General features: G+C 49.9%; 2 protein-coding genes across 6 annotated transcripts; both read right to left on the bottom strand.

Annotated features, from left to right (window-relative positions):
• Positions 1-7,031: 7,031 nt before the first annotated feature.
• LOC144726234 (uncharacterized) lies at positions 7,032-9,351 on the bottom strand. Its single transcript, XM_078604769.1, has 2 exons — positions 7,624-9,351; positions 7,032-7,561 (listed from the first exon to the last, which is right to left on the bottom strand). Exon 1 carries the CDS (start codon positions 9,349-9,351, stop codon positions 8,080-8,082), a length of 1,272 nt encoding a protein of 423 aa, XP_078460895.1. The 3' UTR covers positions 7,032-7,561; positions 7,624-8,079.
• A 3,421-nt stretch (positions 9,352-12,772) lies between these two features.
• LOC144726233 (uncharacterized) lies at positions 12,773-71,634 on the bottom strand. 5 transcript variants are annotated; one of them, XM_078604763.1, is made up of 9 exons: positions 71,539-71,634; positions 59,677-60,039; positions 34,836-34,954; positions 33,527-34,632; positions 30,463-30,563; positions 28,645-28,975; positions 26,863-26,967; positions 25,217-25,395; positions 12,773-23,030 (listed from the first exon to the last, which is right to left on the bottom strand). In XM_078604763.1, exons 2-9 carry the CDS (start codon positions 59,742-59,744, stop codon positions 22,919-22,921), a joined length of 2,121 nt encoding a protein of 706 aa, XP_078460889.1. In that variant the 5' UTR covers positions 59,745-60,039; positions 71,539-71,634; the 3' UTR covers positions 12,773-22,918. The 5 variants fall into 5 exon arrangements, with proteins under 5 accessions (XP_078460889.1, XP_078460893.1, XP_078460894.1 ...); XM_078604767.1 differs by having other exon boundaries at positions 33,527-34,629; XM_078604768.1 differs by having other exon boundaries at positions 59,764-60,039.
• Between the last annotated feature and the right edge of the window lie 455 nt (positions 71,635-72,089).

Raw genomic sequence — 72,089 nt, 5'->3', positions numbered from 1 at the left:
TAATATTGGTCGCGAAAGCCTGCTACGTGTTAAACTGATTATGAAGGTTCTAGATGTAAAGCTTTCATGACTGCAAGGATTCATACTCTCAGTTCTTTCGGTAAAGTCACGTAGGTAAAAAAAAAATGAAATTAGAATTCATAAAAAATAAAATAATAAAATCACTCGTGTTGCCTCCGAAACGTCGTGATTTTATTATTTTATTTTTATTAATTTAAATTTCATTTTTTTACCTACGTGACTTTACCGAAAAAACTGAGAGTATGATTATGAAGGCTCCGCCCCGCCCGCCACCCGGGGCTCCTCCCCCTCACCTGAGGCTCCGCCCCCACTCGTGCATTCCCAGCGTTGTGATTGGCTGAGCGGCGCCAGCGGGCCCCGCCCGCCACCCGAGGCTCCTCCCCCTCACCTGAGGCTCCGCCCTCAGACGCGGCTCCCGTCAGCTCCGGCACGGCGACCCGCGCCGTGCCTCGGGCGATCACATTTTACACTGCGGACAAACACACGGCTCTACATTTCACACTGGATAAACATGGCACTGGATTCAGTTGCCCCATCCAGCACCCGTGCTGATACTCTTAACCAGGAATATTTGACCCCACATTGAAGTGTAAGGCTCAGTCTTCTTGGCTCTTCTGCCTACATCGCCATGTCGATACCGGCAACACAACTGGTCCCGTGGATGTGTAGCTCATGATGTATGTAGTGTATGCGGAGAGACAGATAGGAAAGAGACTACGCCACTTGATCTGTTTCTATTCGATAACCTCCGACCACTGTGAGACAGGCGAGGCGTTCACTTGTGTGGGGTGCCACGGTGGCTAGGAGATGTTAACTTCCTCGCCTGGTACACAGGAGGTCGTGGGTTCGGTTCTGATGCTGACGCCTGCTGCTGTATATTTGGAGTTTACGGTGTCTCCCTCCCCGTGATCGCGTGGATTTGTCTCCAGGTCCTCCGCGTTTTCCCTCCACATTTAACAAACACGCGTTTAGAGTATTTGTGTCTGCCATAAATGTCTCCGTGATATGCAACTTCGTTGAGCTCTCATTTGTGATAACCAGGTCACTGCTGAAAGAAAACCTATATAGCCTGGTAATATAAAATAAATATTTTAGTTTAATTTCGATTTAAAGCTTTCGTGACTGCAGGGATTCATCTTCTTGGTTCTTTCGGTAAAGTCACGTAGAAGGGAAATAATAAAATAATCAAAATAAAACATAATAAAATAAAACATTCTCACGACGTTTCGGCCACAACACAAGCAACATTGGGACGCTGTTTATCCGACAGCTCTGTTTCTTCACCTGAGGATGGCTGCTTGTGTTGTGGTGGAAATGTCGTAAGAATTTTAAATTGTATAATGTAAATTTATTATTATTTAATGATATCCCTTCTACGTCACTTTAACGAAATAACCAAGAATATATTTTAGTTTAAACTTGATGTTTGTCTCTCTCTATGTATCTCTGATATCTGTCTGCTTATATGTCTGTTTATATGTCTCTGGTTCTGTGTTTGATCTCTCTCTCAAATTTAGCATTCTCAGGATGAACGTAATCAACCAGGTAGGGTGTTGACTGTTATGTTATCCGACTCTCTGTTGTATTACATTACATTTTTAAGTATACTAGATTTGTGTTTCTATTTCATTTATACCTGATGATGATTGCTTGTGTTGCAATCGAAACGTCGTATGGTAGTATTTAATTTCTTATTTTCTCTTTATTCGTGACTTTACCGAAAGAACCAAGAATATATTTTAGTTTCGTTTAGAATCTCAACCAGCACTGCTTCGCATTGAGCTGCATGCTCCTGCACAGGCAATGGTCTGTCTACAGACACAGGACTCACGAGGTGGCCTTGCAGTCACGTCAGCTCATTTGCCCTCGAGCAAGAGACGACGGTGGTTGACTGTACGGTCCATAGCTTGAGTCGCGCTGTGGCTGGTCTTTAATGTACCTCTCTCTCTGCGAGTCTCTTATGGGTCTCTACGAGTCTCCATGTATCACAACGTGTGTGTGGGTTTGCTCTACGGTCCACAGCTTGAGTCGCACTGTGGTTTGTCTTTAATGTACCTCTCTCTCTGCGAGTCTCTTATGGGTCTTTACGAGTCTCCATGTATCACAACGTGTGTGTGGGTTTACTCTACGGTCCTTTTACTGCTGCTGCGTGTTGCGTCTCGTCTCTAATGTTCCATTCGTTAAAACGTGAGCATCGTTCCTTTGATGTTCTGGCGCGGTTCATGGTGACAGCGGTGTATTTGCGGAGGATTGTCCATGCCAGGAGGTGTGCGGTGGTTGACGCTTGGGTCTCGAACGAGGCGTTCATTCCGCACGTCCGCGCTGTTCCACCGTTCGCCGGCGATCTTCCAGATCTGTGCGAGAGCCACAGCCCCGATCAATCGGAGGTTCATCCACGTACTCGATAGCAGCGATTTCTCAACCCGTTTCGTTCCAACGGGAGACTTTCGAGCTCGCTCGATCTTCACGGCGCACCGAACCAAAGAGTCGGTCCTGCTAATTAGCACAACTTTGCGGCGGCACACCGCTCGAGATGCCACGAGGAGGTTGGGGCAGCTCAGAGGTCCTAGCGCCGAGCTCGCGCCACTGACACCGTGGGTTGGAGTGAGGGCTGCAGCCACTGCCTGTGATTGAACCGGGTTCTCGAGTTGAACGAGTGGATGGCTTTGGCCCAGCTAACAATGACTGCACCCATGAAATGTGTGTATACATTTTAGAATCAGGATTTTCACTAAATTCGGATAAATTCCACCGAAACATGCGATAAACGCCAATGTCGCAGCGGTGCGTTTGAAGGGAGGGAATGGGAGAGGAGGCCATGGGGATTACGAGGGCCCGTCGTTAGCATAGAGCTGTGGATGAAGAGGAGAGAGTTGTGTGTGAAGGAGGGAGCTGTGTGTGAAGAGGAGAGAGTTGTGTGTGAAGGAGGGAGCTGTGTGTGAAGAGGAGAGAGGTGTGTGTGAAGGAGGGAGCTGTGTGTGAAGAGGAGAGAGTTGTGTGTGAAGGAGGGAGCTGTGTGTGAAGAGGAGAGTTGTGTGTGAAGGAGGAAGCTGTGTGTGACGGTGAAGGTGAAAACAATTGACTGGGACCCTTCCCTGTCTCCGCGTGTTGGCGAGGGGAGCGTTGGCTACACCGTGCAGAAGTCTCCGATGTTGCCCCCCTGTAATGGGGGATTAGCCGTCAACATTCGTGTGTCCCCCTCTTGAAAGCCTTTTTGGGAACGTGTATTTCTCGTTTTCTTCCATGCAAGGGAGTTTGCGAGGTCATATTCGTCTACCTCAGGGGTCGGGCAAACCTGCGGCTCTTTAAGCGACCGCTTCGTGCCGTTATTTATGAAGGACCCACCGTCTCTTGAAATTTAGATAGAAAAATTTTAATGTAATTTACCAAATTAGAAAAAAACAACAGCCCGTCTTGTTATTTTGGCTGCCGACCCCTGGTCCGTGTAGAAAGCGGCGTCCTCTCCTCGCGTGTTAAAAATAAATTGGCCGTGAATTCAGAATTGGTTCCACGACTTGTGACAGCCAAACAGCAGCGTGCTGCCACGCCTGGGAATGACCATCAAGGAGGAGTGAGCAACAGGAGCCTTGCGATGCGACCGTGTCAGCCACCACCACGACGACAGACTCTGCGGGACGCGTGTGTACTTTTTATTCGAAACAGAATATGTACAAAACACAGACGAGAGAACACGCTATTTTTGGAAGCGCCATCTTTAAAAAAACGATACAAACCCCCCCCCTTAACCCCATTTCTAGTGCTGAGCGCACGCAGCCTTCGTGTAACAAAACCCATCATCGTTACCATCGTCGTCATCATCATCAATTTAAAAAACCAACCCCCCACCCCACCCAAGCTCCTACAGCTAAACGATACCGCGCCCTCGAAACGTTTTGCGTCGACGGTATAAAACCCACCTCCCCGCCCCGCGCGTTTCATAATTATTGAAGGCGAGAGCGATCGTGGTGTAAAAAAAGAGGCGCTTGGAGAACGCGAGAGACGCACGCACGGACGGACAACACGAGACGGCACGAGAGCGGCGACGGGCTGCGGCGACGGTCACGGCGCTGAGATGAGGGCGGCACGAGACTCTTGGACGGACGACGACGCCGCCACGAACACACGTGTACAGAGGCACACAGCCACACGCGCCCGTGCGCATACACGGCCACGCGTGGCCACGTGTGGAGGGGGGGGGGGGCGGAGGTGGTGGAGGGGCGATACCGAGAGCCTAAACCTCCATGGTCATCAGCTCGATAGTCGTCTCATCGAAGGCCACCTCTGATCATCTCTGGTCGACCCAATGGTCATCAACGCGATAGTCATCTCAATGGTCACCTCCGATTATCGCTGGCGACCTCCATGGTCATCATCTCGATAGTCATCGAGTCAAAGGCCACCACTGATCATCTCTTGGTCACCTCCGTTGTTATCATCTCGATAGTCATCTCCTCGATGGTCACCTCTGATTATCTTGGTCACCTCCACGGTCATCATTTCGATAGCCATCTTGATGATCAAGTCTATAATCTCCACGATAATATCGAGGGTCCTCTCCACGATCATCTCGAGGGCCATCTCCATGATCTCCATGGTCATTTTCATTATCTCGATTGTCAACTCCATGATCATCCCGATGGTAATTTCCATGATCATCTCGATGATCTCCATTATCATATCTATGATCATCACTATTAACGTCTCCACGATCATCGCAATGGTCATTACCATGGTCATCTCGATGTTGATCTCGATGGTCATCTCCATGATCATCTCCATGATCATCTCGATAGTCATCTCGATGGTCATTTCCATGATCGTCTCCACGATCGTCTCGATGGTCATTTCCATAATAATCGAGATGATCTCCATGATCATGTCTATGATCATCACCATTAACGTCTCCACGATCATCTCCATGATCATCTCGATGGTCATTTCCATGAACATCTCGATGGTCATCTCCTTGATCATCTCGATGGTCATCTCCATGATCATCTCGATGGTCATCTCCATGATCATCTCGATGGTCATCTCCTTGATCATCTCGATGGTCATCTCCGTGATCATGTCGATGGTCATCCCCGTGATCATGTCGATGGTCATCCACGTGGTCATGTCGATGGTCATCTCCTTGATCATCTCGATGGTCATCTCCGTGATCATCTCGATGGTCATCTCCGTGATCATGTCGATGGTCATCTACGTGGTCATGTCGATGGTCATCTCCATGATCATCCCGATGGTCATCTTGATCATCTCGATGGTCATCTCCTTGATCATCTCGATGGCCATCTCCATGATCATCTCGATGGTCATCTCCATGATCATCTCGATGGTCATCTCCATGATCATCTCCATGATCATCTCCATGATCATCTCGATGGTCATCTCCTTGATCATCTCGATGGTCATCTACATGGTCATGTCGATGGTCATCTACATGGTCATGTCGATGGTCATCTCCATGATCATCTCGATGGCCATTTCCATGATCATCTCGATGGCCATTTCCATGAACATCGAGATGACCTGATCTCCATGATTATCTCGATGATGATCTCCATGATCTCAGAGTGGAATCGTAGTCACATGCGTCTTCAAAATGAGCGGCCGGTGTACACCCCATAAAATTCCAATAACTGAAAAATAAAGAGATCGTTTAAATCATCATCATCATCAAAGTTACTTGTGATCGATATCTCGTGAACACCTTGTCCAATATACAGTAGCATCCGAGCGTAATTGTGTTAAAGAGTACAAGCTTTTAAATACACGGTGCGTAGCCGAGTTGACCCCGACACTGAAGCAAAGTTTTGAACATCTAGCGGAGGCCGCGCGGCCCATTTTAAGAACATGCACGAGTTTTGTGAACTTTAACCACAACCACCCCCACCCCACCCATTCCCCCCTCCCCATGTCCCATCAAACGAACACAAAAAACCGCGTCAAAACACCCACGAACGAACGAACAGACGGTGAAAAATCCCGCGTGTTAAGATATGTTTGTGCGCCATCGCTAAGAAAACACTCAGGTAAATGCACATTTAACGATAGTAAGAGCGTATATTAAAAACAAAAGACACCCACTCGGGTAACCCCAACACCACTCCCTCGCCCCACCCCGTTCCACCGCACAAAAAACTCGAGCCGCGCCAGCACCGTGCAGGGACCAGCCCGGCACGGTTCAGGAAGGGGGGCCAGGCTATTATGTATTTACTGAAGGGCGAAGGGTGTCGTCGATGACGCCGGCGTGACGCTGCGTCACCACCCCACACGCGCCGCGGTGACCGACGTCAGACAAAGATCCCCCCGTGTAGCCTGTCACAGACTGTCTGGGCAAGTGCCGTTAGCGAGCAGCACCTACGAAGGCCGGCACTGTGGCACACGAGGGAGTGGGTGGCCAGCACCACGCCCGGTCGCCTTTGTCTCCCCAGTGGCGATGTTTAACACACCGCTCCAGGTATTCAATAATGTCGAGCGAGGGGAGGGCCCGTGGTTCAGATAATCGTCACCGGTCTTTGAGTGGGAATCGACCGCGGGCCGCCGGGTTCGTAGCTCAGCGCGCTAACCGCTGCGCCACCGCTCCTCACACACTCGAACGCGCACCACACGTGTGGTGGGGCCCTGGCTCCGTTTGGCGTCCGGCCAATCGTATTCAGGAGGGTTTCTACGTTTGTGAGATCGAGGTCTTTTTTGTTTGTTCACGTTGTCCGGTTTCAACAGTTCCGTTTTTTTTTTTCCGGCTAAAAACGAACCGGTGGGGAAAACCCAAACGGATCCGCGAGCGGGGGGGGGGGTCCTGTGCTGGCACGGCTCGGGTGTGCATGGCGGTGGAAAACAAAAGGGGGGTGGGGGGGTAGATGAAGAACAAACATCGTCTTTGTTTCAGAACTACCCTAATACCCGAACCATAACAAAACTCCCACCACCTTCTTATTGCCTCTGAAAATATTATTTAAAGTTTTTTTTGCGAAACTTGGCTTGACATTGCGATAACATGCAAAGTATTGAACGAAAAGTTGTTTTATTTTATTTTTTTTTGGTCTCGTGTGGGTCCGGTCGTCTTGGTTTTTTTTACATGTACGCTTCAATGTTAGTGTATAATCATCATCATTTCACCACCGCTTTGCACTTCATACGTCTGTCGCGCGGTGTAAAAATCCATCATTTTACAAACACGCATGCATTGCTTTCATGATACTCTCTTACTAGTGAGTGGTTTTTTTTGTAATAACAATATACCACCGGCCCAACTTGCATTGAGTACACACAGTCCCAAAGCTATTGCTCCACCCTACCCCCCAGCAAAGTAAACCATAGACACCAACCAGGCAACACCATCCGACGTGAGTGGAGGTTACTCAACAAATATGTTCATTCAGAGCCCCGCCCCCCTTTCCATCCATTTGTGGGGGGCACGCGAGCAGGGCAGGCGAACGATAGAAGACAAAACGTCCGCCCCCCATCCCTCCCCCATCGCACCTCTCTCCACCACAACAGCAACTCTCTTCACCACAACAACCACAACATCAATAACCTCCAGCACCTCTCCACCACAACACAATCACCTCCAGCACCTCTTCACCACAACACAATAACCACCAGCACCTCTCTTCACCACAACAACCACAACATCAATAACCACCAGCACCTCTCTTCACCACAACAACCACAACATCAATAACCTCCAGCACCGGTGTTAATAGGCACCCACCCACACACCTGGCCCCGCTACATCTGCATCCTCTCGCTTCCGAGACCTCACATCAAAAGGGCCACAATGCGCGCTCGCTCAAATCTCTCTTGCTATATATGTAAAAAAAACAACTGACGCACACTTCAGTTTGGTTTCCTTTTCCTTACAAAACACGAGTGCATCTTCGACCGTGGCAAAATGATTTTTATGATTTTTGTTGTATTTTTTTATATTTACTTCGTCCTTTAAGGTGCTTCAGTTTGGTTTTGTCTTTCAACAGAGGCGTAATAATTGTGATTTTTTTTTTATATGGGAATACCATCTCGAGAGCTGTAGTGCGACTCCACGGACACTATTTATTATGTACACCACACGCATAAATCCCGAACCACCGTCCCGTGAGATTCGCCACTGTAAAAGGCTTCACACACGCTCGCTCTCTCGCTCGCGAGCAAGAGTGAGTGAGCGAGGGAGAGCTGGAGAGTGCGTGAGAGAGTGTGAGAGTGCGTGAGTGTGAGCGAGAGTGTGAGAGTGCGTGAGAGAGTGTGAGAGTGCGTGAGAGAGCGATAGAGAGCGAGTGAGAGAGTGTGAGAGTGTGAGAGAGCGTGAGTGTGAGCGAGTGTGTGAGAGTGCGTGAGAGAGAGCGCGAGAGTGCGTGAAAGAGTATGAGAGAGCGTGAGAGAGTGAGAGTGCGTGAGAGAGCGAGAGAGTGTGTGAGAGTGCGAGAGTGTGAGAGCGAGAGTGCGTGAGAGAGCGTGAGAGAGAGCGTGAGAGAGAGCGTGTGAGAGTGTGAGAGTGCGTGAGACAGCGAGAGAGCGTGAGAGAGAGCGAGAGTGTGAGAGAGTATGAGAGAGCGTGAGAGAGTGAGTGCGTGTGAGTGCGTGAGACAGCGAGAGAGCGTGAGAGAGCGTGAGAGCGAGTGTGAGCGAGAGCGTGAGTGAGAGTGAGAGTGCGTGAGAGAGCGAGAGAGTGCGTGAGAGAGCGAGAGAGTGTGTGAGAGTGCGAGCGAGAGAGCGTGAGAGAGCGTGAGAGAGCGAGTGTGAGCGAGAGCGTGAGTGAGAGTGAGAGTGCGTGAGAGAGCGAGAGAGTGCGTGAGAGAGCGAGCGAGAGAGCGTGAAAGAGCGTGAGAGAGCGAGTGTGAGCGAGAGCGTGAGTGAGAGTGAGAGTGCGTGAGAGAGCGAGAGAGTGTGTGAGAGTGCGAGAGTGTGAGAGCGAGAGAGCGTGAGAGAGAGCGAGAGTGTGAGAGAGAGTATGAGAGAGCGTGAGAGAGTGAGTGCGTGTGAGAGTGCGTGAGACAGCGAGAGAGCGTGAGAGAGCGAGTGTGAGCGTGAGTGCGTGAGACAGCGAGAGAGTGCGTGAGAGAGCGAGAGTGTGAGAGTATGAGAGAGCGTGAGAGTGAGTGCGTGTGAGACAGCGAGAGAGCGTGAGAGAGCGTGAGAGAGAGCGAGTGTGAGCGAGAGCGTGAGTGAGAGTGCGTGAGACAGCGAGAGAGTGCGTGAGAGAGCGTGAAAGAGTGCGTGAGAGAGCGTGAGAGTGCGAAGCCACCCGGAACGACGCGTCGACTCTTCACAAAGTGCGTGTCGCTTTGAGATGAACCACTGCCGTCCGCTCCGGGTGCTGGGGGGGGTCATCGGCGGTCAGCTAAAAACCCTCCCACTCGACAGTGCCGCGGCGAGCACGGGGGGTCCAGATGGTCTCTTCAGTGCGCGCCCACCGACTCAAAGTCGGCTTCTGTCGCCATGGCAGGCGTCACTTTACAACATTAAAAAAACGTGACCATTTTCACCGATACTGTCATCGCTATCTCGTATTAATATCAGTCTCTCACCTTGCCTGTCCTATGAAAAGGGCCATTGCCCGAAACGTCGCCTATTAAGATATTCATTCTTTTGGGGGCTCGCGCGGTATTATCGCCGACCCATTGTTTGGTTTGTTGTTGTTGTTCTACCTGCGAAAGTTTTCCGCGGTCGGTCTGCTTCTATGGCTCTCTCCGATTGCGTTTCCTGCGTCGCGTTGTTCGGCACGATGTCCCGACGTTTCGCTTCACGTTCTGGAGGTGGGTGGGGGCTTCACAGAACTGAAGCTTCTCCGACAAACAAGGAATTGGACGAGGTTGAATAGTGACAATGACCAAGTGCGCAAATCAGCCGCCACAGAAGGTGCGCAGAGGGGAGGGCTGCGTGGAGATTAAGTGACGGCCCAAGATGAACACGGGGCCCACAAACGCTACACCTTGTGAGGACATCTTTGACTTGCAAAGACAACACGGCCCCCCCCCTCCTCCCCTCTTTCAGGCGTTCCAATCCCAACTCAAGTCGACCTTCTGCTCATTGGCACATCAACAGCAAGGAAGAGTGCACGCGACCGCGACCGGCACCAGGAGACACGCGTTGAAACGCGGCGATACGGGTTGGAGGAAAACGCCTGCGACGAAACCGCGTCCAAGCTGCACTATATGTACACCCTATATACACACACACACTGCCGAATACAATTCCCGACTGGGGGGTAGGGGGGGGTAAGAGATTATGTACAGGGGAAAACACTGCATGCATGCAACGGGAGGAGCAAAAAACACACGGGCATGCATTAGCATTACTCTACCGTTGAAATACGTTCGGAATATTCGGAAAACTTGTCCGGCGAGACCACTTTGGGGGGGGGGGGGTGAAGTAACCCCTTGGGCAACGAGAGGTGGGTCTGATGATCGAGAGGGGGGGGGGGGAGTGGGGGTGGAGGGGGGTGCGGGGTGGGTGGGTAAGGTGCACAACGAGAGGGGGGGAACTCCAGGATCCATATGGTGCCCCCCCAAAGTCACAACTGCTATTTCAGAATGTTTTCATTGTCCCCTAGGGCAGTGAGAGAGAGTGTGTGTGTGTGTGCCCTGTGGATCTCAGTGGTTCTCAGCGTGCTTGCTCTCCGGAGTGTGATAACCCGTGGTGGGTAATATCTGAACCGACCCTACCACCCCTCCCCCCCCACCCACCACCCACCAGGACTTCACCAATTTGCACGATCCAGTGCAGTGAAGTATGGTCAAACACCACGCTCTGACTGGCACGGCAAGGGGTCGGGGGAGGCCTTAATCCAGCGGCGGGTTTGACAAAAGGGGCTGTACAATGTTGCCATGTCCATAAGACGTCGACAACTCCACTGCCGATGATTTGACCAATCAGGACGCAGGTCCAGCCACAGTTGCGCCAGACCTGCTGTCCGCCTTAACGCGGCACTGCAGTGACGCCACTGGAAAGTTCGAGAAATCGAGTGCGCCTTTTGGCGTCATCTGGTCCAACACCATGTGAGACTAGGCTCTAAAGAAAGCTGTCTCGGGTGTGGACCAATCAACTTCAAGGACAGTGCATACATTATCAGAGTTATGTTTTTTGTTTGCATTATGACTGCAGGTATTGTGGTCTATGCAAACATGACTCCTTGTAAAAAAAAGTGTCAGTTTTGTTGCCAGATAGAAGGGTAACAAAACCAATTATCAAATCGACATTCTGTTGGGTTGTTTGGAGCATTGGTTCTTAACCTTGACTGCAGCCTCAATCGTAAAAAAACAACAACATATACAACGTTAATAAATACGTAAGTTTGATGAAACAAAGTAAGTTGTAACGTAACGCGCCCGTGCCGAATTTGTCTTTTCGGTTATTTACCTTCTATAAAAAAGGATGAATCTGGCCATGACTCGCACCCCCCCAGGGGGTGGCGTGCCACCTCAGGTTAAGAACCACCGCTCCGGAGGGAAAACGCACGCAGCTCTGAATCTGACTGGAATACTTAAAAGTGTCGCACGAAGCCTCCTTGATGATAACGCCTGAAGGTGGCTCTCAGCAGCGCCACCTCAGCACTCCAATGACGTCACTTTACTGGCACTGTATTAAGAGGGTATGGCATTTCACATGGCGGTGACGTCATTAGAGCTCTGGGCAGCGCGACTTAAAAGTCAAATTTGAAGGTCCAATTCAATCGTTCATTTTTTTTTTACAAATTATCACCACCGCCAGATTACGCAGAGATTTGTCAAAACTCTCTAATAAACCCGCCGGGGGCCTTGAGACCTGGCCTCGAGACGGCAGCACGACGAGAGGGTTCGTGAACCCCGTCTGTGCGGAATTCCGAGGGTCGTCATATGACCCCCGAGTTCGAGCGAGTAGTTTCGGCCCTCCTCCCGTGTCCCTCTCTCTCTCGACCACCTCGCCGCAAACAAGCCCAGCTGCTGCACCGTCGAACTCACTAACATCGCCGAACTAACTGCAGTACATTATCGAGACTAACGACATCACGGTACACCACGAGACTAAAAGTTCACACCATCGCTAAGCCCCCCCGCGTCACGGAGTAAGTTCAAGAGGCGGCGTGTCATTACGGACCAGGGGAAGACAACATCACAAAAGAGACGACGGCGCGAATTATTTCCGACTAAATATTTTTTTTGTTTTTTTTTGTCGCGTCGATTTACAAATATTTTTTTAACGCTTTTTCTCCCCTCTTCTTCCCCTTACATCTTCTTTTCTCACGACCCGTGTAACAACAACTTTCAGGGGTGTTGAGATGATGGGGGGAGGGTGCGGGGCAGACTCTCGAAGTAGCTTCTCTAGTTCAACCACTGTCTCCGTCGGTCATCGAACATTCAATATGTCTCGTGAACGGCGTCGCTCGATTCGCGGTTCTTAAAGACGGGGCTCGGGGGCTTCCTCGCCCGCCGAGCGATCGAGAGAACGGAGCGTTCCATCTCTTAAGAGCAACCCCGCGCCGATGATAATAAACCCTGTAAATTGTCATCATCATCGTCACCATCGGTCGGTCATATGGCTCGCTCGCGCACGTGTGTTGAAGCGTTACGCGTCGTACGCGCGCTTCACAGCCTGTTTAAAACTGGGCCTACCCCCCCCCCCCCCCCGAAAGAAAACCAAGAAAGTTGTTCATATTTCATGCAATTTTCCGTGACCCACCCCCCGCCGCCCCCTCGAAGCTTTGGCTCCGACTCTTTGAGCGGCCCAACCCAAGCGGCACACACAAAAAAAAAATCAATCCAGGACGACACGATTCCGGTTCACATTTGCGATCTCGCGGAGCAGAACACGGCAACGGCAAGTGAGACTCTTCGTTTGCGCGCGTCGAACAACCGAGAGTATATTAATAAGAAACAGCTACAGCCATGAACAAGCTTTTGTTTGCTTTAAACTCAGAACGCAACCGCTGCCGCCAATGTAACGCTCGTATATCTCGCGACCTGAGTTCGATTTCCAGCGCCACGGCCAACAAACGACCGACGTCTGAAACCCGGTTAATGGATGCCTCCCGCATGCATTCGTTCACCAACCCCGCACTGATGGGACCAGCGCGGTGAAGTATGGTCGTACTCGAGCTGCGGGGGGAGGCCCTCATCCAGCAGTGGACTGGCAACAACAACAAAGGGGGCAGCGACTGCGAACGTTTAAACAAAGAAATTGGCCAAGATCGCGCGACCATTGGAGATTCTCAACGGCAGCGAGATGTCATGCGAATAGTGCCCAACGTTGCATTGCATCTGTCTTGTTTTAGTTTATTACGTTAAAGTAACCGAAACACGCGCACTTTGCAATGGAATGACGGATACTGCATTTATAAAAGTTAAATCCGTAAGCTGGGAATACTGAAACGACGCTCACAAGAGAGTCCAGTTATCGGTCGAAAACAATAGCATGGAAAACACAACACCGCGCGTCTTAAGTGTAACGACAAACGCAGCTCAGTCAAAGCACCAAACCCGCGGGGGAAAACTTGCGGATTGGTTTCGACCTCTTGAGTCTCATCAGTTGGGAGGGCTGGGCCCCTTGAGCAAATCGCTCAGAACGCAGCCCAACGTTCAGGAGGGGCCTTTGGTTCCTTTGAGCGCTTTCAAAGTTAAACCAATGTTGAACCACAGAGGCCATTACTTGCTGTAATGAAAACCCCACTCTCTGAAAAATACTGTTTCGGCTAATCAGATTTGATTAGATGGGGGGGTGGGGGGGGTTAATGGGTGAGACATATAAACATTGCCGGCCAAGTCGCTCAACTGGAGAGCGAGCGGCTCACAACCAGCACGTTGCGAGTTCACTTCCAGATTGGAGGGCTGACTCAGCCCATCATCACGCTGAGGGGGGGGGGGGGTCGATAAATTGCGTACCACTTTGTGGGAGGCATCAACAGTGCTTGTCCTAAGGATAAACTCGCCTTCCCCCTCCGCCCCGCCAGTCACAGGAAAGTAGAATTCCCACCACTTGCTCTAGCCGCAGGACTGAACATATCGAGCACCAATGCCTGAAATGGTGATTTATGGAACAATTCACTTTTGACTTGTACTTTCATAAACCTTAAACCAGGGGTGGATGGGGGAACCCTTCTCCCCTTACTGAAGGCCGAACAGAAGTTTAAAATACATTTGGCGGGCCAAAGGCATTTCAAAAGAAACTGGAAGAGAGAGAGAGAGCCGAGTGAGGCCGTATCATCTCCATTATTGTTGTTGTTGATTACACCACACCAACAGCGCGCGTGGAGTTTGGTGGTCTCGAGACGAGTGCAGAGAACCGTCTTGTAACAGGCAATGTGGAGCGGGTCGCATGGGCATGCAGGCAAGGCAGCACCGTGCACGTTTTGTGAAAAGCGGAGCTTTGCGCGTCGGTAAAATCTTCACGTCAAGACGCGCGAATTTAAGGCCCATCGGGGCTATACGGAGGGCATCTCTCGTTTTTTTGCAAGGGCGGCCCACCGCAAAGCAAAGCTCCTGGTCCCGGCATTCTCCTCCCCTCTTGTGAATGGGGGGGGGGGTCTCATCGTTCAGAACAAGTGTGTGTGGTTGCACTTGAAGGATCGATCCAAGCGCATGCGTTTTGTTCAATTCCAATTCAAACCGCCGACGGACGTGAATCCGCCGCGAGCACTTGTTGTTGTCGTTGTTTTTGCAAACGGGACGGCGAGGGGGGGGGTAGCACGGAGGAGGGGGGGTGGGGTGGATTGATTGCCCACGCGACAAGTCAATCGACACTTGTGATCGCGGCCTCCCGTGCAAACGACGGGGCCGCTGAATGATTAAAGCACCGAGCACTCCTGATGAACTAAGGGCACCCACCCTCTTAAAAATCATCGTTTTCACTGCGTAAGTACGTACGGTTTGCCAAACTCCAGTCCCCGCGGCGCACCACCACCACGACCGCCATCACACCAACGCGCTGCGTCTCTCCGCGTTTACCAAACGACGACTCCTCCCATTCAACTCGTCGCGCGCTGCGCGTGCCTGATCATTGTTAAACAAGTTCCACGCGGCACTGCGTTCAGAGCCGATTCAAATGAAGGTTGAAATTTCGGTGTGCGTGTGTGTACACGTGTTCAGTGTGTGTTTACATCTTGTGTGTGTGTATACATCTTCTGTGTGTGTACACGTGTTCCGTGTGGATGTGTGTACACGTGTCCCGTGTGTGTATACATCTTTTGTGTGTGTACACATGTTCCGTGTGGATGTGTGTACACGTGTCCCGTGTGTGTATACATCTTCTGTGTGTGTACACGTGTTCCGTGTGGATGTGTATATATCTCGTGTGTATACATCTCCTGTGTGTACACGTGTTCCGTGTGGATGTGTGTACACGTGTCCCGTGTGTGTATACATCTTCTGTGTGTGTACACATGTTCCGTGTGGATGTGTATACGTGTCCCGTGTGTGTAGACATCTGCGTGTGTACACGTGTCCCGTGTGTATACATCTTCTGCGTGTGTACACGTGTCCCGTGTGTGTAGACATCTTGTGTGTGTACACGTGTTCCGTGTGGATGTGTGTACACGTTTTCCGTGTGCGCACGCACGCACGTGCTCCACATGAGGGAGGGCAGCGTTAATTACGCGTCACGTGGGACGTGTTTAACCATCATCGGGCGCATGAAGCGCGAAACGAATTTGATTTGTAACTGAACGGGAGGAGTCGGGTGATAGTCGCGGAAAGGCGCGAGTACTGGAGTTTGGAATAACCTGAGTCGTGCTCTTCACGACCATCATCTCAAGTGCGTTCCTGTGACAAACCAAAAACGATATCACAAACACGTTCGGACACGCATCTTCCGCAGGCAGGCCACGCTTTTGATGATGAGGGGAATCATTGAGGGGGGTGGGGGGGGTGTTAGCTGGCGATAGAGATAAAGAAAAAAACTCGATAACCCACACATGATGTTTTCATTAAAATCGACAACCCGCATGTATCTTTTTCGACAACACCGGCTCGTCACTGACGCACGCCGACAACCCCAGCGTTGATTTTTGTTTTCGTTAAACGAAGAAGCAAGCACCTCCTCTGCCCGTACCCCGCCGTCTCTCCCGTGTAACGCGGCGGGTGAGGCTCGGGACACGGGAACTCTGGTGAAGACGATCCCGAGTCTCACGCCGACTTTGTTTGACCAGGTTGAGAGCGGCATAGATCGAGTTTGCGAGTGACCCGCCCGGTGTGCCCAATTTCTCAAAACTCGTTTTCTTGTGTTCACGCTACTTTAGTTATTAAAATCCGACCCCACCTGGTTTCACTGAAACGATTGACCACCTATTGAAAAACCATGTCAATATTCATTGAATAATCTCCACCCCCCCCCCCGCCTTGACAGATGACTCCACCGTGATCAATACTCACCCCCCCCCCTTCGCCGCCCACTTAAACCCATCTCAAAGCTAACTTTACATTTCACTTTTGTGGGTTATCGAATTTTTCTGCAGTTTTTCGTTACAAGACACCCATTCAACTATCCACAGTGTAGTTGTGTACCGTGCTGGAGTACACACGGTCGAGGGAATCCCCCCCTCCACCTCACCACCATGGACAACGCCTGCGTCTGTAAAGGGGAGACGGTGGGGGGGGGGGACGGTGGTGCTGCCATACGTTCGTTGCAAGTTTCCACGTGTCACCTATGGGGTGGGTGGGTCCCCTGTGATGGTTTGGCAGTGGGCATGTGATGTGAGTGGGGGGCACCACCACCCCCACCGTCCCTCCCACCCGTCAATCGACTCACAACTCTACTGCCATCACCTGGAACCCTTTTGTTTTTTTAAACACTCACCACCATTCTTATCGCCGCAAACGATGAACAACATTCATAGCAGAGCCAACGGAGTGAACGAGCGAGCGAGAGGCTCGATTGAGAACCAACTCTCCAACAAGCGACTTGTGGGGATAAAAAGGTGACGTTAAAACGGCTGAACGTTTGCGCGGCGAGGATGACGTTGGCGCGTGGGCGTGAAGTTTGAATTTTAGTTAGCTGCGATCTCTCTCTCTCGACGTGTTTTTGGGGGGTCTTTGAGCCCGTTTCGGCACGAAGCCCGACTTTTCGCCTCCACGTGCTTCGGGAGCCTTACGTGATTTATTATTTTATTTCATTAATTTTTTACCTACGTGACTTTACCGAAAAAACCTAAGCGTATGAATCCTTGCAGTCACGAAAGCTTCAAATCTAGAATTCGGGAGCCTTGTTCAAGAGCAGCAGCAACTAAAAAATGCAGTTTGCAGACGAACCTCCCAGGCACCCACCCCGGGGCCCTCAACGCAGGACGTGGGAGCGAAACGTCGGGACAAGACGCCGGACCGAAACGGGCGGGCCGTACAACCCCGCAAAAAAACCATCGGCACAACCGTGGGAAAAAATAAACCCTGCGCAGTAGTATGAACGATTTTTTTGTTTTACTATTGTAGTCATTATTTCACAATTTTACTTTTGTATTACTAACCACGCCGTGTTTACGGCGTAACTCGACATTGGAAAAGCACCTCGACGACGTTGCAGCCGCTTGCTGGGCCTCGCTCGCGACAAAATGTTCACCGTTTAAACCTTCAACTTTTCATCCTTTTCAAACAACACGAAAAAAACTAAGTCAGCTCCTGCCGTTACACCACAAAATGCCACTTTTTTTTAACCCTTCCCCCCACTCCTGAGTCTGCGAACCGAGAGAGTTGGACTTCCCCGCTGTGAAATATTTGGCATCGTGTCGCGGAAGTGGCGTCGCCGTTCTGCCAGTCACTCGCTTGGCAGGGCCGGATTTAGGGATCTCTGCCCAATCCCCCCCACCACCACCACCCAGCCCCCCCCCCCCCCGAGTTTACTGGCTATTTTCCCAAGAGAGATCCGTGGTGTTGTGTGAGCAAGTGCCCCAATAGGCCCAGAAGGCGATGTCGGATGACGTCCTCTTAACATCGACGATATAAACTACCGTTTATTTTGCCGGTTAAGACTCCCCCCCCCCCCCCACTGAGCTATGAAGCTTTTTGTTCAGAAGCGACCTGGCTATCAGAAATGATTGCTCAACCAAAGTAGCTGAAATCATCATCATCGCGTGGAAGTTATAGCAGCCAAATAATCTGAACGCGCGATGTCATTTCTAAATGTGGAGGGGAAAAACCCAGAAGACTGGGAGACACTTGCGTCACCAGCAAGTCGGAATGAAACGTCCCGTATCCAATCGCCCACTCTGGTCGTGACAATGCTTCAACTCACCGGGGGAAGACGGAAACAATGACGCGTTGTTAAAACGCTTGCACGCGTGACGCATCGATTAGTTTGGCTACGTCGGGTGGTGGAAGCGTACCACGGACAAACACTTGCCAATGATGTGACCACGACCCAGTGAAACGGTAATCAGGGTGGGCATTTTATAAAAAAAAAAGTTGTTCGTCACGGTGCTGTCGCCCTGCACTTTGCCTGCTCGCGCCAACGCCGACCCAAATGCCTTCGCTAGAGGGAGCTCTCGAGCCCGTTCGAGACGGGGCCCTGCACAGAAGCGATTTCCCCCAATTACTGTGGTCCACGAGGCCGCGTGGGGGCAAGTGGTCCAGGGCGACCTGGTTCAGATACAAAAACATTTTCCCACCAGCAGATTATTTTTTAGCTGTTGTTTACCGCATGGCGGTTTCCGCGAATTTTTGTTTTGAGTTGTTGACACTGCCACCCAACGTGTGGCCAGAAAAGGGTTCGGGAACCAACAACTTGCTCAGTGGGGGGTTTCTGGCCGACTCCTCCAAGCCGGCCATACACACGTCTCTCTCCGAAGAGGTAGTACACCCACACTTGACCCCCACCGCTCACGACCTGCCGATCGACTAACTTGTGATGTACCCGTTTTATACTGATGGGTGGACGGAGGATGGATGGTTTGGGGATGTGGGGCGGGAGAGAGAGAGAGAGAGCAATTTTTTTTTATAAACTCTTTTCCGCACTGCCACCAATTCTGTGGCCGGGAGATCTAACAGAACCGGCGACCTCTGGTTTGCAAATCCAGCATGCCAACCGATACGGACCACGGGGCGATATCACAAAGCCTTGCCACCCCCCCTCCCCACAAGGCTGCCAAGGGTGGGAGGTACCCCCATACTTAAGGAAACCGCATCCGATTGGAGCAAAGAGATTATCCCTCCACCATAAATCCGGCCCTTGCTCAATGCGCAAAAAGTAGCGACCACCAACCACTCTCCCGCGACTTGCTCTCATTGCACGGGCAAAGTTTACTGGCCACGTCTCTGGACATTCACGTCTCAACAATCATCATCATCATCTCGTCCCCAGCAAAAAAGTGGATGGCGGTGGGTGCCCTGCTTTAAACCTACTAAACTCAGCCCTTGTGTGGCAGCTAGCAAAAGTAATTAAATATAGCACCCTACTCACTCAACGCTTTGTAAATTGGTAACGAAAAAACATCCGAACGAAAGAAACTGTATGCTTACTCGTTAACGTGTATGCTTTTTTACCTTAACATTTGACCGGCTGCGATAGACACCACTATTGTGCACCAACAAGCGAGGACCCAAACATGTAAATGGTCTCGCTGAAACCACATTTTTTTAATTTTAAACCGCTGTAGTATTTTATACAAATGAGTTGCCCTATTTTTTTTTTATAAGTGCAGCGTGTCATTTGTTCTTAAAGCACCTCTCAAACCTTAGCCCCAAATCCATCACGAAGCCGCCTTGAGGGCCCGGATGAAGGGTAGAGCACAACATCGAAGGAGCACAGAAAGGAGATTGGCAGAGAGAGGAAAACTCACGGCGTGTGAGACGAGACACGTGACAGCAAGCACGTGGTGCAACCCTCGAGGCCCACGCCACGGTGGGCACGCTGTGTAACTCGTGACTCCTCCACGGGGTTGCGACCCGTCCCGGATTTCCCCGGATTGTCCATTTCGTTACTGTGGCAATCTGTCAAATATTTCCCCCTGGGGAACAGACGTTGATAAACAAAGTCCTGCCCCTTTTGTCAGTTGCGTTAATAAGATACCACTTGAGACAATGCGTTGAAATGTAGTTCTCCACTCTTCCAGTATTGGGTGAAAGTGTTGTTCTTCTTCCCATGAAATGTCTCTGGTTTCTTTTTGTAGCACAAAGGTGGCAACCCCAGCGACTCCACGTCCGGCACATTAATGTTCCCCCCATCGCTCACGTCCCATCAACAGCATCATCATCATCATCGTCGTCTTCTTCTCCTTCAATCCCCTGGGTCTTCGCGACCCCTTGGGACGCATCTAGCCCCCGCTCTTGCTGCCACCAATACGTCGCTCGCTGCCACCCCCCCCCCCCAAAGTTATTCTACTTTGCTCTGTCTACACTTCCCCCTGATCAGTCACCACGTCGACTGCACTCTCCACGCCAACATCCCCAATCTCCAGCACACTCCTCAAAACGCATAGTTTCAGTCGGTTATTTTTTTGTCTCGTGGGTTTGTGGTGCGGGGGTAGGGGGAAGATTTTTTTTTCTCTCCACGTTTTAACATCAGTTTTTTTTGCTCTTCTCCCCCCCCCCTCTCTAGTCTCGGCACAAATAAAAAAATAAAAACCCAAAGTAAATCCTTACGACTCCGCAGTGTCGTCCCAAGCTCCCACTCCCCCCAAACTGCCGAGATTTGGTTGTGAAGTTTTTCCCGAGCAGCCAGTGGTGCCCCCTTTAAGCGCACTCACGAATGGAACTTCGCCATTCGTCGCAGTATATAGCGACACAGAGCTTGGGGCGATTGTTGGCGCCGGTTTCTTTGTTGGCTGCCTCTTTCCCCGCTTGTCTGTGGTTATGCCCGCGACGCAGAATCACTCCGTCTCTCTCTCTCTCTCTCCGAGAGAGAACGGAACAGTAAACCGTGAAAGTTTCAAATCTCTCAATTATTTAGCTGCTGGTTCGACAGACGCAGCGGCATGGACGGAAGATGCGGACGACTGCAGTGAAGGGCCGGTTTTCGTTGTTACGTCATCGCACCGAGGACATTTTGCAGTAGAGCCCCGGGAACTCTGGGAAGCCGAGAGGTGGCGGTGGGGGGGGCATGGTCGTGATGAGGGGGAGTCGCCTAGGGCCCACATCAGGGTTCACTGCCATGGCCCAATGGTGGTAATTGAGCCGTACCGAGACAACCTCTTGATTGAATTGGGAAGTGGTCTCCACAAAGTCCGGCGATCCAGGAGAAGACCGCAAGAGCAGATAGTGGGATACTGGTTCGGGTAAATCTGAGAGACAGAGGTTGCGCGTCTCTCCTGCGCAACAAGGGGACCTATTACAGGGTAAAAGGGTTGTTGGTAGTGAGCTGTGTTGGCTAAGGTGGTGGTGGTGGTGGTTGCGGCTATCGGCGGCTTTGGCCACGGTGACGTCTTGATCGCTGGATCTTCATCTCCGGCAGCTGTTTTTGTTCGTGCCAAAACCTGTGCTAATATTGACCCACCTTGTCAGACTTCCCTTTTCACATGCATTTTGCTCATTTTGCACGTTTTCTTTTGTGTCAACGTTACATGTTTAAAAAAACAAAAAAAGAATTGATTTATTTGTTCCATTTCGGTTCGTGAGAATTTGAATGACTGCGTCAATAAAAAAAAATCGATTTCCTACCTAGTCCAATGCTTTCCCGTTGTCTAATTTCAGTGAGGAAAGGAGCAATTGTGTGAACTGGAGCAGGCTTTACTTTTTTTATGAATGGAGAGGGAAGATTTTGGCCGACTTCTGGAGTGAGCTGAACTCTTGATTAAAAAGTTTGAAGAGTCTCACGTATTAATCATTGTTCTGTCACGAGTACAAATGGAAGTTTTCCCACCAACAGGGGTCTTCGTGTTCTGAGGCTGTTCCTACCTAGTCAGCTGCAGGAATATGAATCGCAGAGCTTACTTTATAAATCATAGAGTTGTATTGTGATCGTATCGTCCTATAATACTTATCCCACGGAGTGTTTCTCGTATTTTTATCGTGTTCTGAATGTGGACACTTCTATGTATGGAAGGTAAAACGGAGAGAGTGGTAGCGCGATGCTTTGGGTCGCATTTTTGTCCGCACAAATTGCGACTTCCTCTCGCGTCGAAACAGCGCTAAGCGTGCGACGTTGCAGTTTCCGAAATAAAAACTCGGGGTTCGTATTTTTTTGTTCAAACAGAAATTTGCTCTCTCGCCGTCACTGTCGCGCAAGGATCTTGCTGATTATTTTTTAATCTTCATCATGAACTAGTCTCGAGTCATAGGCTGGAATTAGGAACGTGAAAACTCCCATTATCCCGTGGCAATCTGTAAAATTAGATGTCTCCCACCACCCCCCATCCCTCAAAGTGGTTTCATGCCACCGCGGGCGGCTCGTGCGAGCCAGAGGGCCACCTTCCACCGTGGCAGAAAAAACCACGCCCCCCACAGCTCCAAATTACCCACGTGGGACACAATCCGTTCCTCTACGATTCTGCCGGTCGCAGAAAAAAAGGGGGAGAAAAAAATAAATTGAGCGTGGATCGTTCCCCGATGGTTTGCATCGTTGGGAGGGTTTCCACCATCGAGATTGACGCGGCGTTAACGGAGGTGTCCCCCCCTGATGTCAACCTTCGTCCTCGCGAGCTGTGTGGACCCCCACTTCACTCACGCAGCCGGATCTTAATACCTTCCCTCTTCACCCAACATCTTTGTTGCAAAACCGTGCCCGTGTCTTGACCATTATCACCACCACCACCACCAACAACCACCTCCACCACCAAACGACGGAGCAAACTGACGAAGGCTGATTCGGCAGTTCCAGACGATTCACAGAGATGGGACCCCAGTCACTTGACGGGTGATGGGCCAAACCACCACAGCAGATGGTGGGGGGGGGGGTCAGGGAATCTCTGTAGGAGTGGGGAACGAAGAGACAGATGGTGCTAGGCTGGGCTAGGCTAGGCTAGGCTGGGCCGGGCTGCACTAGGCTGGGCTGTGGAGGTGAGATTTCAGTCGAGGAAGCGCTGGCAGGCTTTCTTCCAACGGCAGGCAGTGCACCACATGTCCTTGTTTTCCATGCCGTACACCTTGCGACACTTCTTCCCCTCCCCGCGGATCTTCCTGCGTGTGCGTGTATGCGTGTGTGCGTGGGTGTATGAATATGTGCATGCGTGCATGTAAGTGTGCGTATGCATGCACGTGTGCATGTATGTATGTATGCGCGTGTGCATGCATGTGTGCATGTATGTGTGTGTGTGCATGTGTGTGTGTGTGCATGTGTAGGAGCGCGCAGTAGCGCAGTGGTTAGCGGTGGCACAATGATCAGCGAGCTGCAATAAAAACCTGGTGACCCCAGTTCAATTCCCGGTCAAAAGTCAAACGTTCGTGACGAATATATGACCAGTCCTGGGCCCCTCTTCTCTGCTCGGATGAGTCAACCTTAAACGAGCACCTCGTGTGGTAAGTAAACATCAACACTGGGGAGATAAAAGCGGTCAGGTCGGGAGTGGTGCTGGCCACCCACCTCCTCGTGCGCCGTGCCGGCCTTAGTAGGTGCTCGCGCACGGAAGTTTTCCCAACAATTTTTTAAAGGCTGCATGGGGAATCTTGGTTTTGTATATAAGTGTGCATGCAACAGGACACAGGCGTCAGTGGTGCAGCAGAGATGCACACATTCTCCAAAATGACGTAACGTGACTTTAAGTCACGTGACTCACGAAAGCTTCCAATCTAGAAATAAATACTCCCTCACCACACCTGTCTAACATGGGTATTTCTCACCACACGCAAATCACGTGGGTGTCGCTCACCGCAACTGGTTTCACCACTCCTGACTCGCAAAACCTCACCAGCTTAAAGCTCACCTCGACTCAGATAAAGTAAACCATTTTCTATTTTACCAGGTAAGGCTCACCGAGCTGTACAGTTATTTTTTCAGAAGAGACCTGGCCCACAAATGATCGCTCAACAAAGGCTCGTCAGGTTTGGGATCAAAGCCAAGGCCTCCTGTATACAAGGCGGGGTCGTTAAAATCTCGCCACCGCTGTGCTGTAATACGATGTAATCGGACACCCGACGAAATCAACGATCAGAGATTTGCCCATAGAGGGACCCCTCTATTTACGAACATTCGATTTCCGAACTCTCAGAGATACGAACAAAACCTGTCCGTATGTCCAGTTTGCCTGTTCGGACCGAGCGTCGCGAGTTCAACCGCCATGCAATAGACGGCGGTGGTGGCGGCATCTACATCTGCAGAACCTGAAGAACCAGTGTGAAACTACATCTACAGGAGATTATATAACTTCTAAAGCCATTCCCCATATAGAGTGTACATGCCGTACAACGTGTTTGTAATCACCAAGAGTATAGTGGGACTTACGAACAAATTGACTTACGAACAGACCTCTGGAACCTAACTCGTTTGTAAGTCGAGTTCCTGTATATGGAAGTAGGGTGTGGTGTTGGCCGATGGGGGCGTTGTCTTTGCCCATATATGGTCATTTTGGATCGTGAATCGAGGTTAATCGTCGTATCGATTCAGCTCAGCCGATCCGGCAGTAACTCAAAGTTGATAGGGCGGCATTCTTGAAAATGTTGATTCATTGGCAATCAACTCATTGGCAAGCAACTAATTGGATCGAGTCGTGGTGTGACACTCCCTTTATTTGATTGGCTAATATCAGTGATTCCGTCGAAGTCCGCTTTTATTGTACCACAGCACCCGCCAGCTCACCCGCCTGGCCGAGTGGAGTTATGGATGTCTGTCCATATCTCTGTTAACACACGAGTGCAATAATAACCTTAACTCTATTTTTGTGTTTACAGGAATGTATTTTTTGTACGAAGAATATTTGTTAAAAGCCAACTTCTGTTACTGGGTATGTACCTTCATCTCACATTGATTTAAGTTATTGCACCCTTTTCAATTTCTTCTTTCGCGCAATTGTGTTTGCACTGGTCTCCATTTGATTATTTTTGTCCGGATTTCTATTTGCTTTCATGTTGTACTCAAGATGTTTCGCGATTGCTTTCAGAATTTTTCGACAAATGAGACTATCCTGGTCTCTTGAGTGCTCACCTCATTACACAGAATTAACTTGACTTGACTTACATATCCACTCTCTCCCGCTCAATCAATCAATCAATCACCCACCCACTCCATACCCACTTATTAATTTACACACTCACCCACTGACCCCCACAGGTCACCCTTGCAATTGAGATTCATCTCTGGTCTCTCCGAGCTCTCGCTCACCCAGTTACACGAAATCAACTTGGAACCAGAGCCACGAGAGAGAACGCACCTGACACCAGGCCCAGACTTGGGCGAGCAGGAGAGTAGAACGTGGGCCTTGGGCGAGGCGGCGTGATGTGGGTGATGTGGGTGATGGGGGTGGTGCGGGTGGTGCGCGTGGTGGTGGTGGTGGTGATGTTGCAGGCGGTGCTCGGCAACCGTAGCCACGCGCGGGCGCGTCGGCGATACCTGCATCCCCAAACAGGACCGGAGACGCCATGCGGATACCGTGGAGATAAACACGGAACATGACAACAACAACAACAACAACACGGGTAGCAACTTGCGCCTCGCAGCAAGCAGTCACTGGGTTGGATTCCTGACTCAAGCGCCCTCTGTGTGTGGAGTTTTATATTCTCTCTACCTCTGTTCTGCATGGGTTTCCTCCAGGTTTCTCCGGTTTCTTCCCAGTTCATAAAAAACATACATTGTAACTGGTATTGGCCAAGTGTCCCCAATGCTGAAAAGTTACCAGCAAATTGCTCGCTGAGAATGAAGCACGGCAACTGCGAAAAAAACGTAGCATGAGCCTCCTTTAAAAAGAAGTCTTTAGACTCAGTGAGGCTGGTTACTGCTGCTGGCGTATTAACCGTTAAATGCACGCCATCCACTTTGGCGGACGTTCAAAAGATCCCTAACGTCATTTTGAAACAACGATGGCCATTATGTGCTGGGCGCCATGGTCCAAATTGGACAAAGTCGAAGTTAACTAAACTAAACAATTTCTTACATACCAGGTAAGGCTCACTGAGCTATACAGATCTTTTTTTGAGAAGCGACTTGGCTATCACAAATGATAGCTCGACGAAGTGGCCTATCATCATGTGGACATTTGTAGCAGGCAAGTACTCTAAACGCATGATGTCGATTCTAAATGGGAAGGAGAAAAACCGGAAAACTGACCCGCGAAATTACATTTCGATTTAAAGCTTCTTTCGTGACTGCAGGGATTCACCTTCTTGGTTCTTTCGGTAAAGTCACGTAGAAGGAAAATAATACAAAATAAAACGTAATAAAATGTTTTATTTTTAAATAATAAAATGTTTCATTTTTTATTATTTTCCTTCTACGTGACTTTACCGAAAGAACCAAGAAGACGCAAAAATTACTGTTTGGAATTACACCCAACAGTGACATCACCCCCTGCTCTGAAACTACCGCAGGCGGCGACGATTAACTCGCGCTGTAAACAAATGATGGCTCACTACACCAAAGCGTACTTTGAGGACACCAGTGGAGTGGGGGGGGGGTGAGGCGGAAAACATTGCATGAGCTGTTCGCGCCGAGTTCTCAGTGCACAGTCCGCGTTCTCCTCTAACGCCGCATGTTGTTTTCATAACGCGAATTGGACACAGCGCGTTGAATGCATTAGGGAACGCGTTTTTTTCCACGAGGATGCCAATTGGATATAACGCCGTCGAGCGAATGGAACTACGTCGCAGCGAGTAGGAATAAGCGGTCGTACGGTAGCATCGCGCAAGGCATCAGGATGCTACTGGATGCTTCTAGACGCTACCCACGCGCCAGTCTTTATTCAGCCTGCGTTACACATCCCACGCGTTATCGCGGAACAGTGCTTGACACCCTATATTATGTATTATAACGGGATTTCAGCAACGCAAACTACCACCGCGTTATAGGAGAAGAGAGCCGTACCTGTACTGGTGGGCTGAAGGAAGGACTCTGCCAGGAGACGCTGCCGAGACTCATGCCGACACCGCGACCAGATTCGCCCACTGGGACCGACAAGGGGGGCGTTGCCTGAGGGATCAGGGGTCACAGGTCAGGAACGTAGGGGGAGAGACCAGGGGAATACACAAATGAGAGTCGGGGTCAAGTGAGATGAGAGAGGTCGGGTGAGACAGAGGTTAAATGAGATGAGACGTAAAGTGAGATCATGAGTTCAGTTTAAAAATGCGAAACAAAGCAAAACTTGGAACGCACGTACACCACCCAGTGGTGAGCTAGACCACTGCATCACGAAAAAAGTCAAAAGTTTCCCCGTGTCGCCAACACAGACCGATAGGGCAAGTGCTGTTAATTGACACCTAATAAGGCCGATATGTACGTACGTGTTAAACTTTCGGACCCTGCGTAGCCAACCGCGCTAATCGGAGGTGCGGGCGAAGGACAACAAACTAAAACACAGAAAGCAGTTCTAAAGAAAATCTTTTCTATTTAGATTTTAAAGTGCATAGCTCCACACCCATCCGTCTCTGTCTCCCCACCGCTGATGTTTAAACATTGCACCTGGTCCTAATTTAAGGCCGAGTCGACCTTGGGGAGACGACCCGGGATCGGTGAAGATATTCGTCACCGGTGATGGCCATGAGCGAGAATCGAACCGAGGGTTATGGATTCGTAGCCGCGTTGAGCTAACCATCGCGCGACCACTCCCCACCCAAATCGACAGCCACACAAGTGGGTGTCGATTGTTGTCCTACCCCCGCACCTCCGATTAGCACGGTTGGCTATGTATGGCGCGAAAGAAGTTCAACATACGCACATACATACAAAGATCCCCCATATAAGCCTTACCAGACTGTTGGGGCAAGTGCTGTTAGCGAGCACCTGTGAAGGCCGACACGGCATACGAGGGGGTGGGTGGCCAAGCACCACGCCCGGCCGCCTTTGTCTCCCCAGTAGCGATGTTTACTACACACCACACCAGGTACTCATAGGAGGCTGAGTCGATCTAGGGGAGGCCCATGACAGGTTCAGAAAATCGTCACTGGCGTTGGCCGTGAGCGGGAATCGAACTCGGGTAGCCAGGTTCTCAGCGCAGCCCGCTAATCACTACACTACTGCTCCCCAGACACACAGCTTGCCACACACAGACACCCACACACAGACACCCACACAGACACACAGACACGCACACACACAGACACACACACACATCTCGCCACACACAGACAAAGATCCCCCGTATAGCCTTAACAGACTGTAGGGGCAAGTGCTGTTAGCGAGCACCTATGAAGGCCGGCACGGCACACGAGGGGGTGGGTGGCCAACACCACGCCCGGCCGCCTTTGTCTCCCTAGCGGCGATGTTTACACATCGCACTAGGTACTCATTTTAGGCTGAGTCGACCTAGGGGAGGCCCGGGACCGGTTTAGATAATCGTCACTGGTGTTGGCCGTGAGCGGGAATCGAACTCGGGTCGCCGGGTTCAGAGCGCAGCGCGCTAATCACTACACTACTGCTCCCCAGACACACAGCTCGCCACACACAGACACGCACACACACAGACACCCACACAGACACACAGACACGCACACACACAGACACACAGACACCCACACACAGACACCCACACAGACACCCACACAGACACCCACACAGACACAGACACAGCTCGCCACACAGACACGCACACACACAGACACCCGCAGACACCCACACACACACAGCTGACACCCACACCTCGCCACACACCTGGTACGCGTGATCGGCGCGCACGTGCCAGAACGCGGCTGCCGTTGGTGCCGAATGGCTCAGCGGCAGGACGCCACGGCCATCTCCGCGGTGCTGCAGCTGCTGCTGCTGCTGCTGCAGTTGCTGCAGGTGGTGCGGGTGGTTGTTGTTGTGGTGGTTGTTGTTGTTGTGGTGTGGGTAAGGTGGCGCCACCATCGAGGGCAGGTGGCACACGGTCGGCGACACGGCCGACAGGCTGCTGAGGCCGTCGGTCACGGACTCCACGCTCACCTCCACCTCCGTGTAGTAGAAGTCCTCCTCACCGTCGCTGAGATCCGAGTCACCGTTACGGCTGTGTGCGTGCACGTGTGCGGACACAGCAGGGATGACGGGTACGTACGGTGTCGAGACAAAGCATGTATAAAAAGTGTGCGCGCACGACCGACCATGCAAACACGACTAATGTCCATGTGTCCGTGTCCCCTTCCACAGGCCCTGCAAGCAGGTTGATGCACTTATTCACTCGCTCGCCAACTCACTCACTTGCTCGCGAACTCACTCACTCGCTCGCTCACTCACTCTCTTGATCACTCCCTTGCTCGTTCGCTCGCTCGCTCACTCACTCTCTTGATCACTCCCTTGCTCGTTCGCTCGCTCGCTCGCTCACTCTCTTGATCACTCCCTTGCTCGTTCGCTCGCTCGCACACTCACTCTCTTGATCACTCCCTTGCTCGTTCGCTCGCTCGCTCGCTCACTCTCTTGATCACTCCCTTGCTCGTTCGCTCGCTCGCTCGCTCGCTCGCTCGCTCACTCACTCTCTTGATCACTCCCTTGCTCGTTCGCTCGCTCGCTCACTCACTCTCTTGATCACTCCCTTGCTCGTTCGCTCGCTCGCTCGCTCACTCTCTTGATCACTCCCTCGCTCGCTCACTCACTCTCTTGATCACTCCCTTGCTCGTTCGCTCGCTCGCTCACTCACTCTCTTGATCACTCCCTTGCTCGTTCGCTCGCTCGCTCACTCTCTTGATCACTCCCTTGCTCGTTCGCTCGCTCGCTCACTCACTCTCTTGATCACTCCCTTGCTCGTTCGCTCGCTCGCTCACTCACTCTCTTGATCACTCCCTTGCTCGTTCGCTCGCTCGCTCACTCACTCTCTTGATCACTCCCTTGCTCGTTCGCTCGCTCGCTCACTCACTCTCTTGATCACTCCCTTGCTCGTTCGCTCGCTCGCTCACTCACTCTCTTGATCACTCCCTTGCTCGTTCGCTCGTTCGCTCGTTCGCTCGCTCTCTCACTCACTCTCTTGATCACTCCCTTGCTCGTTCGCTCGCTCGCTCACTCACTCTCTTGATCACTCCCTTGCTCGTTCGCTCGCTCGCTCACTCACTCTCTTGATCACTCCCTTGCTCGTTCGCTCGCTCGCTCACTCACTCTCTTGATCACTCCCTTGCTCGTTCGCTCGCTCGCTCACTCACTCTCTTGATCACTCCCTTGCTCGTTCGCTCGTTCGCTCGTTCGCTCGCTCTCTCACTCACTCTCTTGATCACTCCCTTGCTCGTTCGCTCGCTCGCTCACTCACTCTCTTGATCACTCCCTTGCTCGTTCGCTCGCTCGCTCACTCACTCTCTTGATCACTCCCTTGCTCGTTCGCTCGCTCGCTCACTCACTCTCTTGATCACTCCCTTGCTCGTTCGCTCGCTCGCTCACTCACTCTCTTGATCACTCCCTTGCTCGTTCGCTCGCTCGCTCACTCACTCTCTTGATCACTCCCTTGCTCGTTCGCTCGCTCGCTCACTCACTCTCTTGATCACTCCCTTGCTCGTTCGCTCGCTCGCTCACCCCAAGTGGATGGTGCGGATGTGTCGCTGTATCCCGGATGAGGTGCTCAGGACCTTTTCACAGTTTGGCCACATGCACTTGAACATCACCTTCATTGAGTTCTGGCGACACAAAAACCAACATCCCCCATTTTAAAAAACATCGGTACAGGCAATTCCTCGGTTTACGCGCTTTTGTGGTACGCCATTTTGGAATAACGTACGCTTTGTATTCAGACCTTTTATTGACATGAGCGAGACAATTTCCCGAATAACGTCATCCCGCAATGAGACGTACGCACCACCCCTAGCCTGGCACCGCGACACAATGGCGTTGCCAGCAGCGTAGATATATATACCTACACACCCTACATACAACAGGGTAAATAGTATCTACTGACTCTGTAGTTGTATCTACTGACTGTACAGCAGTATCTACTGAGCCAGTAGTAGCTACTGACTGTATAAGAGTATTTACTGACTGTAGCAACTACTGACCATAGTTGTATCTACTGGCCCTACAGTACTATCTACCAACTCTACAGTAGTAACTACTAACTCTATAGTAGTATCTACTCACTCTATAGCAGTAGCTACTGACCGTATAGTACAGGGGTCGGCAACCTACGGCTCCGGAGCCGCATGCGGCTCTTTACGGGCTGCTTCTTGACAATATGTACGTATGTACAGTATGTACTCAGATGCATTGCAGCTCTTGAAATACTGAATTTTGTACCGAATTGGAAAGAAATGGCTCTTCTTGTTATTTTGGTTGCCGACCCCTGGTATAGTAGTATCTACTGACTGTAGCAGTATTTACTGACTGTAGTGGTATATACTGACTGTTTTAGAATCGGCTAACTCTACAGTAGTATCTACCAACACGATAGCAGTATCTACTATCATTACAGCAGTGGATACTGACTGTGGTGGTACCTGCTATGACTACAGCAGTGCATACCGACTGTGGTGGTACCTGCTATGACTACAGCAGTGCATACTGACTGTGGTGGTACGCACCACCCCTAGCCTGGCGCTGCGACACAATGGCGTTGCCAGCAGCCAGTGCGGTACGATAACTCGTGTTTCTAGATTTGAAGCTTTCGTGACTGCAAGGATTCACACTCTTAGTTCTTTCGGCAAAGTCCCGTAGGTAAAAAATGAAATTAAAATTAATAAAAATAAAAACAATAAAATCACGACGTTTCGGAGGCAACACAAGCTTCTGTCTTCAGGTGAAACTGTCACAGCAAAATATCTGTATCACGTGACAGTTTCACCTGAAGACGGAAGCTTGTGTTGCCTCCGAAACGTCGTGATTTTATTGTTTTTATTTTTATTAATTTTAATTTCATTTTCTACCTACGTGACTTTACCGAAAGAGCTAAGAGTATGATAACTCGCGTACTTTACTGTACAGCGCCCTCTCCACAACGCAACTGCGGCGTAGTTACATTAAGTAATTCTGTATTTCCTTATTTGCATTTTTATTTTATAGGATGTATATTAGAGTTTACATGATTTTCTTTTTAATTAAAAGTATTATATTGCGTGTACATGTAACGTATTGATATAGGCTAGGATAACTGAGGCGATAATGTCTGCGAGTGAAATCCCCTAACCCACTCCTTTACAATTATTTCTCGTGGGAAAATGTATTTTGACATACGCACGCTTTTCGAGGAACTCATCTATTGTGTATGTCAAGGAGCGCCTGTACGTTCGATATCCACGCTTTTCTGCGGCCGTCTGGAACGCTCTTCCTTCCAATATTAGGAAGCCACTGCAGCTGCGCACTTCTAAATCATCTAGATTGACGAACTAATTTCTTTAGAACTGTGCTTGTATTTTTCGATGTAAAGCTTTCGTGACTGCAGGGATTCATCTTCTTGGTTCTTTCGGTAAAGTCACGTAGAAGGGAAATAAAAAAAAAACTTAAGAAGTGAGCTTTATTATATTATTTTATTCTGTAGAATTTTTATTATTTTATTATTTCTCTTCTACGTGACTTTACCGAAAGAACCAAGAAGATGAACTGTGCTCGTGTTTACTTTGTTGTCTTTCCCCCGCACCTCCGATTAGCACGGTTGGCTACGTACGAAAGAAGTTCAACATACACATTTGATTAGAGCGCAAGGCTGTCACGACGCTGCTATGTTTCACAAACACGTACGGTCTACAGTAATTTCGCAGTAGGGGGCGATGTTGCTTTTACCCAATTCAGTAATTTAGGAGTAATATTTAAAATATTTGCAAATGTGGCCCGTGACACCGGTGCACGTGGCCTACTACTACTCTCTCTATCGCGTGTCGTTGTGGGATTTTTTTCGTCTGCTGTGAAGGAGACGGCATTTTTTTTTTTTTGCTCCGATAATCCCACAGGTATTAACGAGGGTCGCCCGCTAGGCTCCAATCACACACGCCGACAATGAAGCGACGAGCGCGACAGCTTAGCCGTGTCACTGCCCACCCCCCCCCCAACTCTACGATGCTTCATGGGCTTGGCAACTCCCTTCGTCTCTCCCCCACAATCTTTTTCTCCTCACGCTAACCCTCAACAGCCTGGCGTGGGACGCCAGACACAATGTCTACTACAACTCGTAGTCATAATAATAATAATCTACAACACCCACATTACTTTAACACAAATCTGAATAAAAGGCATGGGTTATATTATAACTAATACTATTCCACGCAAGGCCCACGGAGCTATACAATCTCTTTTTCAGAAGCGACCTAGCCGCACATGACAGCTCAGCGAAGTGGATTATCACGTGGACATTTAGAGCAGACAAATACGTTAAAGGCACGTTTCTAAATGTTGGAGGGAAAATCCGGAAGACCCGGAGAAAAATCCACGAGACCATGGGGAGAGAGACACACACAAACTCCAAATATAACAGCAGGCATCAGGATCGGGATCGAACCCACACCCTCCCGTATGCCAGGCGAGGTAGTTAACATCTTGCCACCGCGTCACCCCAGAGCTGTCCAATTGTTTCGCAGCTAAGACAGAAATCAACTTTGTAACGCCCCACCCCCTCACCACCCCGAGATGAGGGCCGCTTTGCTCCGCGCCGCTGTACCTTGCGCTTGCGCGGCGACGGCTCCTCGAACAGCAGCTCGCTCTGAGCCGCGTGCCCGTCGTGCCCGTCGTCTGAAAACGCCGCGGCGGCGGCGGCACCGGCGGTCCCGGCTCCGTCGGGCCCATCAGGGGCCGGTCCCCGCGCCACCCCGCGTCTCGCGGGGACGCTCACGGGCTTCGAGGACGGGAGGGCCGGGTGGTGCGCGCTCACGGGAGCGGGCGGCGTCGTACCGCCGCGGTTAGCCTCCTGCGCCAGTTTGCCGACGCAGTTCCCCCCCACGGCGACGCCTTCGTGGCGACCGGGACGAGCTGCCTCGCCGAAAGCGGCGCCGTGCCCGCGCCCGCCGCCTCCGCCGCCCTCCGGCTGCACCATCAGCCGCGCCAGCTGCGACGAGTAGACGTGGGAAAGGGCCGCGCGCTTTAGGCACACGCCGTCCGGTGGTGCCGGCGCCGGCGGGGACTGCGGCGACGGTGGAGAAGCGGACGACGGAGATGATGATAGGCAGTCAAAGTCGAAGGGACCGGGGACTTCGGTGGTGGTAGAGGTGGTGGGAATGGACAAAGAGCCGAGCTTGAAGCCCGGTTTCACTCCACTGCCGCCACCGCAGCCAATGCCACCACCAACGCTGCCGGATGGCTTCTTTTTGTGGGCGGGGTTGGCGGCGTCACGGTTTGGGTTGGCGCCACTCTGCAACTCAGCCGCATTGGCGGCGGCAACTGCAACTGCAGCGTTTACCTTGCGCCCCTCCACACCGACGTCGCCGCGGGAAAAGTCCAGGTCCTTCCGGGCCAGTTCGGTGGCGACGCCGTGGCGGACGGGGAAGGGGGCGGCCGCGAACACACCGGCGGCGGCCGCGGTGAACGCAGCGGTGCTCCGCGGAGGAGCGGCGGCGGCGGCAAAGGTGGTTGCGTTGCCGAGGGGGGCGCCACTTAGCGGGATGGAGTCCCCGGGAAGGGGGGGCGAGGGCGTAGAGGGGTTGGACCGGTCGCTGGGGAGATCCCAGCTCCAGACGCCGCTGCTGCTTCCGAAGCTGGCGGCGAGGTCGGCGCCGCAGACGGCGGCCATGCCCGCCGACACGGCCGCATCGTGCCACGACTGGGCGTCTGCTTGAGAAGCGAGAGATGGGGGGGTGAGGGGGAAAGGTGAAGTACGGTGATGACGATATTGATGAGGGCGACGTATGTATGTATGTATGTACGAACGCATCGTACGTAGCCAACTGTAAGTGCTAATCGGAGGAGCAAAAATGGTGATGGCGATGACGGTGATGGTGTTTGCTGGTGACCAACTGGCACCGCGGCCATCATACCGGAAAGGCCAGGAGGCCCAGAGAGGCCGGGCGGGCTCCGCACGAGAGGGCTGGTCGACAGACTGCTGAGCACCATCGCAGCCATCACCTCGTTCATATCCGCTTCACCCGACTTCTTCCTGAAAGATACAACCTACATTTGTGAAGCGCCCAAAATACAACAAACGTCTCGGGAGTGTGGAAATAGAGGAAGGGCGGGGAGGGAATGGGGGGAGCGAGCAAGGAGAAAAAGTAAGCAACTCACCCAGACACTCACTCATGCGCTCACCCAATCATTTACCCACTCACTCACCCAACCACTCAATCGTTCACTCACCTACCCAATCAATCACTCAACTACTCATTCACCCACCTAATCAGTCACTCACCCACCTCACCCACTCAACCACTCACAGAAATGAAGTAATTAAGAGGGTCCGAAGGTACGGCGGTTGAAGGGGAAGGTCTCGAGTAGAGACTTGAAATCAGAGAGCAGGGGGAACCACACGGAGTTGCTTGCGTAGGAGGCGGCATAGCGACTAAAAAAGTGATCACCACCAACAGCAACAACAACAACTCTTATGGCAGTTTCGGAACCAGTGGGAAGTAGAAATTTAGTATCGACGATCCAGCGCATCGTTACAATTCAGAACCACTCTGTGTGCATTCACCTGGTATGGATCACACAAACACACCGACAATGACAAACAACAATATCCAAGTTATGCTTACAAGTGTGCAGAGAAACAGAGAGGTGCACGCTCGGACAATTAACCAAACGAAGCGTGTTTGGCGTGAAAGGCTGCTGGAAGTGATTATGCACTTTAATGGACCCTGAAGAGCTGATGGGCCGAGTCCATCACGGACCAGGATTTGAACGAAATCCTTTTGACGGTGACGTGGGAGCTCTGCTGCTACAAATGGCAGGTGCCTGGATTTTGACATCTACCAAAAAAAAAACCCCATTCCTACTCGAGGAATAATGCCGAGCTGCAGATGGCACAGATTAGGTGACTCAACTCGGCGATGAATATTGATTCCTTAAGCTCATGATAGTAATGTACAGCTCTTTGTCAGTACGCTGCTGGATGAAGGCCTCCCCGCAATGTGCGAGTCGTACGCGTTGTTTGACCATACTTCACCGCCGACGGTTAGTGGAGGTTGGTCAAAGGAGGGGGAGGGGCAGGACTGATTCAAATGTCACTCGCCAAAAATATATAATAGGCAATGTTTTGGGCAATGGTCCTCCTTCATGGGCGCCACAGTGGCGAGATGTTAACTACCTTGCCTGGTATGCAGGAGGTCGTGGGTTCGATCCCTACACTGATGCCTGCTGTATATTGAGAATGTGCGTCTCTCTCCCTGTGGTCGATTGGATTTTTCTCCAGGTCCTCCGGTTTTTCCCGGTACATTTTTAATCAACTTCACGAGTACTTAGTGTATTTGGCTGCGATACATTTCAACGTGATAAGCCACTTTGTTGAGCTATCATTTGCGGGCCAGGTCACTCCCTGAAAAAGAGCTACGTAGCTCAGTGGGCCTTACCTGGCGAAATAACAAAAGAATATACTAGCGGGAAGTACCCAGCATTGCCCGGGGGAAAAATATATTTCAAAACTTAAAAAACATTACATATACATACACAGATACTAAGCTATTGTCAAAGCCCGGTGGGCCGTTTGTCCATTTCTCCACCAACAAAATGATAAGAGCCTTGCAGAAGTCCAAAGATTTATAGAAAGTGGGAGGTAAATAGTTGATGTAAAAGGTTTCCGAAAATTGTCGACCCCCGCCCCCTCAAAAAATATTTTTACCCCCGCCTAGATATATATACCTACACACCCTACATACAACAGAGTAGATAGTATCTACTGACTCTGTAGTTGTATCTACTGACTGTACAGCAGTATCTACTGAGCCAGTAGTAGCTACTGACTGTATAAGAGTATTTACTGACTGTAGCAACTACTGACTATAGTAGTATCTACTGGCCCTACAGTATTATCTACCAACTCTATAGTAGTAACTACTAACTCTATAGTCGTATCTACTGACTCTATAGTAGTATCTACTGACTCTATAGCAGTAGCTACTGACCGTATAGTAGTATCTACTGACTGTAGCAGTATTTACTGACTGTAGTGGTATATACTGACTGTTTTAGTATCGGCTAACTCTATAGTAGTATCTACCAACACGATAGCAGTATCTACTATCACTACAGCAGTGCATACTGACTGTGGTGGTACCTATCACTACAGCAGTGCATACTGACTGTGGTGGTACCTATCACTACAGCAGTGCATACTGACTGTGGTGGTTCCTGCTATCACTACAGCAGTGCATACTGACTGTGGTGGTACCTGCTGTCACTCCAGCAGTGCATACTGACTGTGGTGGTACCTGCTATGACTACAGCAGTGCATACTGACTGTGGTGGTACCTGCTGTCACTTCAGCAGTGCATACCGACTGTGGTGGTACCTGCTATCACTCCAGCAGTGCATACCGACTGTGGTGGTACCTTCTATGATTACAGCAGTGCACACTGACTGTGGTGGTACCTGCTATTACTACAGTAGTACATGCTGACTCTATAGCAGTATATATCGACTCTATAGCACAAACTACTAACTTGACAGTGCCGTCGTGAGGCCTAGTCTCGTGCAGAGCCCCCGGCCTCGCCTACATAGCCCAGCCAGCCGAGGTGGCACCTTGGCAGGCTGGGGCTGGGCCGCTACCCTCGCCCTCCCCCACAATCCCCCTGCCCACTCTACAAAAATACTATCTAAGCCAGGGGTGGGCAAACTTTTTGACTCGCGGGCCACAATAGGTTCTAAAATTTGACAGAGGGGCCGGGCCAGGAACAGATGGATGGAGTGTTTGTGTGAACTAATATAAATGACATGTAAAAATCATTACATGAAAGGATTTGGCCTTTAACAGGTAGCAAAGCATTTATTTGCAAGGCAATTTAACAAATTGCACGAACATGAATACAAAAACATGTCGTAACGTGACTGATCAAACATCATGAAAACATCTGAGGCCTGCGCCCAAACCAATTACCTCACTTGAACTTCTTTATTATCTACATTAACAGGTTAGAGCAGCCACGCAGGCTGTGTGTCAGAGATTTGGCTCCAACCTCGCTGCAGCAACACATCATCACTTTCAGTTCAGTGGGAACAGTGTTGTTGATCTCCCATTTTTGCCAGTGGATCCAAGTCTGGAGTTATTTTGGTTGTGGCAATTCTCAGGAAATATCTGAGGTGCTAATCCGTTAACTTTGATCTGTGACGGGCTTTGTTGGCGTTCATGATGCTGAATGTCTGCTCACACACATAAGTCGAGCCAAACAAAGTCAGTATCTTCTGTGCAGTCCTCCGGAGGTTTGGAAACGTGGCTCTGTTAAGTGAAGCATAAAAGTCATTCAGTTTAACAGAGTTGAACTTCTCCTTTAGGACGGAGTCAGACTGAAGATCTATCAGTTCAAACTGCAGCTCCTGTGGTGCTGTTTCAGGGTGTTGTGACAGGGGACAGGACACTAGCTGAAGTGACTGTTCAATGTTTTCGAAATCAGAGAACCTACGGCAGAATTCTCCGTGCAGGTCCTCAAGTGATTTGCTGTATTTTTTTGCGTTTCGCGGTGCCTCTTCCTGCATGGCAAGTGTGGGGAAATGAGCGAAAGTTTTGTTCGCAATTTGTCCGGAGAACAAAGTGAGCTTGGATTTGAAGGCTTTCACGTGTTTGTACATGTCGTGAACAAACTGATCTTTCCCCTGCAGTTTCACATTCAGCTCATTCATGTGTGAAAATATGTCCACAGCAAACGCAAAGTCACTAAGCCAGTTCTTGTCGCTTAGCTCAGGGAATTCGTCAGATTTCCCCATCAACTCCAAAAATGCGATGATGTCCTCTTTCAGCTCCCACACTCGTTATAACACTTTCCCCAAACTTAACCAGCGGACACGAGAGTGGTACAGCAAGTCCTGATGATCCGCATCAGTTTCCTCCAGGAACGTAATAAACTGACGGTGCTGAAGTCCCCTTGCTCGTATAAAGTTCACAAGTTTTACGACTTGATTCACGACATGATTAAGCTGCAATACAGACTTACACAGGAATTCCTGATGGATGATGCAGTGAAGGAAAATAAGATCCTGGACAGGGTTTTCCTCTTTCACTTTATCCTGGATTCTTTTCAGCAGCCCAACATTTTTTCCAGTTAAATTTGGTGATCCATCCGTTGTGACATTGACAAGTTTACTCCAAGGTAGCTTCATTCTTTCGATGACAGCAGATACCTGGTTATACAAGTCCTCTCCCCGCGTTCCTTTCAGGGACTCCATGGTCAAAAACTCCTCTGTTATCGCAAAACTGTCGTCAATGCCTCGGATAAAAATGAGGAGCTGAGCAGTGTCTTTTACGTCCATACTTTCATCCAGTGCTAGTGAATATAATTCAAAGGAATCAGACTTTTTGTTTAATTGATTGGCTATATTTTCATCAATCAGTTCCACACGGCAAGTCACAGTCCTGTGTGATATACTGGCTTTTTCAAATTTGCTTTTGATCTCCGGACACAAGATGTCTGCTGTCTGTACCATGCATTCTTTTACAAACTCGCCTTCGGAGAAAGGCTTGCTAGCCTTTGCTATTTCGAATGCACCAAAAAACTTGCCTTGGTAGTTGACTCTTGAATCGCAGTTTGTCGGTAAAAAAAATGTTGCTGAGTCTGTAAATTAGCCGCCAACCTCTGAGCCGTAGCCGCCCATTCTTGCGTTGACTGCTTGCTAGTGTAGTTAGCATGCTTCGTAGCAAAGCGACGGCTGATGTTGTACTCCTTGAAAACTGCGACAGTTTCTCGGCATATCAGGTATACAGCCTTCGATTGGACTTCAGTGAAAAAGTATTTTGTTGTCCACTCCGTGTTAAACACTCGGCACTCATTGTCCACTTTGCGTTTCCTTGATCCGCTCATTTTACAGAAGGCCTCACAGGGCAAAGCGAAAAAGTGAAGGGAGCACCGTATCTAACTCAGCAATGTAAACAAACCCTGAAAATGGCGCTGACGGCCCACAATGCATTGCGAGATCATGTGCCCTTTCGAGCCCTATACACCACACTCCCGGCCAAAGTGCGCCATCTAATGGGGAAATGGGGGCATTACAGGAGGAAGGTCAAATTTAATTTAATAATCATATTTGGACAATTTCGGCGGGCCGGATTAAAAAGCCCAATGGGCCGTATACGGCCCGGGGGCCGTTCTTTGCCCATGTCTGATCTAAGCGCTATAATATTAGTATCTACCTACCCTATAGTAGTGTAGTGGTGTAAACTCACACGGAGACAAGATTCTCTGTAAGGGCTATTGCCAGTTTATTAACTCACGTACAGAATCACCGGATCACACCAGAGGTAGACACTTCCTCACTTGGTCCTTCCCATGGACTGTCCCGGTACCCGCTTAACTCCTCGGCCTATCCTCACCTAAGCTCCCCACTAATCCCACTCTTTCCTCGGCCTAGGGTCTCGGTGCCGAGCGGCGTGTCTTCCGTTCAGCGTGTCTTCCAGTCCGTCGGCTCCCCACAACGACCCCACCCCTCTGCCCGGGGTCCCCCTTAAGTACCCTTCCCCTCTGGGTAACATGACGTCACCCTATGACGTCATCCAGCTCTTTCCTGCCGATGTCCTCACTTCCTCCCACTACTCCTCTACATCAGTAAGTGCACACTTTGAAGAATTTACCTCAGCGTTGTGTGTATTTTTTTTGCATTTTTAACGTGAAAGAGACTTTTCCACCCCCTCCCAACGAAGGCGTGTGCGTTGCTAGGAGCAACCCCCGGTCAGCTGTGTCGCGCATGCGAAAATGCATGCTTCGGCGCGTGCTCAGCGGCGTAAGGAAATAAAGAATAGTACTAAATGGTTCATTAAACTACTTTAAAGTTGACGGATGCAAAATCAGAATAGCGCTGGCTCACCACGGGGCTTATCGCGTGGTACCTGGCTACTTTTTTTTAAACGTAAACCCTACGGTTTGCGAGCAAAATCCTTCACAAGTTTCGTCCACAGACACGCAGACAGACAAAAAATTACATTTATAGGTAAGATAAAAATGACATTGTCCGAAAGGTTCACCTATTATATATTTTTTTGTATTTTAAAGGCCACACGGTGTTATTAGTACAGAACGTATCGAGTTGCCGTTGTTCGTGTTTGTGCACCACTGGCAACGTAGTAGCGGCAGCAAAAGAACTTCTCCGTTGAAAAAACAAATGGGGACACGGTCGTGTACATGAGAATCACTTCTTTTCGATTTGTAGTGGTGGCGCCGGCCTGGAATTCGGTCACTCGCGACTGATTTCATCAAGAGCCAGGCGCATTGTCACATTGCAGGACTGAGAAGAGACGTCGGCGGGCAGCGGGGATAGCTTGGGTGATTAAGTTACAGAAACGTCAACATAGACCTAGGGGTTTATTGCACCATTGCGTAAACAAAGATGTATGATGTAAAATGCAACTGAAAGTGAAAGTATCATGAAAAATCAACAGCTGAGCATCAAATTGTGATTTAGACGGAGCAGAGTAACCAAAGGACATTTTTGGAAATGATGGGCATTCAGGTGTGTGGGGGCATTCACAGTGTCCCAGCATTTACAGATAATTAATTGGCCACAATGCCAACATCGTGAAGGTGGCCCTCCGCAAATGCTGGAGACTACGGGGCGTCGGAAGCTGGGACACGAGCGGGGAAGAGGGGAGGTGACCACCGGAGGACTGTGAGGTTGTCCCTGGATCGTTTTATTTAATCTGTTCCAGAACTAGGGAACACTTCATAGGTCGTACCCTGGATGGTTGCTCCGTAGCTGTCTCCCGTCAGCGTTCGTGTTTGAGGAGATCCGTGAAACCGGTATTGGTCGGGTTGTATTATTGCATTGTTTGTTGTTGCTGTTATGAGGGTTATTTGTGTTGCTATAATGGCTGGTGAAATTTTCACTCCTCCGGAGAAGTAGCAAACTTGTTGAATTCAAAGTTAAACGCCATTATTTTGCAGTATACTGGCAGTGATCCTTGTTATACTCCGCACACGGTCATCGGGGGGCGTCGCGTGAAACAGGGGCCCCACCACAAACTAAACCACAGCAGTGCGAGTATTGACAGCTAGGGTTTCAGTGATAGACCGACACCTCCAAAGCTCATGTTGCAAAAGGACGCACCGTCACTGATGTATTTATTATTACTGTTTACCTATTCTGAAAGACTCACGGAACTTGGAAGGAGGGTCCTGCCACGTATTTGCAATTTGTGGGAGGGATGCTGCTGCTGTGTGATACCAATTGGAGGTGCACTTGCTCCAATAGTCTGTAAAGGCTAGACAGAGGGATCTTTGTCTTTATTTAAATCCAAATTGGGTTAATTTCCAGAGAATTCTTCAGCATCAGGATGTTTTTGGCCAATTACCGGTACATGTTTTGTATCTTTACAGGTACAGGGGAGAAACCGGAGGACCCGGAGGAAGAAGAACAGACCAAGCTCCACGTGGAAATGCGCGTCCAGTCGGGAATTGAACCCCCAGCCACTTACTATGAGACATCTCCTTTACCAGTGGCAAAACATAGTAATAGGTTTTTACCCTTTCAACTGGTACAAAAACTGACACCTTTATACAAGGCACTACCGTTACCACGACTGCATTCATGGAAAGTTCTCGGCTGCCCGGGTTGGTGGTGGGGGGCGTATTGGCGGGGCGGCAGTGGCGGGGGGGTGTTTTAGGAGGTGGAGATTTTTGACAACACAGCTCGCCCACTCGGCACATGTGAAACTGGACTCAGGGATGGACAACGCCTCCTTGCCGTGCCCCCCCCCCCACGTTTCGGCTGGGGGGGGGGCACACATGGGGACAGGCATAGCCAAGGACGGCACCCCCCCCCCCTTCTTTGGTCACGCCCCCCCCCCTCCAAACCAAGATTGGCAGATGGACAACAAACACATTCTAGCATCAACGTTGGCTGCATCTTGTCTGAATCGAGGTCGATTCTTTATGTTCGTGTTGGTCTTTGGTTCCACCTCCCCCCCACCACCACCAATACGCACGCAAACAAATGATACATCCCTGTGAAAGGGGTGGGGAGAAATGTAATCGGGCTTGGGCGCTGTGTTTTTTTCTTTATGAGAGGTAAGAAAAAAAACGATGTTTGTTTGTTTTGCGGTATGTATCCGTGTAAACTTCCCGCACGAGGCGTAAACATTGTAAATGATGGTTAACGGTACAATGGGCAATTATATCTCTGGTTTGGATGTAACTCTGTGGATGGAAAAGTCATTGAGGACGAGTGAAAGGGCAACACGTGGGTTCGAGGGGTGTCACCAAGGAGAGGAAGGACAGGGTTAGTAGGTGGCACTGAGAACCGAGGGCAATCGTGGGATAAGGGGGGTTATTGCGAAGGTAAAGGCAGTTCTGGTACGGGGCATGAAGAAGCGGAGAACAACACTTGAGTTAAGGGGGGGAGGGGGCAATTAAAGGGGGGAAGGGCAGGGATAAGGGGGGCAATGAGGAGGGGAAGCGTTCAGGTTAGTTGCATTCAGGAGCGAAGGGCTAGAGAGGCACTGAGGACAGAAGGGCAACACGTGGTTTAGGGGGGGGGGCACTGAGGAGAGAGGGGGGGCACAGCAGCGGTGGTGGTGGTGGCGGCTGCGCGCGGGGCAGGGCACACCCAAGGCGTCCCTCAAAAGCGCCGAGAACCGGTCGGAACCGGTCCAGCTGCCCACAAAAACAGCCACTTTGCCGCCGTCTTAACCCTTACTTCACCGAACCGAGACGGGTAAATCCAATGGGATCCGCGGCGGCATCGCACACAAAGACGACAAAGATCCTCCCCCACCACCCGCTCCCTACCGCTCCCCTGTGTAGTAGCCACACAGAACGTTGGGTGGCAAGTTCCTGTTAGCGAGCACCTGTGAAGAAGGCCGGCACACGGTGCACCACCTAAGGAGGCACGCGCGTGTGTGTGTGGCCAGCACCGTGACCCGGCCGCCTTTGTCTCCCCAGTGCCAATATTTTACACACGCCACACGAGGTAGCCGTTTAAGGCCGAGTCGACCTAGGGGCAAGGCTTCTCGGGACCGGTTCAGATATATTTCGTCACCGTTGTTGGCTGCGAGCGGGAATCGAATCCGGGCCGTCAGGTTTGAAGAGCGGCCCGCCGACAACTGCGTCACCGCTCCCCCACGCGCACAAAACACGGGGGCGCACATACTACGCACTTGGAATTCACTGCCAGGAGTGCTGTCGAGTGCTACCGAATGAATTGATCGGTCGAATGGGAAGGATGCCCGTTATTCGCATGTCCCCCTCTCACTCGTTGTTGTTCTAACATAGGATGAATTCCGGAATTGAGCAACCGCAATAGTCGGGAGTTAATTTTAGTTTTGTAGAACGTTAAATGCACGCACGGTGCCTTTGTCACTCCACTGGCAAAAGGCTGAAGGGTTCTCGGCGCTGTTGTTCTGACCATACTTCACCACGCTGGCGAGTGCGGGTTTGTGAAGCGGTGTGTGCTGGGTGAGGGTGGCGGGGTGAGGAGAAAGCCCAGGACCGATTCGGATATCGCTCGCCGCTGATGTTAGCTGTGGCTTGCTAACTGCACAGTGCGCTAACCACTGCGCCACCACTCCTAACCACCCGCCCGCCCTTTGTCCATTCAACTTCGGCTAAACATTTGATTTATTTCCATTAATCCACCGTGGCCTAGGTTAACCTTGCACAATATAGGGGGGGCCGAGCCCAGTTAGCGAGCACCTATTACGGCAGGCAAGGCACGCAAACGACGTGGTACTTGGGAGCTCCCGCGCTTCGCCACCTTTGTCTCCCCATTGATTCCGTCGTTGACTCATCGCACGAGGTACTTATTTCACACCGAGTCAACCTACGGGGGGCGGGGAAGGTGGAGACCTTGGCAGTGCTCAGATTATGTGTTCAGCCTTTGAATCAAAGATATGTTGTCGGGATGTTAAGAAATGTGTGGTGGGCAAAGCATTACATCACCGCTTCTCACCCTCTGACACCCTTTCTCCTAAGACAAAGATCCCCCGCACAGCCTTAACAAACTGTTGGGTCAAGTGCTGTTAGCGAGCACCTCTGAATGCCGGCACGGCACGCGAGGGGGTAGGTGGCCAGCACTATGTCCGGTCGCCTTTGTCTCCCTCGTGGCAATATTTACACACCACAACAAGTACTCATTTTAGGCTAAATCGACCTAAGGGAGGCCCCAGGACCGGTTAGGATAATCGTCACTGGTGTTGGCCGTGAGCCTGGATCGAACCCGGGTGACCAGGTCCGTAGCGCAGCGCGGTAACCGCTACACCACCACTCCCCGCATCACGTACACACACACACAAAGACGTGCATGCACTCTCCTACTTTCACTCTTTCAACACATTCATTCACATTCACAAACACTCTTACACACGCGTATTCCCATCACACACACACGAGTGCATATCCAGCGCCAACATTTTACTCTCCGCACCTTTCACAAGCGCTACAAACAAAAAAAATACACAAGACATATCCCACTTACGCAAAGATCCCCCCGTACAGACTTTTAACAGACTGTGTGTGTGGGGGGGGGCAAAGAGGCTGTCAATGAACACATTTGAAGGCCGACCAGCGCCACACCCAGCCGTCTTTGTCTCCAAAGTGCCGATGTTTACACCACAGCACCGGGTACTCATTTGAGACCAAGTCAATATGCAAGGTTCTCAGGACTGGTTCAGACATCGCACTTGATGTTGGCCGTGGTTGAGAACTGTAGCCGTTGTGAGAGATTTGGAGCGCAGCGAGCTTACTACTGCGTCACAGTCCTCGTACACACATAGACAAAGAGAGACACACACACGCATATTGCCCGCGCTTGCCACCGCTGTTATTGGTGGCCGACAATTGAATTGGGTTTGTGGGGCAGTGTGGCAGTATGCTAAGTACTGCGCCATCACTCCCACCCAACACACACTCACAACTACAATCTTCCCCCCCCCCAGCTCACACACACACAGTTATACCCCCCCCACCCCCTCAAACACCCGCCCAAGCACCAACGCACACACTCAATCCGCCTCCCCCCCCCAGTCAGCCAGCAATACACACACACACTCCATCACATAAAATGCTATCTTGTAGGAATGCCCTGGAACGCACGGAATGGACTCGACCGGTAAAGGGCAAAAAATAATTACGTCATCCATAAACAACCCCTTGCCAACTCACCCCCCCACCCCCTCAAGTGTGAGTCGAATGGTACAGTCCATTATTTTCAGCTGGCAACTGCCCAGCCAATGAGCGGCCAAGGAGAGGGGAATAGCAGGTGGGATTGGAGGGGGGGGTGTAAGGGGTGGGGGGGGTACTAAAGCGGGGGGGGGGGTTACTGGGAGTGGGGGGCTGAATGGGGGGGGGGATCAGGGTTACATGAGGACAGGGAGACGTGTTTTTAATTTGTAAGCCGCTGCTGCTGTGGCTCGAGTATTTCTCGATGCATGCACACGCGCAACGTGTACACACACACACGCGCAACGTGTACACACACACACGCGCAACGTGTACACACACGCACACACGCGCAACGTGTACACGCACGCACACACGCGCAACGTGTACACACACGCACACACGCGCAACGTGTACACACACGCACACACGCGCAACGTGTACACACACGCACACACGCGCAACGTGTACACACACGCACACACGCGCAACGTGTACACACACGCACACGCACGCAACGTGTACACACACGCACACACGCGCAACGTGTACACACACACACACACGCGCAACGTGTACACACACGCACACGCACGCAACGTGTACACACACGCACACACGCGCAACGTGTACACACACGCACACACGCGCAACGTGTACACACACGCACACGCCCGAGGCGGCGTGTACACACGCGCGTGGACACGCGCGCGAAACGAATGCGTGCACAACGCACTTGGTGGTCTGTATGTACGTACACGCACGAGCCGGGGGTACACGCGGTCTGCGCTGGCGTGTGCGTGTGTACACCACGAGTGTGTCCACCACGACTGTGGACAACAGCGCGCGCGTGTGTGTGTGTGTACACCGTGTACACGAGCGGTTCGCGCGCTGCGTCACGAACCCGGCGACCCGCGCTTGCAGTCTTGGTGTTGACCCGTCACCGGTCTTGGGCGACTCAGCCTTAAACGAGCAGCTGGTACGGTGTGTAAAACATCACAAGTGGGGAGACAAAGGCGGCCAGGCGTGGTGTTGGCAACCCACCCCCCCCTTTGTGTGCCATGCCCTCGCTAACAACACTTGCCCCCAACAGTCTGTTCAAGGCTGGATCTTTGTCTTTGCACAAAAGCGTCCACTGCGCTTGCTTGCGCGACGGGCGTGTACACGTGCATACACGACTGGCAGCAGACGCGCCCTGAACACTCGTGAGAGACACGCACATCCTAGACTCCTAGAGCAAGCGAGCATCGTCGATCAATGTCTATCCACTGCTGGATGAAGGCCGCCTCCCGCCACCCCGCAGGTGATAGCGCAAAACCAAACACACGCGCCAACGTGTACTCGATGCGCGCGTGTACTCGATGCGCGCGTGTCCACAGCAGGCACGTGCAGAACATCGAGTATTACCACCGCTGCGTGCGCATTTCCCAACGCAATACAGTACGTACGTGCACACACACGTGATATGACACTATAATTCCACAAGACACGCGCGCATTAAATAATGCAAGCGATCAAAGAACACAAACACGCTACTTCTGGGCGCTGCGGTGGCTAGGAGATGTTAACTCCCTCGCCTGGTGTACAGGACGGCGTGGGTTCGATCCCGACCCTGACGCCTGCTGTTGTATATTTGGAGTTTGCGTGTCTCTCTCATCGTCATCACGGTGGCTAGGAGATGTTAACTACCTCGCCTGGTACACAGGAGATCGTCGGTTTGACCCCGACCCTGACAATGCCTGCTGCTGTATATTTGTAGTCTGCGTGTCTCTCTCTCTCCATCATCACGGTGGCTAGGAAATGTGAACTGCCTCGCCTGGTATACAGGACGGCGTGGGTTCGATCCCGACCCAGACGCCTGCTGCTGTATATTTGAAGTTTGCATGTTCTCCCCGTGGTCGTGTCTAATATTTATCCTCTTCCTGTTTTTCCCCTCCACATTTTACAATCAACATCACGCGGTTAGAGTATTTGGCTGCTAGAAATGTCCGCATGATGTTAAGCCCATCTGGTTGAGCGAACATTTATGATAGCCAGGTCAGGTCGCTTCTGAAAAAAAGAGTTGGGGGCCTTACCAGAGGTCGCAAACGGGTTTTGATTCCTTACCCGTACCCGGCCGCACCAGGGTCGCAAACGGGTACCCATACCCTACCCGATACCCGGCTACCCGTACCCGGCCGGGTATCGGGTAGGGTACCCGATTGCGACCTCTGGGATGAAGCCATGTTGCAGGCGCGGGTGGGTTGATTCTAGGAACTTGAATTGTGAGAAGAGACAAGACGTTGGGAAATGAGTGACAAACGGTGACTCACCAGTGACTCACGGCCTACCCGTACCCGGCCGCACCAGGGTCGCAAACGGGTTCCCATACCCGGCCGGGTACGGGTGGCCGGGTATCGGGTAGGGTACGGGTACCCGGTTGCGACCTCTGGGCCTTACCCGGTAATAATTTTTTTATTGAAAGATTTAATTTTACGTTTGTTTACAGAGGTCTGTGGGTTTCCTGATCAATACTGCGGCGCCTGTAACACCATCCGGTTACGCGCCGTGTGCTTCACAAAGGACATAGTAATAGGTTTTTACCCTTTCAACTGGTACAAAAACTGACACCTTTATACAAGGCATCATGTTTGCAATAACCACAACACAAGCAGTCAAAATGCAAACAAAAAGAAACAACTCTGATAATGATATGCACTGTCCTTGAAGTTGATTGGTCCACACCCGAGACAGCTTTTCTTAGAGCCTAGTCTCCATTGGTGAGACTTCACAAAGAACGATTTAAATGCTTTCGTGACTGCAGGGATTCATCTTCTTGGTTCTTTCGGTAAAGTCACGTAGAAGAGAAATAAAAAAATATAACAAAATAATTCTCACGACGTTTCGGCCACAACGCAAGCAGCCGTCCTCAGGTGAAGAACAGGTCTGTCGGAAAGACATTCAGACGCTGTCTTTCCGACAGACCTGTTCTTCACCTGAGGACGTCTGCTTACGTTGTGGCCGAAACGTCGTGAGAATTATTTTATTATGTTTTATTTTTTCTTATTATTTTATTTCCCTTCTACGTGACTTTACCGAAAGAACCAAGAAGATTCACAAAGGACGTTAAAGATCCCCGGGCGTGACGTCACTGGAAGCGGGCGTGACGCCACTGGAAGCGGGCGTGACGTCACTGGAAGCGGGCGTGACGTCACTGGAAGCGGGCGTGACGTCACTGGAAGCGGGCGTGCCTCCGTTACCCGCACCGGGCGCCCAAGCGATTACATTTTAAGAGAAATTCGGTAAAACGACACCGTAAATAGACTCGAAACGGGACTGCACGCGGACAACATCGGCCCCTACCGGCAGTCCGATATCGGTCCGCGCCTCTGGGTCCTCCGTTTTTTTTTCCCCTCCACATTGAGAAATATGCGCTTAAGAATAATTCGATTATTTTTGCTGCTATACTTGTCCAAATGTTCTTGGTTCTTTCGGTAAAGTCACGTAGAAGGGAAATTATAAAATAATAAAAATAAAACAATAAAATAATTCTCAGACGCTGTCTCCCCGACAGACCTGGTCTTCACCTGAGGACGGCTGCTTGCGTTGTGGCCGAAACGTCGTGAGAATAATTTTATTATGTTTTATTTGTATTATTTTATTATTTCCCTTCTACGTGACTTTACCGAAAGAACCAAGAAGATGAATCCCTGCAGTCACGAAAGCTTTAAATCGAAACTTGTCCAAATGCTTTGCCACTTTGTTGAGCTTCATCATTTGTGGGCAGATCTCTTTTGAAAAATAAGTGAATACCTCGGTGGGCTTGGCAGGATGGGGATGGTTTCATTTTATTTGCATGTGTTCGGGTGATTTGTTTACATTGGACTTTGCACTCCCATCGTGTTTTTATATCGTTTGTTGTTGTAACTTGTTTACCCGCCCCGACATCTGTGAAAAAGATCTTCATGCCTCATCGGATTCCTCCAGAGCAATTCCTTCCTGCTAGCCCTGCGCGATGAGAATGGCGAGAATATCAAAATGTAAAACATTATCATTAATTATTAAAGCGTGCATGTACAATAACTCACTAGCGCATGCACATAACTGATAAGCACATGCCAGTATGCAGACTGCGAGAGATGACGGCTCGCTGCGTGTACAATATTACGTGCATGCGCATCGTCTACACAATTGTTATTACCGTGGTAATGTGCTATTCTCTGTTCATACCAGGAGGTAACCCACACGTGTGGACACTTTTCGTTTCATTTTTCGATGAAAAGCTTTCGTGACTGCAGGGATTCGTATTCTTGGTTCTTTCGGTAAAGTCACGTAGAAGGGAAATAATACAATAATACAAATAAAACATAATAAAATTCTCACGACGTTTCGGCCACAACGCAAGCAGCCGTCCTCGGGTGAAGAAACAGAGCCGTCGGAAAGACAGCGTCCTAATGGACGCTGCTAAGCTTGGCAGCGTATTTTCAGCTGGGTGGGAAGAGGAGAGCGCCTTGACAAAGGAGTTTACATATCAACAGAGGAATTTAGCATATTGATGACAAATGCAGATATGGGATTAGTCACTCCTTGTGGAATGTGTAGGTGGTGGGGGGGATCTCAAAGTCATATTATGCTCGTGTACACTTTTCGTGTATAACTAGGCGAGCGCGAGGACTGGTTCATCTCCGGTACGGGGACAAGGGGGGGGGGGGGACTAGAACAAATCGAGGTCTCCCCCCCCCCCTGTTTGCAAGGACAATGAAAGGCAAACTGCCTCGTTTCACTCACCATGGGTGGTGAGATATGTCAGATCAGGATAATGACCCAAGGTTGACCTTGAATGCCATGACGCAATCAAGAAGGGGTTTTTTAATTTGTATAGTCAAAGCGTGGTCGATAGACGACACTGAACGGCTGACCTTCTATAGGGCTTCAGAGCTGAGTAGCCGATGTTGAATTCTAGTGATGTTCTCGAAGGGCTTGAGAGCCGAGTAACCAATGTTAAATTCTAGTGATGTTCTAGAAGGGCTAGAGAGCTGAGTAGCCGATGTTGAATTCTCGTGATGTTCTAGTAGGGCTAGAGAGCCGAGTGACCGATGTTAAATTCTAGTGATGTTCTAGTAGGGCTAGAGAGCTGAGTAGCCGATGTTGAATTCTAGTGATGTTCTAGAAGGGCTAGAGAGCCGAATGACCGATGTTAAATTCTAGTGATGTTCTAGAAGGGCTAGAGAGCTGAGTAGCCGATGTTGAATTCTCGTGATGTTCTAGTAGGGCTAGAGAGCCGAGTGACCGATGTTAAATTCTAGTGATGTTCTAGTAGGGCTAGAGAGCTGAGTAGCCGATGTTGAATTCTAGTGATGTTCTAGAAGGGCTAGAGAGCCGAGTGACCGATGTTAAATTCTGGTGATGTTCTGGAAGGGCTAGAGAGCCGAGTGACCGATGTTAAATTCTGGTGATGTTCTAGAAGGGCTAGAGAGCCGAGTGACCGATGTTGAATTCTAGTGATGTTCTAGAAGGGCTAGAGAGCCGAGTGACCGATGTTAAATTCTAGTGATGTTCTAGAAGGGCTAGAGAGCCGAGTGACCGATGTTAAATTCTAGTGATGTTCTGGAAGGGCTAGAAATCTGCATTTTGGCACAAGTAGAGTCTATGCTAATTGTTATAATGATTACAAAATACGAAAATCTTTTTTTAAAATCAGGGCCCCCAAAATTACGTTGTGAAGACTGATTTATTTCGTTCATAAAGCAAGGTCAGCCCAATGAAAAACTAGAAACTATTTTTATTTTACCAGGTAAGGCTCACTGAGCTATTGAGCTCTTTTGCAGAACCTGACCACAAATGATAGCACCATTTAAGTGGCTTATCACGTGGAAATTTCTACTCTCAATGCATGTTTGTAAATGTGGAGGGAAAAACTGGAGGACCCGGAGAATAAAAAATTAACCCGTAAAAACTAAGTTTTTCACTATAAATCCTTTATATGCGTGTTCAATGGGCCACAACCCAGCCCACATTGGTCTTTGAAACGGGCGGCTAGAGTCCTCTCGTCCTCTGGCTTGAGATGGCTGCCACCTATGGGTCAGATGATTGTCTGCCACCATTAAGCAATTGGTAATTAAATATATATAAAAAATTTCCTAAAAGGTGTAAAATTTTGGAAAAAATTTTTTTACGAAAATACATTGTCACGCACAACGAGTCTGTGTGCAAAATGTCAGCTCGATTGGATCACGGGAAGTGGGTTAAAAACGACCGAAAGATTTGCACGGTCGTAAGCGCGCAAGCAAGTGAACTTAATATAAAGGATTTAAAAATCCACGTGACCACGGGGACAGCATGCAAACTCCAAATATACAGGCGTCAGGGTCGGGATCGAGTCAATGACCTCATTTATACCAGGCAAGGTTGTTACCATCTCACCACTGTGGTGCCCTGTCAGTAGTTTGCCTCCCATGGAGTGCAATGGGAAAGCCAAAGGAATGTGGGAAAAGTCCACTGCCGCTTGCCGTACTCGTCAAGGTGACAACCTCAACCGGCCCGGTTTCAATGAAACAAAAACAAGTTATCTCCCGTAAAATAAACTATTTGGAGCACTTTAAAAATGTAAAAAAGACAATAACGGTTTCCTAGAGGTTGGCCGGGTGGGCTAGAGGTCAAAGCGCTCAGCCGGCACTGACTGCTGACTGCCTGGGGAGGATAGAGAATCCAAGGGTTCAGCTGCCCAAACAGTTACGACTTCTCCACAAATTTGGCTGTCGCCTGATGAAGCTTGTTGTAATTACCTGCGAAACGTCGTACTCAGATTGTAAATGTTGTGGCTTGGCTCTCCAACACACCGGTGTGCTGTTACTAGTGACGAATTGGCATGTTCTGTTTACGTGACAACCCTTACTAGTCGGCTGTGATGGGTGGTGGTGGGTTTTAACGACACATTTATATATTTACGCTATCTAAACAACAAAAAAACCTTTATTATGCCCAAACGTGATGACAGTTCTACATGTGTGTCAATATTCTATTACAGTGTTTTTTTATTGGAAGGCCCACAGGCCACTAGCGGCCCCTGATGGCCTTTAGAGCGGCCCCTGATGTGCCCCCCCCCCCCGCCAGCGTGACAATACATACAATGCGAAAACACCGCCCATCATCATGATGTCAAACCCCAATGGTTTCAAATGTGTGGTGGCTCTCACACACTGATGATGTCTTATCGACGAAAGTGCCCGCCTCACCTCGGAAAATTAGTGAAGAACACTCTTCTACACACTGTGGACACATATGTTGTACATCAAGTTCAAGTTCATGTATTTAGTAGAGCCCTGTGAGCCATTCGGCTCTTGAATCGGGTGCAACCGCAACAAACAAAAAACATGAACAAAACACATCTTAAAGTGAATAAGTGACTGAGTGCCTTTTGTTAAATCCGCGGCTTTTGTTAATCCGCTGCTGGATGACGGCCTTGACATTGGTTAGACCAATGGATTTCGCAGCACTCTACCGCCCAACCGGTAACCCCCCCCCCCACCCCAAAACCCTATTGGCAACCTGTTTGCGCGCGATAGTTCACGAATATCCAAGCGCTATTCGGGCTCAAGCTCTGCTTAGCTTCCGAGATCCGATGAGATCTGACGGGTTCCTGGCGATTTAGATCCAAGGCACATTTTATACTCCCAATAATAAAAAAAAATTCTATTACATTATTTACCTCCCTCAGTCGATCCACTGATGTTGGCCCGTGGCCGGCGATCGATCACAGATTTTTCCAGACTCCTAGCGCAGAGCACGCTAACCGCCGAGCCACTGCTCCCCTGACAATACCGAAGATAACGGCGCAGCCCCCTGCGATTACTCGCTCGTGCCGCTTCACTGCAGGTAGAATTAGCCCTTATAGAAATTGATATTTGGCCTACTATTCCACGCCGACTGGATATCTTGGCAGAAGTTGGAGTACCCACACTTTAACCGCACTCGAATAACTGTAAACTCATTTAGACTGCTGGGTGGACAGAGGTGAAGGTGGTGGGACGGGGGAAGGTGGTGGTGGGGGGGGATTTAAGAAACTTGCTCTATTGGTTTCAACGACCCGCACCGGGAGATGGAATAGAACCGGCGGCCTCTGGATTGGCAAGTCCAGCGCGGTGATGACCGTCACACCACCACTGTGGCACAGATGCATCCCTGAAAAATACTGCACCCATGAATAATTCGTGCCATTTTTTTTTTCTACTGACCACCGGCCCGTGCGACCAACTGAATGCAGCGCTGGTAACTTGTGAATATGGGGCTTTTTGTGGGGGGTGGGTTCATCAAAGCGTTATTACAGCAAATAACACGCAACACCATTTCCACAAAACACATGCAAAGCGGAGCCAAATGGCAGAACAACACCACCACCATTAAACTCAATAATTAAATTGCTCCAACATGGTGATGGAGCAGAGGGGACTGTATACAGGTTTCCGTTCGTGGATTTTAGATCCCATGTGTGCTTCTCTCAGACTTAATCTAGCGTTGCTAATCTTGCACCACCAATGCCACGTAATAAATTGTATCTGCTGTGAATGCAGGGTTAATCACCATTATCATCGTCGCTGAGAGGTAAAGAGGACCACACGAATGAGATAACAAATGCCAGTTATGTATGCAAGTATGTTGAACTTAAATTTCGATTTAAAGCTTTCGTGACTGCAGGGATTCATCTTCTTGGTTCTTTCGGTAAAGTCACGTAGAATGGAAATAATAAAAATAAAACATTATATTATAATTATTATTATGCTTTATTTTTATTAAATCGAAATTTAAGTTCAACATACTTGCATACATAACTGGCATTTGTTATGTTGAATTTTTATTATTTTATTATTTCCATTCTTATTGACTTTACCGAAAGAACCAAGAAGATATGTTGAACTTCTTTCGCGCCGCACGTAGCCAACCATGTTAATCGGAGGTGCAGGGGAAGGACAACAAACTAAACACAAACATCAGTTCTAAAGGAATTAGTTTTCAATCTGGATTTAAAATTGCATAGCTCCAGTGGCTTCCAAACGTCCGCAGAAGTGCATCTGAACGCGTGCGATGCGGTGACCGTCTTTGTTCGATGTCCGGCTAAAAGCCACTGCTGCGAGGACGTCCAGAGTCTGCGTGATGGTTTATGCTCATTGACAAGATCAGCAAGGTAAAAAAAAATTAACCCGTAAAAACAAAGTTTTTCACTATAAATCCTTTATATGCGTGGCATCGGTTTTATTTTATTATTCATTTCTGTTTTTCTTGAGTAAGAGTTTCATTTTTATGACATTGGTATTTTAAATTAAATATAAGGAAAGTCGTATATAAGGACATTGGTCTTTGAAACGGGCGGCTAGAGTCCTCTCGTCCTCTGGCTTGAGATGGCTACCACCTATGGGTCAGATGATTGCCTGCCACCATTAAGCAATTGGTAATTAAATATAAAAAAAAAAAATCCTAAAAAGTGTAAAATTTTGGAAAAAAATTTTCACGAAAATAAATTGTCACACACAACGAGTCTGTGTGCAAAATGTCAGCTCGATTGGATCACGGGAAGTGGGTTAAAAAACGACCGAAAGATTTGCACAGTCGTAAGCGCGCAAGCAAGCAAGCAAGTGAACTTAATATAAAGGATTTAATTAGAGACATCACGTCGATTGTTTACAAGGGTCAAGTGAGCTTGGGCAAGCAATGTGGTCGAGACCAACGAGGTGGGATGCTCCTCTCGAGAGAATACGACCACCGCAGGAGATGGAGCGATGGAATCTCAGGGTGATACAAGATGGCCAAGGCTTGGAGAGGCCCTCATCCAGCAGCGGATCAATCATGGGAGACGATGACCTCTGCGAGGTGGCCAAGAGATGGCAGGAGGCAGGAATGCGTTGGATTGACTCCATCTGTGCGGACCTTTGATTGTGAACTGCTCTTACGCATGGTGAATTTACTCTGGATTCTATGGTGTCCTCCAACATGAAGCCAAAAAAACTCAATGATGGCATTGAAGGCCAAACATCCCAAGGTAGGAGGACCCTCCTCATAAGAAGTATCGAGACTTATTCTGGCTTTTGCGGTTAAACGAAATAAAAAAAATTTAAATGTAATATACACACACAATTACTGCCTGAGGGCATTTCAGATCTTACTCAGGGAAGGGACAACGAATCTCAATGAGCTCTCATTTTGTTAAATAAAGGACTTCAATCAAAATAAGTCATGCATCTTAATGGCTTTCAGCTCATTAAATACAGAGCATCAATCTGGATATGAAATAAAACAAATCTCAAGGGGCTCTCGCTTGGTTAAATACGACAGTATTTTTTTTTATTGTGCTTCTAAATTTAAAGGTCAAAGCCAAGAAGAGGTCATCATGCCCCAACGCTGTTGATCTGGCCAGATCTCTCCGTCGATTCACACCACCACCACCACATTCTGCAATTGTTGCAAAGTTGACACTAATCCTCCAAGGACTGTTCTTAAGAGAGCTAACCACTACACCACGACGTACGTAAAACAACAAGTGACGATGGCGAATGACGGTGATGTGCACGCACTTTTAATCATCGTGAAGTGACGAAGGTTCGCTAGCAGCTCATGGAACAGTCCCAAGCAACATGGAACACTCCGTTTTCAAGGGCATCATACTGACTTCAACGACTGTCATGGGACAGGCCCAGGTGCCGTGGGTTGACCGACTGAGACGACTGTCAGATGTATGACCTGTGCTCCATCTTGCTGCGTTTTAGCCGCCCGGCGCTCTGCCCGTTATTGCGAGCCTCGCCCCTCCGCCCTCCGTTGTTGCCGGAAGACAAATGTGTCCAACTGTCCAGGAGCGTCCTTCACGCAGCCCTCTCCAGTAGCCGATCGAGATGCCGCCGATACCAGACATCGGCAAGTCCACTTAGCTCTAAAATCTAAAACCTCCCGTATCGCATGAGCCCATCTCTTTTTTAGCCCATGCTGCACCCCCCTTTCGGCCCTCGCTCAACAGAATCTGCCCCGAGCAACGTCAAAGACAAAGATCCCTCCCGTATATCCTTAACACTGTTGGGGTTACATGCTGTTAGCGAGCACCTATGAACGCTAGCAGAGGATACGAGGGGGTGGGTGGCCAACACCATGCCCGGCCACCTTTGTCTTTCTCGTGGCGATGTTTGCACACCGCACCAGGGCCTCAGAAGCTGCCTCGAGCAGTGTACATGCGCGTGCACGCACAAAGACACGCACGCGTGGCGTGCCAGAATGGACTTCTCCACAACCCGGTGACATGACTGACCACCAAAAGCCAATTTCACCGGTTGCCTAGCAACTAACAAAAGAGCCCCCCTGGTGTCCGGTGCGAGCGAGATGATGCTGCTGCGTCGTTTATCAAAGGACGTTAACGGCGACATCTCAACCCAGGCGTGCGGAGCTCGCGGCCCCGCGGGCTGGATAACGGAGGTGTTAGTCTCCGAGCTCCAGAAACAGATGCTCATTACAAATACCACCACATCACTGCGATCCCTCCACTGACGCCCGATCCAACCCAGGATTGACTTTGCCACTCGATATCTCCAAGATCCTACGTAGATCCGATCCCTGCCTACCCCTCTGATCTCACTCTACTCCCCCTCCAGGTACTCTCTCCTTCCTCTCCCCCTCCCTCTGTTCCCCTCCACGCACTCTCATGTCACCCTAATCCCCTCCATGCGCTCTCCGCTCAAGCAACCCTCCAAGTCAACCTTCACTCAATGTGAGCTCACTTGTTCTCCTATGCTACCCCATTATCGAACAAATTCCTTCCCCCAGTCACTCGTGCTGTCGATTTCCTGCCCCTGTTCAAGTTCATGACCTTCCTTTTGTTTTCCTTTACTGCCTCTCTCTCTTCCAACAATTTTTCACCATTTCCGTACAGCATCTTGAGATGCAGTCGTATTTAGACACCAACACACCAAACAATGCAGACATAATAAAATACGCACATTATACACCACACAGACACTATAAACCACACAACACACCACGAACAAAATACACTACATCCACGCATAATACAGAACATGTACGCGAAAACACACAATACCTGACACAAATAATAAACCACTACAGAAATACTCCACACAAGAAACACCACACACGCAAATATACGCATCACACAGAGAGTACACCACACGATACACCACGCACATGATACAACACAAGGCAAGCGCCACACACACACACACGACAAGCCACAGCAGCCAACACTAATCGTGGCGAACAGTAGCAGACATTGCACAACGCCAACAAATATCAATGAGCAACATTCATCTGTCATCATAAGCGCATGTTGTGTGCATCAACAAGGAATACAAATCATGAACACGCATGAATCCTGCAAACATTTACAACATGCACTGATCCTCGGAAGTATATTGTTTATTGGCGGTAAGGAATCCGACGAGTAGCAGTTGGAAAGAAATGCGTTTGCATATTTGCAAATTGTCCTTTTTAGTCTTCTTGGTTCTTTCGGTAAAGTCACGTAGAAGGGAAATAATAAAATAATAAAAATAAAACATAATAAAATAATTCTCACGACGTTTCGGCCACAACGCAAGCAGCCGTCCTCAGGTGAAGAACAGGTCTGTCGGGAAGACAGCGTCTGAATGCAGTCACGAAAGCTTTAAATCGAAATTGTTGGTTTCGGTCTCGAAAGTTCGAGGCATTAATCCTTTGATTAACCCTTTGATTAAGCCAGGGCTAGTTCTTCACAGCAAAGCAACTTCACACTGCGATCCCATTCATATTGGATAATCTCTACGAGAGTTACAGTGCCCCCCTGCCTCCTCGCTTCCTGTTACAGATGAGCAGACAGAGCTGACGCATAAACACTCCCAAGTTTAATTGGAGAGCGTCTAAAAGCAATTTCTGGAAGAGCGTCAAAACACACTTGGCCAGACCCATTCATCTCAAACGGAAGAAAAAAATCTCCGTTTCCCCAAATAAACATATCGGTCCATCAGAACCAACACTTTCCATCGTGGTACGGTTGATTTTTTTTTCCCACCAACCGTTTGCGGTGTTGAGGCGGGAACAAACCGTGACAGGCTTCGGCCTCACCAAACATCTGACTGTGGCCTTACCAAGAAACACCTGGATGTGGCCTCACCAAGAAACACATTCAGGGCCTCACCAAGAAACACCTGAGCCTGAATGTGGAATCACCAAGAAACGCATTCAGGGCCTCACCAAGAAACACCTGAGCCTGAATGTGGAATCACCAAGAAACGCATTCAGGGCCTCACCAAGAAACACCTGCGCCTGAATGTGGAATCACCAAGAAACGCATTCAGGGCCTCACCAAGAAACACCTGCGCCTGAATGTGGAATCACCAAGAAACGCATTCAGGGCCTCACCAAGAAACACCTGAGCCTGAATGTGGCCTCACCAAAAACACCTGAATGCGGCTCAGGGGCCAAGCAGGGCCAGGGGTGGGGGGGCCTATGGCGCGTTCATCACGCGCGACGTTAGTCAATCCAGCACGCCGGCGGCGACATTCATTTTAAAAGCGAGACAAACCGCGGACCAGTTTAGACTTCGCAGAGATGACCGTCAGCAGGGTGCGGGGGCCGCCATCGTGAATCGTACCTTACATGAGGGACAGCAATGCTTGACGACACCGCCCGCCGTTTCGGCTCCGAGCAAAGCGTCGCCATCCCTCAAACTCTCTCTCACCGGTCGAGCGTCACGGTACAAAGGCGGGTGGACGCAGGGTGGTCCAGAGGTCCGGTTGCTGGGAGGTGGCGGTGAGGAGGGTCGGTAGAATGAGATTTGCGTCGGGTTCCCGGTTTGCCGGGGGGGTCGAAAGGTCACACGATGAGACGCTGTCGCCGCCACCACCGCTGCTGCCACCACCCTGCACAAGCGCCCTCCCACTCCTCAGCTCCAACGTCGCAAGTGCACGGGCTCCGTCAATGCTGCCAGCTCCATCGTCGCTTGGCGTCAATCAACCTGTTCGCACAGGGAGGAGAGATACTGGATGTGCCTCTAACGTGCTCTTCGCCCCGCGTCTCTCTCTCTCTTGTGCAGCTCTCGAACCTGCGCACCGCTGTTCGTGAAAACCTCGCTCTGCAAATCATAGAAGCTTCATACGCAATTATTGTCCAAGCAAAACAATTATCGGCAGGTCCCATGGTGCCAAATGCGGTCTCCAAACTTTTCTTGCCCACTCCACCGCTGTTTATGCGCTGCGAATATTACAGCACGGAAATAGAGATGGCACACTCCGATTAGCACGGTTGGCTACGTGCGGTGCGAAAGAAGTTCAACACACACACACATACATACAAAAAGGGTCATTATCCGAAACGTTGCATTTCATGTTTTATGTTTAAGGTCACAAAAGACAAAGATTCCCCATATAGGCTGAACAGGCTGTTCGGGCAAGTGCTGTTCGCGAGCACCTATGAAGGCCGGAACAGCACACGAGGGAATGGGTGGCCAACACCATGCCCGGCCGCCTTTGTCTCCCCAGTGGTGATGTTTACACACCATACCAGATACTCATTTGAGGCCGAGTCGACCTAGGGGAGGCCCAGGAACGTTGCAGATAATCCTCACTGATGTTGTCCGCGAGCGGGAATCGAACCCGGATCGATGGGTTCGTAGCGCAGCGTAGCGCTAACCGCTACACTGCCACTCCCCACACACACACACACACGTGGTATTATTGGCACAGAACGTTTCGAGTTGTTTTGTTGGCTGTGCTTGTGCACCACTGACAACGCATCAGCAGCATCGCCACCAGATTATTTGTACAGCACACGAGAGAGTGAGGGGTCAAATTCAACAGTTTAATTCACAATTGCATTTTTTTTTTTTGCTAGACCACAGAATTATCAGGCTAAATTGCTGTATAACCCTCAGCCACCCGGCACCCATTGCGCGAAATCAAATTGTGACATCGTGTGCGGGCGTTTGTCGGACTATTGGACGTGCATTGACGCTTTCAACATGAACTGCAAGGCGTCAAAAGGAGTTTCAGGTACAGTGTGATTTTATGTATTTTTAGCGAGTGAGAGAAGAGAGGACTTCCTGCGATTCACACGTTCGCGCACACCTTGGGAGAGTTGGTGCAGCGCGCGAACGCCGCATACGAGGGCGTCGCCGTGAAAAAATATTTTGCTGCTCGTTGAGTAATCGGTAAAAACCTAATTTTGCCTCATCCAAGTGGGCTCTGCAGAATGCCACGTGTTTTGCAAAAGCTTTAATAATCGTTACATTCGTCACTGAATGTATTTCCGAGTTGCTGGCGTATCGGAGTGGGTGGCACTTGACTGGTAGCCAAAGCCTGCAGTAAGAGGCATACTGGATGTGGCTTGACGGGGGGGGGGGGTGAAATAGCTCCAGGCCGCCTACCCAAACAGACGCGACTGAAATTCTCCCTTTGTGTACGGTATGGTAGGTATGCATGTGTGTTGAACTTCTTTCGCACCGCACGTAGCTAACCGTGATAAATCGGAGGTGCGGGGTGAAGGACAGCCAACTAAACACGCTAAAAGCAGTTCTAAAGAAAAGAGTTTTCAATCTAGATTTAAAAGTGCAAAGCTCCAGTGGCTTCCAATGTATGCATGCGTGGACTAATTTTTCACCGTACGTAGCCAACCGTTCTAAATCGGAGATGTGGGGGGCGGAAGGACGACAAACTAAACACACAAAGCAGTTGTAAACAAATTAGTTTACAATCTAGTGGATGTAAAAGAACACGGCCCGAGTGGCTTCATAATGCTGGAAGGAAGAGAGCGTTCCAGACGGCCGCAGAATGGTAATGACCAACGCCTATTTTTTTGTGCGTTTGTTCATCCAGGAAAACCTCACCTCGGTCTCAAGGCTGATTTTCAGCCAGGTCCCGCCACCGTTTTTTTTAGTCGATGCAGATGCTGCAATGTACAATTCCTGATTGACTAATTTACAGGCAATATTACAACATTGGGATGTATTGGCCAATACCCAAGTTACATTGTACGATTTCTCAAGCTGCGATTACAAGGCTTGTATATTTACGATGCGTTTCTTTTGCGACGAAGGGAGGAAACCAGAGAACCCCAGGAGGGAATCCACGCGAAACAAAGGGAAAACGTACACACTGCACACAGACAGGTGCCCGGGTTGGGGATCGAACCACCCATAGGGTGGCGCGACGTCTAGGATAGCACGATCGGCAACGTATGGTGCGCGAAAGGAGTTCAACATACATACGCACAACGACCCTTCTTGGTATGTATGCATGTACGCTGAACTTCTTTCGCACCGTACATAACCAACCGTGCTCATCGCAGGTGCCATCTCTACTTAAGTGCTATCATCTTTGTAGCACAAGCAAAACTTCGGCGTTAAACTAGTACTCTACCATCAGTGGTTCCTCAACCTTTACTGCAGCCTCATTCGTAAAAAAAAAAAATGTATGTTAATAAACACATAGGTACGTGGCCGTGCTTGATTTGTGTTTCGATGATTTACCTTCTTAACAAAAAATCTGGCATGTTTCACACCCCCAGAAAGGGCATCTCACACGCCCAGGGGGTGCGTGCACCCCAGGTTAAGAACCACTAGTCTACATTATCGGATTAGCAGCCGACCTGATCCCAATCGAGCTACTGGCTCACAGCGCGAGACAAAGAATCAATTTGCATCCCCTCCCACAGCCGTTGCAACCATTCGCGTTTGAGAATAGCTCACCGAAACAAAACATCACGGCGCAGCATCAATAATCCATCCAGCAGTGTCAATCCACTGCTGGACGAAGGCCTCTCCGTGCCATGTCAGTAATGGGTGACGGTCTGAGCATGTGACCATACCACGCTGGTCACTGCGGGTTGGCGAAGGCGAGGAGTACAGACGTTGGAGCACAGCACGAAACGACGATGGATTTTGCTGCACTAACGTAACGTTGTTTTAATCATCTAGATTGAAAAAAACTTATTTCTTCAGAACTGTTTTTTTTTGGCATAGTTTGTTGTCCTTCCCCCGCACCTACAATTAACATGTTTGGCTACGTACGATGCGAAAGAAGTTCAACATGGTGCACAATGCAAGAATCTGTTGTACTTCGTACATTGAACAGCTTTTCCCATATTCTCCAGATTAGACGACGAACTTATTCCTTTGTGTTTTTAAACAAAAACGAACGAAAATACGCGTGCTTGTGTGAGACCAGATATGTATACAGTAATTGTACCGATACTGGTCAACAACTGTGGGATGCATGTTACTTTCCGGAGCGCCCTATAATACGATAACAGAGATTATTATAATTCGAATAAGGTAACATGCGGAAGGAGCACGTGGTCTCACCGCTGAGTCTGTCTTACCAGCAGAGGTCTCACTGCCAATTGGACCCGTAGGTTAACAATTTCAGAGTTTCCAAAACTCCAATCCTGGCGACCCCTCATCCCTCCGCGCTCCATCTTTAGGCGTTTACCAATTTACCCCCCACTTATTCAAATAAAAATTAACTCGTTCCACGCGGCACGCGCCAAATGATTGTTAAACACCGTCCCGCGTGACGCGCTCAGCAATTAACGCTGTCTGCATTAATAGAGCCGATGATTCAAATGAAGATTGCGATCTCGGTGTGCGCGCACGTGTCCATACACGTGTTCCGTGCGCTTGTACCACGTGACGACACAGGCGGAGTTAATTGCTTCCTGAGCGCGTCTCGTGGGACGGGTTAAGCAATCATCAGGCGCGTGCAGCGTCGAACGAGTTAATTTATTTGAATGGGGAATAAACTCGTGAAAGCGGAAAGACAGCATCGGTTGGTGGCGAGCCGCGAGGTTACATCATTTCAGCGGCTGTGTATAATTACCAACAGCCACAGATGTTTAGAATCCTCACAGGGTGAGGCAATGCTCACGGAGCGTAAACCCCACTTACGAGTACAGGAGCACCAGCTGAGTTCACAGATGCGGGGCGATGAGCGACATCATCATTACGACGGCCCTTAACGATGATGTAGAGAAGAGGAATAACCCCAACCCCTGTCACTACCCCGTTAATCCTACCCCCCCTAAGCCTAACCACATCCTTTATATTACCCATAACAAACAAACAAAAACCCTACCCAGTCCTAATTCCACCTCTTATCAATATTCCTACGCCTATCCGGAAACCTACTCCTATCACCTTACCATATCCCCATCTTCAAATCTAAACCCATTCATGAACCGGGTGCCACGATAACGAGATGTTAACTATCTCGCCTGATATTCATGAGGGCGTGGGTTCGATCTCTGACCCGGAGGCCTGCTGTACATTTGGAGTTTGCGTGTTCTCCCCGTGGTCGTGTGGATTAGTCGCTGGCTTCTGGTTTTTTTCCCTCCATGTTTAGAAACATACGTTTAGAGTATTTGGCTGCGATCAATTTCCACATGACAAGTGAGGTCGTTTCTGAAAAAATAATATACAGCTCAGTGGGTCTTACCTGCTAAAATAATATAGTTTAAATAAAATAAAAACCTAAACCTATTCATAACCCTACCACCTTACCCTAACCTGTCAAAGGGATGGTTTAACCATACTTGGGTCAGTGGAGGCTCAAAGCTGGGAACATAGCAGCAGTCCAAAAACGAACTGTGCTGCACCGCCCTCTACTGTTACAGCCTGTGCAGCCTATAACACCTGTAACGCATTTTAGTCATTGGCCCTTACCGAATAGCATTTGTTTAAAGGGCTATGCACTCCCGACTCCACTCTGAAAGGCGAAACCGGCTCACTGGTTTACCGACTTTAATGCTGCTTTCAAATGATTATCCAAAGGATATATTTTTTAAGCTGATACACCTACACGTAATGTGCTGTTATTGTTTGGCGAAGACATCGGTATTTGTTTAACATGTCACACTGCTGATGAGTGTAGAAAGTCCATATCTTTGATTGATTAAATGTGGCTGGAAATTATTTGTCCAGGATGTGTGTTTTTTGCCAACTGAAAACCGATGCCTCTGTTTTCCTTCATGGTCATTGATACAACTGCCATAATTTTTCTCAATGTGTCCGCACTGCTGAACACATTCCTGCGGAGAGAGCTGGTAGGAACGTTGGGTTGCTCGGTCAATGGCCAGGGTCAACGGCGGCGTGGTGTATTCCGCAAATATGCCCGACTCTGAGGGCGGGCACAAGCCGGCGTGAGTACGTTAAACGTTGGGTTTTATAAAGGCACCACGGGGTGACCAGCCCCTCCCCTCCCAGCCCCTCCCCTCCCAGCCCCTCCCCACCCAGCCCCTCCACCCCTCCCCACCCAGCCCCTCCCCACCCTCCCCTCCCTGCACGACGGACGGACACAATAATCCCCTGTGGGCTGGTGTAACCAGGAGGTTCCTACCAGTATAACCTAGTCCATCCCTTGGACTGCTTGTATAAAAGAGGCTGGAAACCACTGGTGTTGAGAGGTGGTGGTTGGGGGGTGGGGTGTTTTGCCGTCCTTCATCATGTGCTCGCTCACAGCACTTACCCCAACAATCTCTTAAGGCTATACGAGGGATCTTTGTCTTTGTTTGGCCAATGGGACCCAGCAGATCATATACTATTGCCGAGCGGTCAACACAAGACCTGCACGTGTTCATGTATTATTTCACCACACATTGATCACGCTCTCGACCGCACTAACTAAAACTAATTCCTCAACTAATTTTTATTTTACCGGGTAAGGCCCACTGAGCTATTTAGGTAGCTTTTTTCTCATGTTGTCTAAATGTGGAGCGAAAAACACCGGAGGACCAGGAGAAAAATCTACGCCACCACGGGAAGAGAGATATGCAAACTCTAAATATACAGGCGTCGGGGTCGGGATCAACCCCATGACCTCCTGCATACCAGGCGAGGAAGTTAACATCTCTTAGCCACCGTGGCGGCGTACGAACACAACCAGTGTCAACGTAACACGTGCCACCTCAATCCGACACCAGCGCCGTGCAACTTGCTGTGAAAGCCCGTAGCACTCATCTGCAGCACCATCATCATCCATGATCAATCCACTGTTGAAGACCTTCCTAAATCGTCACCATCTCTCAGGGTCCTGCGATATAACGGCCCTTAGCTCCGACGCACGAGACCGATGTCATCGCTCCATCTCAGGTGCGTTTCCCACCCCTTGGCTGTCACTCCGTTATGGAGTCTCAACCACCAGCCATCATCCCCTTCACGTGCCCTGCACAAGCCCACTCTACTCCACCGTTGATAATGATGCTTTTAACCTGTGTAGGTAACTAAAAATCACATCTCTCCGTAATTCCAAGCATTCACCTCTCCCATGCTTCTTTGTGCAATTTCAGCTCCTGTTGCAATGCCCACGTTTTCTTGATCCGTGTTGCAGCATGGCTTTTACCACTTGCCAATTGTCGAGACTTTTTTTCACGGCAACATTTACAACAACGCTTTCATCACTTTGTCACTTTTCAGCATTAAATCACGAATCTAACTGGTGCTGTGGAAAGTGAGGGCAGGTTCCATTCTTTAGACCCACAGGCCATTACCGCACCTGGTACCATTTATGTTAAAGGCCGAGTTGACCTTGCTGAAGACCCAGGGAGCGGTTCGGATATCACTCGCCACTGAAACTGGCGGCACATGGTGACGCAGTGCCTTACGCAGTAAGGTTGCCGCCTGCCTTGGGTTGGTTTGACTCGTGGACACGGGAGCATCCCCCTGTGTTGAGTGTGCATCTTTCTCCCCCCCCCCACCCCATTCTGCATGGGTTTCCTCCGGGTTCTCCAGTTCCTCCCATCGCAAAAAAAAACAATGTAACTGGTATTGGCCGAATGTCCTTAATGCTGAACAAAAGAAATACCTGCAAAATACTGATTTGGAATTGCACGCAGCAAATGTCTTCCCCTTCTGTACCTGTGAAAAAAACTGTGCAGTACTCGCTTGAAAAAATAAGTCCCGAGACTCAGTGAGGCTCTCTTTGACTATACAAGCATAATAAGCCGTGAGCAAGAATTTAACTCAGACCACAGGGTTCACACAACTAACTAACCACTGTTCCCACCAATCTAACAACGTACATAACTGAATACTTTTTTTTGTTCGGATAATACACTTCTATAAAAAAATTAACCCGTAAAAACAACGTTTTTCACTATAAATCCTTTATATGCGTGGCATCGGGGCGGCTAGAGTCCTCTCGTCCTCTGGCTTGAGATGGCTGCCACCTATGGGCCAGATGATTGTCTGCCACCATTAAGCAATTGGTAATTAAATATTAAAAAAAAAATCCCTAAAAAGTGTAAAATTTTGGAAAAAAATTTTCACGAAAATTAATTGTCACGCACAACGAGTCTGTGTGCAAAATGTCAGCTCGATTGGATCACGGGAAGTGGGTTAAAAAACGACTGAAAGATTTGCACGGTCGTAAGCAAGCAAGCAAGCACGCAAGCACGCAAGCACGCAAGCAAGCAAGCAAGTTAACTTAATATAAAGGATTTAAAAATAAACACTGATTCTGGGTGACTGTAGACACAAATATCTCACTTGTAGTGGAGCACGAGTCTCAATTGGACCATCAATCCCAAAGAGATATTAACTACGATTGTTTAACTCATTAAATAACCCTCGGCATCACTTGATTTTTAGAGCACACTCTACGTACAATACTTTACTCTGCTTTATTATCAAACAGATGCGCATGTACATCTCTTTTAATTAATCCATGAAGGCCTCCCCGACGCCATGCGAGTCAAGGGGTTTATAATGACCATACTTCACCACTTTGTTCAGGGCAGATTGGTGAAGGGCTGAAGCATAAATGCTAGGAGCATAGCACCATAACAATGGATACTTTTTTTTGCACCCATCCTCTGCAGATAACGTTAGGGGCCATCCATTTAGTACGTACGCATGGAGGGGGGGGGTTAACCCAAATGCGTACGCTTGCGTATGGGGGGTCTACTGACAATGTACGTACGCATAGGAGACGGGGGGGAGGGTGAAGCCTCGATAATAATTTGTCTACATTGGCCTTCAAATGAGTTAGTCCGGCGGTGGACTATGTTTGCATAAACACCTTAATATTCTTAATCCGTGATCGTTTCTGCGTGGATTAAATATCGGCCGTTCTATAGGATTCGGGGGGGGGGTGCGTCAAGCGTACGTACGCAGGTGAGGGTGTAAAAAGTCCGCGTGCTCACGGGAGAAGGGTCAAGTTTTGACAGATTTTTGCGTACTAAATTGATGGCCCCTTACCCAATGCAGCAGCCTCTGACCCATGTTTTATGCATGAAGGGAGTTGGGGGTTACCACCCATACAAGCATTCGCCACAATTAACTCGCATTAACATCCCAAAAAAATCTGACCAGCGTGAAGTATGGTCAAAACCCCTCCCCCCACCCCAACCAAATGCCCCTTCATCCAGCAGTGGATTTACATAGGGGGCAAAACATTTTTTACACGTACATCGACGAACATAAAGCTTCTGCCGGGCTAGTGGAAAGCCCCCCTCTCTTTTACCTACGCAATCACGATGGCGCACTGTCGGATAGGGGGTATAGGAACTTCTCGCCCACCTTTTTATGTACATTGCGTTACACGTCTCGTGAAACTTGCGTTTGCACAGCAGTGATCACTGCGAGTGTAACGACGCGTAGATTACTTGAACAGTATGGAAACTCGAATCGCATTGTGTTAAAACCAATGCCCTCCGGTGGAACGAGCGAATGGCCCCTCGATCGGGGAGATGGAGCGATGGAACGAGGTCGGGGTGCCAGATTGCGAGAGACTGCGACAGCTTTGGGAACAGACACAAAAAGAACGTATTCATCCAGCAGTGGACTGACCATGGCTACTGATGAATGGCTTCGTTTCGTTAGACCGCTGTAAGCAAGCAACTTAAATACACTCCAACATTGAAGAGAATCGATTCCAGAATAATTGACTTGGATTGTTTAATCGAGGATCGTTACACCCCATGTAGGAACTCCGCCATTCGCCACTAAGTGTGTGGTCACGTCACCACAGCGCGGGTTGGCGGTGCCAGGCTAGGTGCACCCTCCTATAGACGTCACCACAGCGCGGGTTGGTCCTGCCAGGCTAGGTGCACGCCCCGATGGACGGTCTCCACAGACGCGGGTTGGTGGTGCCAGGCTTCGGTGCACCTTCGATGCACATCACCACAGGGCGTGGTGGTGCCAGGCTAGGTGCACCTAGAAATGCAACTATGAACGCCTCCCTGCAACGCATTCAACTGTTGTTGGGAGGGCAACTCGAGTCGCTTGCGACTATTGTTTGAAACTTGCCATATGCCACTTAACGTTACGATGACCGGGTTTTCTCTCGTCACACAGGACTTTGTGTATTACGAATGCGATGATTCGCAGACGCAAATCGAGGCCCATTAAGTTTTACAACCGCGGTTACATTCATAAACACGGGTGTCGCTGCTGCTCGACCCCGTTCGGTTCGATCTCCCGGTGCGGCATCATAGTCGGAAACAGCTATCGATTTTACACCGCTTATCGATTTTACACGAGTAACAACAAGCCACCGTTAGTCCACCGGGACAGGTTTAGTCGCGTGCGGTGTGACGTAAAGTGTTGGGTTAACTACCACCTCAGTTTCTAAAGACGTCTTGGTCATCGTGGAAAAGTAGGCCGAATACTCTCCAGAGCGGCCCTCACGTGAAAAGGCGCCTTCCGAAAGCAGTGGCGTGAGCGCGCACTTGCAGGGCTGCGCCTTAATCTTTGCATTACGTTTCTACACAGACGGTGGCGTGAGCGCGCACTTGCAGGGCTGCACCTTCATCTTTGCATTACGTTTCTACACAGACAGGGGCGTGAGCGCGCACTTTCAGGGCTGCGCCTTAATCTTTGCATTACGTTTCTACACAGATGGTGGTGTGAGCGCGCACTTGCAGGGCTGCGCCTTAATCTTTGCATTACGTTTCTACACAGATGGTGGTGTGAGCGCGCACTTTCAGGGCTGCGCCTTAATCTTTGCATTACGTTTCTACACAGATGGTGGTGTGAGCGCGCACTTTCAGGGCTGCGCCTTAATCTTTGCATTACGTTTCTACACAGATGGTGGTGTGAGCGCGCACTTGCAGGGCTGCGCCTTAATCTTTGCATTACGTTTCTACACAGACGGTGGCGTGAGCGCGCACTTGCAGGGCTGCGCCTTAATCTTTGCATTACGTTTCTACACAGACGGTGGCGTGAGCGCGCACTTGCAGGGCTGCACCTTTATCTTTGCATTACGTTTCTACACAGACGGTGCCGTGAGCGCGCACTTGCAGGGCTGCGCCTTTATCTTTGCATTACGTTTCTACACAGACGGTGGCGTGAGCGCGCACTTGCAGGGCTGCGCCTTTATCTTTGCATTACGTTTCTACACAGACGGTGGCGTGAGCGCGCACTTGCAGGGCTGCACCTTTATCTTTGCATTACGTTTCTACACAGACGGTGGCGTGAGCGCGCACTTGCAGGGTTGCACCTTTATCTTTGCATTACGTTTCTACACAGACGGTGGCGTGAGCGCGCACTTGCAGGGCTGCACCTTTATCTTTGCATTACGTTTCTACACAGACGGTGGCGTGAGCGCGCACTTGCAGGGCTGCACCTTTATCTTTGCATTACGTTTCTACACAGATGGTGGCGTGAGCGCGCACTTGCAGGGTTGCACCTTTATCTTTGCATTACGTTTCTACACAGACGGTGGCGTGAGCGCGCACTTGCAGGGCTGCGCCTTCATCTTTGCATTACGTTGCCACACAGACGATGGCGTGAGCGTGCACTTGCAGGGCTGCACCTTTATCTTTGCATTACGTTGCCACACAGACGGTGGCGTGAGCCTGCACTTGCAGGGCTGCACCTTTATCTTTACATTACGTTTCTACACAGACAATGGCGTGAACGAGCACTTGCAGGGCTGCGCTTTAATCTTTGCATTACGTTTCTACAACAGACTGCTACGTTCGTTATAACGCCGTCTCTTCTATTAAGTCGCGCTTTTTAATCTTTTAAGCGCAACAACAACAATGACAACAACAACAACCGCGGTATCTCGCGGCCACAACTCGCCGACGTACGTACCGCGTTTATATATTTAAAAAAACTAAAAGTATCAGCTGGCAAAGAAGGAAAAACGACGAGGAACATCTCGGAAAAGAGGAAAAGTCACGGCCAAGAGCGCTCCAGCGATGTCGCCGCAAGGGTTGTTTGGATGTAAAAGTGCGGGAAAACAATAAAAAAAAACACCCAGACCGGTTTCTCCCGCGTGTTTTAGCGTGGTGTGGCCTTGGTATGTGTGTGTCTGCGTGTGTGTGTGTCGTATATGCGGTGTGTTTTGCGTGGCGTGGCCTGGTGTTGTTGACGTGGTAAGCGTGTGGTCGCGTGCGCGCTCCAACACTCAAGAGACAGCTTTGTTGCAATTGTTTGTGTGTATTGTGCACGCGTTCGTCTTGTCGTTGTGTAGTGTTGTAGTGTACACACACTTGCGTTGACGACAGAGATGCCTCTTACCTCTCTCGCTCCTTGCGTCCACGTGCGCGCAGCAGCAACGCACGCACCGCCAATTAATGCGCGCGGAGCAGAGCGCGCGCTGCCTTCAATTAACGACCCTCCCCCCAACCCCCTCCCCTCCCCCCCCAAGCCCCTCCCCCCCAAGCCCCCCACTCTCACAGCCCCCCCCCACTCCTCCCCCCGCCCGCTATCCGCCAAACGCCCCCCCCCTCCGCGTCCGTTCGCTTTAGAAATCCGCAAAAGCCGGTGCGGAGATACAGGCGCGGTCAATGAATAGAAATCGAATCGTAGAAACGTTGAGACGATTGAATTTTACTTGTACGCAGGCGGTAGGTGCCAATGTGAGTGAATGTATTGTGCGTTAAAATGTACTAACGTGAGGTAAATTGCGTGTTTAATTTGCGTGAGAGTGCCTAGTCCGCTCCGCGCGCATTGGCTGATCCGCGCTCCGGGTTTTGTTAGTCGCCCGGAAACCCATAGGCGAATCCATTACGGAGCCTGGAGAGGCGTGAGACAATGCCATATAATTATTTAAACCATAAAGATCTTTA

Source organism: Lampetra planeri, chromosome 23, assembly GCF_965212315.1.
Source record: "Lampetra planeri chromosome 23, kcLamPlan1.2.h2, whole genome shotgun sequence".
Classification (NCBI taxonomy): domain Eukaryota; kingdom Metazoa; phylum Chordata; class Hyperoartia; order Petromyzontiformes; family Petromyzontidae; genus Lampetra; species Lampetra planeri.
The sequence above is the reverse complement of the archived record's forward strand: the minus strand, read 5'-3'. Positions and strand labels throughout refer to the sequence as shown.

Coding starts and splice junctions, on each gene's coding strand:
- LOC144726234 (XM_078604769.1), bottom strand. CDS start 9,351: ATGACCCCCCCCAGCACCCGGAGCGGACGGCAGTGGTTCATCTCAAAG.
- LOC144726233 (XM_078604763.1), bottom strand. CDS start 59,744: ATGGCGACGCTTTGCTCGGAGCCGAAACGGCGGGCGGTGTCGTCAAGC. Junction 34,633..34,835: donor TGGGCCTCCTGGCCTTTCCG/GTATGATGGCCG, acceptor TCGCTTCTCAAG/CAGACGCCCAGTCGTGGCAC. Junction 23,031..25,216: donor AAGTCTGGGCCTGGTGTCAG/GTGCGTTCTCTC, acceptor ACGCACACGCAG/GAAGATCCGCGGGGAGGGGA.